The sequence below is a fragment of the Hordeum vulgare genome, chromosome 7H, assembly GCF_904849725.1.
Source record: "Hordeum vulgare subsp. vulgare chromosome 7H, MorexV3_pseudomolecules_assembly, whole genome shotgun sequence".
Lineage (NCBI taxonomy): Eukaryota > Viridiplantae > Streptophyta > Magnoliopsida > Poales > Poaceae > Hordeum > Hordeum vulgare.
The window spans coordinates 622,812,509-622,883,929 of record NC_058524.1 but is presented as its reverse complement, the minus strand read 5'-3'; the positions used below and the strand labels follow the sequence as shown (position 1 = coordinate 622,883,929).

Below are 71,421 nucleotides of genomic sequence, written 5' to 3'. Positions count from 1 at the left end.
GTTTCTCTCTCTCGCGGGTCGTTCCACCCGCACGCAGCTGGAATCCAGAGGGCAGAGTGGGCACTGATGTGGTGTTCCACCGGCGCCTAGACCCGTTGCCACCGCAGTAGAAACTCCAGAGTTTGGGAAGGGCTACTGAGCCTCTCTTCCTCATCTTTCTCCTTCGAAGCTGGGCGAAGGAGGGTGATGGTCGCCGTTGACAATAGGGCTTGGCACAATTTGCATCGAGTTAATCACAGTTTTTTCATAAGATATCTCCTCATTTATTTTATTTCTCTTTATCCTGCTCCTACTTTTTTCTGCCTCCGCAGCCATAAAATCAATAAGCAACGTATTATCAACTTCTTCACTCTCCTCCTCAGACTGCATCTCTTCACTATTATCAAACATATTATCTTTTTCCTCATTTTCCTGAATAGTATCTAAATTCATGTTCTGCCTGTTTTGCATGTCTTTTCCTCCTAACAAGTTTCGAGGTGTCGAAGACTCCCCCATGTTAGATGATGAAACATTTTGTCCTTCAGGATGAATAATATCATTAGTCCGAGCTCTCTTTGGGGAGCTCCCCCCTTCAGTCTCCACTGGCACAGTAGCTTTTTCTTTAGGAGGATTCTTCACAAGTATCTTATCCACAGAAAAGAAGAAATCATAGAAATGCCCCCCAACACACCCTCATCCGAGGTAGGGATATCCTCCGCGTCCCTGCATCCCGGTTTAATTCTCACTGATTCAGGTCTATTTATAGTAGACTTATCAATCTCAAGAGTCACACCAACCAAGGATCCAACATAGGCAATGTTTTTTTCATGTCTTTTGTCCAAAGGGATGTTGCTAACATTGACCCAAGCAATGTTAAGTACACCCTTGGCTCCCACAGACTCAGACCACTTTCTCAGATTTATGACAGCACCACAATTTTTCATATTCATACTTTCCGCAAAACAGGCTTTGTCTACATCTCTAGGTGAAGAAAACCTCATCACAAAAGTATTCAGACCAATCGATCTCGCAGAACATCTCCAATTAGTATTAATGTAAGCATTAAAGAATTCTTCCAGCTACCTTCCAGATGCTTGCCCCTCAACCACAGAGATAACAATGAATCTATTTCTATCAGTGGCTTGACTAGGGGTTCTATGATCATGTATATAGTAAAATCCCTTTCCCCTAGCCTGGAAACCACACATCGGAGCCACACATTCCCAAGGGAGCAGAGTATTGCACACAGTAATAAGATGACCATGATTTCCACATCTTCCACAGATAGAACGAGGACAATAAGCAGATGCATGACCCGTATCCTTGCATGTAACGCAAACCTCTGCACCTCCCACTAGTGGGGAGATGTTCCTCTTGCCAGGGGTAGGATGACGGCAATCCTGAAGCTGGTTTGGCCCTTGACGAAGCTCTTGCCGATCGCCTGCGCCTCCACCGGTCGCAGTGGTGTTGTTGTTGTCGCCCCACTTCTCGGATCCACGCGCGCCTCCTTGATTCCCCGCTGCTGCGTCCCATCGCGCCTTGTCTGACGACCCATGGCGCGAACGACGTTGGAGGAGCCGCCGTCCTCGTTGTCGCGCAACCACACCATGTTGCGGCCACCACCGCCGTTTCCGCGGTCGCGACCTCCTCCGCGCCCAAATCGCCCTCCTCCGCGCCCAAATCTTCCTTCCCCGCCTCCATCACCGCGATTGAAGCGGTAACCCCCCTCCCGGCCCGCCATGGCACGCGGCGGAGAGGCAGCAACCTGCGCAAATGATCTCTGGTCGCCTCTCACCTTCCCTTCCCACCAGCCGAAGGAAGAAGGAGCCCTAGGAGTAGGAACCCTAGATGCGTCCGAGAAGTGGCTGAGGAGAGAGTCGAGGTCGAGATCGAGATCTGATTCCCGACTGGTGGAGGTTGCGGGAGTGGGGGCGGGGGTGGGGGGAGGGGTGGGATGGGTGGGGAGATAACCCTAGCGACCCCTGTAGCGACCGGGCCCCCGTGGACCTCCGCAGCCCTGAACGCGGGTTTCGGCCCGAGTATCCCAGGGTCGATCGACCTCGGCGGTACATGGCTGCCTTTAACACTAAAGTTGCCTCAATATAATCTAAAGTTGCCCAAAAACAAAGTTTGTCGAAACATATCCACATGGGATTTATTTTTAAAAAGCTCGTCGTAAGAAAGCCAGCCGTGAAAAGGGATTTCATTTCTGACACTCGATTTAAAAGATATAGTTTTCTGAAAAAAATCCAAACATAATTAAGTACACTGAAGGAAGGGACCAGAAGCCCTCTAAACAACAAAGGAAAACACTTTATGTCTATAGTCTGGTAGGAATCAATCTTCAGACCACTTCTGACCCATACACACCTGATTGATCCCACGGTTGAGATATCACACGTAATAATCCCTCCATGAGGTTGTTAATCACCCGTATTTCACGCCTGCACATTTGCATAATCCCCTGATCCCTCGCCCATTGCATCTCTTCCGGACCTCCCTTCTTTTCTGGTGCCCACGTCGGACCTCCCTCCGAGTTCGCTGTCAACCATGGCGCTGCTACTGTCATCCCCAATTGCAACGCCGAGATTTTATCTCCCGCACAATGACGCAATCAACGGCCAAAGACGCAAAAGACGCATCTCTTCCGGACCTCCCTTCTTCCCACCTCGTGCCAAAGACGCAATCAACGGCCGACGCTACAAAACACCTCATCACCCAGATCGGATCCCATCTACTACGCTACTTGCCGCTGCTGCCCCCAAGTGACCTTTGTAGTGCGCCATGTCGTCATTAGGTGGACGTGCCCCCGATCTCCACTGCGCTTGTTGCCTTACCAGGTTGCCTAAAGGTTTTGAACTAGGTGCCGGAGTGCCACCCGTCGTTTGAAGAACTAGTTGTGGCTTCCGGGCCTTTCCTCTTCCAAGTCCCTCCTCCAAATGAAAGGTATTGTTTGAATTGCCTGCCGGTATATCATCTGTCTCCATGCACTAATTATTACCAATTCGATTTTCATTATCCATGCTTCATAGGCATCATACATGTGCTTCCACAGATCATAAATATGATTCGACATTCCAGTTCATTTGCATCAATGGATGAAACTGGTTTGTAGATCAGAAAATGATCGAAGCATACAAAATGTTGGCTGCATTGGTTGCTCTCGGTTCCACTTACAATAGTCTATGCTTCCGCTAGGTACTAATATCCATTATTCCTAACATTATTATATGTTTCCTTCAGTCAAGATAGTTTGCGTCAATAGAAACATACCTCTACTTTTTTGTTATACTTTCTCTTACATTGTTAATAGCATTGTTCACATTTAAACATTTTCATTTGCTTCATATATTTCATATATTTGATGATGTATCCTTCAAGTGGATGTGTGTTGGCTTTGAAGCCGATGGGCACCACCGGAGACATATATGGAGATGCGATGCATGCACCTAGATGTGTGATGCCACTTGGATCCGCCCTACAATCAAGATGACCGCAGGCGAATGGAAGCAAGTTTACAATCTATAGGAAGCATACGATATTAACAAAGAAAACAATGTACCAACGAATGAAGGTGGAAGCAAACATACGTTATATTGTAGACAAATTATTTGTACACTTCATGGAAGCAATTTCCTTGGTGGTCGGAAGCAAAGTTTTTTCTTGTGTTTGGACTTTGAAATTAATTCTTAAATGCACATTTTTGTTACGTGGAAGCAGTGTGCTTGGACATACTTTTTTGTTTCATCCAAACAATTTTTGATTGCGATAGAAGCAAATTATCTCATTGGTGGAAGAAAACTTTTGTTGCATTAAAAAATGGTACACAAGATACAAATTTAATTACATCGAAGCAAGTCATCTCGTTGGTGGAAGCAATTTTTTATTGCATTGAAATAAAATAAAACGTTATGTACAATGCATTTTTATTTACATCGAAGCAAATCATCCCGTTGTTCAAAGCAAATTTTTACAGCAGCGGAAACAAAATAAAATGTTATATGGAATACATTTTTAGTTACATTGAAGCAGATTCGGTACGCATTAGCAGCTGACGAATTAATAAAGCTTCACGAGGTTATCTCAAGGAAAACCAAATTTTCCCAGTATCTAGAAACACTTGAATAAAGTTTTCATAAAAAAGCAAGTATACAAAGCATACGTGAAGCAACTAAATTTATAGGGAACCAAATAAAATGTGTCCACAAAATATAGTTTTGCTATATAGAAAATAAACAATTATTTTTAAAAATATAGGTTTGAATCAAAAACAGAGGAAGCAAATTATTATATCCATGAAAACGTAGTTTTTTGAGGGAACCATGGAAACATAGTTTGTTGTGCTGGAAGCAAATCCATTTTAAATAATTCTCATACCTAGTTATCCTTGTTGGAACCCCTAAAAAAAGTTATCCTTGTTGGAAAGAAAAATAACAAAGTAGGTAGCAACAGATCACACGTGATTGACTGAAGCGGAGATCCATGCATGTCGCTAACTAACCAGGATCACGTTACCTTAAGCCCGCGTTTTACTCGGAATCACTCGATTAATGAGACAAATTAGCAAATCTCACGGGCCCAAGAACTGTATCGGACGTCCACCATGCTTCCGATCGAATGGTTGAGGGCTAGTCTGATAGAAGCTGAACATCAGCAGTCTGACGCCAACAACAAACGAGTGCAGCGGCGTTTCCTAACCACGTCCATATTAATGAGTCAATCAAAGCAGTCGGTTCCATTCCAACATATATACGGCTAGCCAGCTAGTTAGAGATATGCAGCTAAGAAAATTGTTTCATAGTTTCTAGGCGGGATGATAGGTTGATCTCCCAAAGCGAGAAGCCCCACTTATGTGTATGCATCTCCTTGGTCTGCAGATCAAGAACTACAAGTAGAGTAGGAGTACGTACGTGTTTCCTATGTACCTGCAGCAGCAGCACGTCACCGCTTCTCTTTCCGGAGCCCTCGAAATCAATAACTACATCGCCACTTCTATGCGGGATGTGTGGGCACACCAACCGTAGTTTGTGGTCAATATCGATCACATTTTCCAGCGACCATCCACAACTTGCTGTGACCGCAGGTAGTTGTAGCCACACTGATATCCTGAATCCCTCTATGGAGAGCAGCTTCAATTGGTCCCCGTCTGGTGACGTTGCCAAGTGGAGCTTTCTTGCATTGTGAATGGCGGCTGGGAGCTTCACCCTTCCCTGCGCTCCTGTACCCACATCGTATGTGAGGATCTGGTCCCTGTAGTACACTAGCCAATGGATGATGCCATTGCGGAGGATGGCAGGGGTATTGTACCCAATTGTGTGCATCCATGGAAAGTCCGGGTGGTTCACATGAGCAGTAATTGGCCCCCAGGTACCAGAGGAGGATGTGACAGCCTGCACATTGATGCCCGATGTGCAGACACTAATGAAGAGCAGCTTGAAGGCGCAGTCGATTCCGTCTGCGGCAGTGAGCAGGACATAGGCCTGCCGGTTGTCCCGGGTCATATTGTCACCTGTCGGTCTTGAGAGGAAGGTCTGGTGGCCGGTCATGGGATCATACACGCAAAGGCCAAAGGAGCGCTCGGATTCATATTTCTTGTAGAAACCAAGGACGAGGAGGCCACGGCGGGACGTCACCGGATAGCACCGTCCAAAGAAGTTGGCGGCGTGGTTTGACATGCAAGGCGACAGGTAGCCGTGGCAGAAGTGCTCGGCTGCGGATGTGAACGGGTGGACCGGATTCACGAGCCGCTGCATATCATACGGCCAGTGTGCGAGCATGGTGGAAGCGGCTTGTTGGCTGAAGCGGCGTATGAACAACGGACTAAGGATGTCACGGCGGAGGTGCTTACAGACGGCGGCACAACGGACAATGGTGAAAAAGTCGGTGCGTTCAACGATCTCAAGGAGGAGATCAGCTGGGAGCGTAGTTGCAATCTCTTGCGCCGATGCTGGTGGATGGAATATGTGGTTCGGTCGGTGCTTTTGATGCGCCATCAGTTTGTCTCCGATTGAGTTGGAGGCCTTCCGTTGCAATAACCAGCTAAGTTATTATAGTCCTATGGAACGGCGCACAATAAGTAGCCGAGCTGAATTGGACTGGGAAAAGAATCCTCAACCAGATCGAACTCGATGGACGTACTCGAGCAGGAGATCCACCAGCGCACATATATATGTGGTTGAAGCTGCCGGTCGTCTATGATCTCGCGCGCGGCTGTGTTGATCGTGTATACTAGTACGTCTTTCTATATATACATCTCCATCGGCTTGTGCCGCACGTTAGCCCAAGAGCTGCTATGTCATCTTTCTTTGGAATTTAATTTAAATTCGTAGTAGAACCCGAGGACTTGTAGTCGCATTTTTTTTCTTAAGGCAACTACTAGTCCCATTACGTACATGTACGTACGGTTTTAATGACTTGAAACCTGCTTCAGATCCAAGAACCAGCGACGGTGGTCACGTTCCCAAAAATGCTAGACCTACTAAATCTTACTTAGGTTTACTAAACCTTTTAACTAATGTAAACATGTCCTCCTAATTTTCAGGGATGGGTGAACCTCACCCTCCTCTTAAACCAATCAATGATTGCCAAATCAGACTATCCGGTAAACGTACGTAAACATTTACGTAGATGTAGCATTGCTCGACTGATCTCCTGCTTGAGATCGTGGCTCGCTCTGACATCTTGACAATCGTCCGATGTGCCGCTGCCTGCAAGCTTCTTCGCCAAGGCATCCTCAGCCCGCCGTTCATCCTCCGCATCACACAGCAAACATCTCCCTGCATCGTTGCTGATATGTGCGATTACGGCAGGAAACCGCTCAAAGTAGTGCACCCAGCAACTCCTGCCGCCGATTCCTTCTGCCGATTACGGCCTCGTTGTCCTCGGCATGGTCGTCAAAACGGAACCCAAATCTGACACGTGCGTATACAACCCGATGACGGGTGATTGTACCTTTCTCTCAAAACCGCCTCATGTTCAGAGTACCTGCTTTCGGGAGCATGTCCTATTCACCGCGACGGACGGCATCGGCTTCTCTTTCGTGTTGCACACCGCCACATCCTCGTCTAGTACATGGGCCACTATCACTTGTGTGAGCGATCATGACTGGTGTGGCTACAGGTATCATGTAGTCCTCTGTGGTGGCGTCATTCACTGGCTAGCAGCCAATAAGGCCTTCCGTAATGCATTGTCTCTTAGCGCGGTATCCTAGGTAGTATACGATCGTTAGATACAACCATCCTAATGTATTGTGTGTTAAGTGTCGTATCTTAGTAAGCATGTATTTAATGATTTTGACCTCATATTAATATGTGATTGGTCTAACAAGTTATTTTGCCTATGATACCGTGCAAGAGCCGTATCCTAAATAAGATACAACAACCTCCTCTTTCCTCAATAAATATAGTGCCACGTCAGCATTTTGCCTATGATATTGTGCCAAGATACTACCATTACGGAAGGCCTAACAACCACATCATCACTTACAACGTGAGCACACGGACAACGGGATTGGTGAAGCTCCCGCTTACCAATAACCATGTATGGAGGCTCCGGTTGGCGACATCACGTTCACGGGACGGGGACTTACTGAAACTACTCGCCATGAAGCTACGGTCAATGTGCCCAGACATGCCGAGATCTGCAACGGTTTATTTCGAGGGCCCCCTGAACAGGAGTGGCAATGTACAGCTGCTGCAGGGACAGGGGCAAGACCTGGTGCAGGGGAAAGATTTCTTTTATGTGTTCATTGTTCTTGATCTGGAAACCAAGGAAGTATGTAAGCATACGTCAAGCTCCTTGTGGTTGGAGGTTGACCTACCAAACCACCGAGAAACAATGAAAGTGTTTTACTAGCTACCAAGCTAGCCTAGTAATTAAGGTACGCTAACCAACATGTGGTTGAATGATTAGAATCAGAGTCGTATCGCCAACCAACAAGGTTCAAGTCCCGATGGTCCTATTTTTCTGGATTTATTTTAAAATTTCCAGCAATGCAGGTTCAGTTGGTGGAGACATTTCAGTTGACTACGAGATGTCTATAGTAACTTCATAAATCTCAAGGTGATACGCCGGGTCAGTGTCTCAAAGATGATTATAGGGATAGGTATATACATATATGCATGTTCATAGGAATGAGTATATGCTGATGTTAAATATAGTGGACTAGTTCTTGGCGAACAGTAGTGTGCTAGCAATGTGAATTTTCTCATAGCATATGTATGAACATGAACACAGACACATTGAGTCATTTGGACTACAATATATATAATGTGTGATTCATTCACCTTAGTGTATTCTATGGTCATATTGTCCAAATCCATATATAACTGAAGATGCACGCTGTTTAAACTCTTCTCGATGGCAAGGCAGCAGACGAAGTTGTTGTCAACCACCACTGAATTAGTTCATTTCATGGCGCTTTAGGTTCTCCAGCCGCTCTGAAATGTCATCAAAACAAGCAAAGTGAAATTTCGTCTGCCGTCTCGTTCGGAGGTCGACCGCCAACCAAATTTCGTCTTGCGCTTTGATTTGTATTGTGGTCTAAGTATAGTGTAAGTTGACCGCCTGTCAAATTTCGTCGCCTTTAGAGATCGTTTCATTCCCCAACAAACAACTGTAGCGGCACGTTTGCAGTATTTCAAAACTTCTCACGGGACACGAATTTTCCTCTCTTCCCAGTCCAAACCACTCTTCACAGCCCAAGAGGCCTACCAAACCCCCTCCGCATCCAGAGCTGTCCGACCGAGATCGAACGGTCTGAATTCGGACAAAAATCCCTGAACTAGGCCATCAGTGCCTGCTGCCGATTCCTTCTACCGGGACCACCTCTCACCCTTTATGTCACGTCGGATGGCCAAGCTTCATCCCAAGTATACACCGGATATCTCCCGTGGCGGCCTCGTTGTCCTCCGCAGCGTCCTCAGTATGGATCCAAAAGCGGACACGTGCCTATACAACCCTATTACTTGTGTGAGCAATAATGATTGGCGTGGCTACAATTACCATGTAGTCCTCCGTGGTGGAATCATCCACTGGCTAGTACTCCCTTCGTCTGGAATTACTTGTCGCACAAATATATAAAAACGGATGTATCTAGAACTAAAATAAATCTAGATACATATATTCCTATGACAAGTATTTTCGGACGGAGGGAGTAGTCAACAACAACGATATCCTCACTTACAATGTGGGCACACTGACAACGGGATTGGTCAAGCTTCCTCTTACCAAATATCCATGTATGGAGGCTCCGGTTGGCGACATCACCAGATGGGGACTTAGGCTGGCCATAGTGGAAGTAACTTAGGTAGTATCATGTTTTTGGAACTAACAAATATGTTGATGTGGCACACAACTAAAGATGATAGAGAGAGTTAGAGTAACATAGTAGATACAGTAACATGTTAAATGTTATACTAATCTCTCCTTAATAATAAAGCAAGTACGGTTTTTGGTCGTCCGTCGTCGGCATTTTTGCAAAAACATCCCTCTATTTCCTGGAAATCAACCCGCGGTCCTTTTATAAGTTAAGAAAAATGTTTCGTTTTTACAATAGCGCCCCTACGGACGGTCACGGCCTTCTTATCCAGCGACTCAGACGCGCCCGCCGCCGGCAGCTCAGCTCTCTCCGGCGGATTCCGACGTTCTCCGGCGACTTCCGCCACTGCGCGGCACCGTCCCGAGCTCGCCTCGATCCATTGGGTCTTTCCCCCAGCGGGATTCGTTGCTCCCGGGCGCCAACGATGACCTTAAGCCCTCACCATGGCTAGGGTTTCGGGCGCCTTCACACTGGCATTGCCCCGGCGCCTCCGGCGGCTCCTCTCCGATGTCCACCGCGCCCGCACACAGAGCCCCATCTTCAGAATGTGCTCCTCCACCTGGTGGCCATGGGGTGAGTTCATCCCCGTCCCCTATCTCTCCCCCTTTATCTCTCTAATATTTGGTTTGGTCCACCATGGTGGATGTGCAGGGCAAGGATTGGATGCTTGGGGAAGGAGGGGTAGACCTTGCCTTGCTGCAGCTCGGGGCGCATCACCCATGGAGCTTCCTCCTTTGTGTCTCCAGGTGAGTTCGCCCCATCCTCTCTCTGCTCCTGTACGTGGCCATTAAGGCATTGCTCTTGGTTATGATTTACCATGGTTTTGGGTTAATTGGCTACTGCTTGAGGTCAACTTTGTTGATACTGTTAAGTGTTTATTGTTCTTTGAATTGAACAACAAGATTGACCATGAATTTGTTAGTTGAATTGATGCATGACTGAACTACAGTTGTTAGTTGAATTGTTAAATCTTGAATTTAGAGAGCTGCTGCTGAAAGATGACAAAAATATATATTGTTTGAGGTCCATGTGCCTCTCATGCTCATCAACTTGCATCCCCCCCCCCCCCTCCGGTGACGGCAGCCAACGATTGCATCGCACGAGTTGTTGCTGCACTTCCTTCTTTGATTTTTCTGCTACATGTTGCACGTGTGCATGTTCCATGGAATGTCACTGCTTTTATTATGGCATCCAACACTTGAAGATGTGACCTAAAAGGGGGTTCTGAACCTGATAAACTTGGATGGCTTGACAGTCTATCATACCAACAACCATCTCCAAGTACACGAACTTGAAGAATTTCTTAGATTCATACACAACTTCAGCTATAGATACTTGCTTTGTTCTCTAGAATTCCTATACATTTTAAGTGGATGAGCTGCACATATATCCATTAGGAAATGATGGAGGTGATCCTATTTAAAATGATGTTCAGAATATATATTTGCAGTAAATAAGAGGGTGCCATCAACGTTTCTATTATGTTTCAGGAGAAGTTTGGATCTTTTTGGACAGTCATTGCAGCCATCTTTCTGAATGAGTATGAAAACAACACTATGAGGTAATGCACGCGTGAGGGTGCCTCTTCAAAATATCTGAACATATGGGCTACTCAAGGCTATATATTATTTTTCAATCTAAGGTACATGAAACATTACTGTCATTATTTTACATACCAATATCATTGCTTTCTCCAATTTCAATTGATTTTGATTTCTTGACCCATCTTTGTATAGGACAAAGAGGAGATAAAAGGAGTATTGGAAAACTTCAAGCCAGTCCCCCAAAACCACTCCAGCTCGAGAAAGAAGAAAATATTTGGCATGATATGTCCGATCTACTACATGTAATTTGGTCTTTTATTGTGCACACAGTATATCTTCATATAAAATAATATAGAGGCTTGTTCTCTGAGGCATATCAAGCATGTTTCTTATGGAGAAGAACCAAGCAATTCTTCTCTTCTATTCAAACAGTTGCAAGCAAGATTCTGAAATAAGACTTTGCAGTGAAGCTACACATTTGTTCTAAGTTTCACATGTTTATACCTACTATTAAATAGATGAACGCTTCTTCCTCCTGTTTATGTACGTTTGTCTTCCTTTCTTTCGTACGTCAAAAGTCCTTTGTCCGTCAGGTGTGGGACAAGGGGATCAAACTTTTAACCTAGGCTCTGCTACGACCAACAGCTACCACCGAGCAAGCGTCAGGTTGTGTGTCCAAGCTCTCATTCGTTTGTCTATTAAATAGTCCCCCCTTACTTTCTTAAACCTTAACTGACCAATTTATATATGTCTTTCATTTGAAATCAATAAACCCCCTTGAGGTTCAGTAAGCAAAGTGTAGTGGGTCCTATTTGATTACAAATATCAGGAAAGAATTACCTCCACTGAAGGCATATATATGAATGAGGGACAAGGCAAATAGGCGCCAGAACCGCACATGCATATGAACAAGGCGGGATTCAAGAAGTAAAAGAGAGGAGGCGAGGCGGGTTTAAGTTCTCCCGCACCATGCAACGGAGGCGAGGGTCCGATGGACGAGCGACGCTGTCGAAAGGGAGAGAGACCGCCATGAAGGAGAGTGTGGAGAGCCACATCGTCGTGGATGAAGGCCGAAGTACATACGTCGCCACCTCGGATCTTCCTACGTTTCTGATGCAAAGCTATAGCCACTAGAGGTAAATGAAATTGTTGGCATGCAATAAAAATGTTAGGTTTGCAAATAAATAAATCAAGTGTTGTATACTACAATAAAAAAATCTTTGACGTTCAAAGCAATGTGCTTATTGTTATGCGGTGGCGTCGACAATTTTTGACGTATAAATTAACTGATTGAAAATTCCTGTATTATGTTACAAAATTTTACTTGCGTTAAGCACTTTCAAATTCCAGTGTTGTGCTAACATTTTCTACTTTTATAATAGTGATAGTCTATCTCCGTGATGCAGCAAAATGTGATTACGAACACTAAAAATTATGAAACATTTTTCCCGTTGCAACGCACGGGCACTTTTGCTAGTATGTGTCATGCATGTTAATAAATGAGGTTATATATGATACTCCCTCCGTAAATTAATATTAGAGCATTTAGAACACTAGTTTAGTAATCTAAACACTCTTATATTAGTTTACAAAGGGAGTACTAGTTTATGATACTATGCACTATGAAGATAGTATCATACAATAGTATCATATGCATGATACTATCATATGATACTCCCCACTATGACCAGCTTTATAAAACTAGTCGCAGTTGAGGGGTTCAAGATATATGTCGGGCTACAACAACCTATGGTCCCAGCACATGGTGGTCGAGGTAAGGCCAACTCCACCGCGCGACACCATCCTGTCCGCACGCGTCCGTTTGGGGTAAAACAGACGAAATAGACAGCCCAGCGCGCGGGAGCAAGCGGACTTTTGTCCGTTTTGTGTCCGCTTTTGACTCATCCTCGTCCCAACTTTGCGCCGATTTTGGATGAAAACGGACAGCGCGCGGACGGGCGGGACGCGCACGCTTGTCCGCCCCTGGCCCGCCTGTCGGTGGCACAAAGTAAAACCCACCCCCGCTCCCTTTGGCGCCATCCCCTCCCCCACCCCGACAAAGTAAAAGGACATGAGGGACGAGAAGATGCGGCAAAGTAAGGACGAGCAAATGAAGCAATACCTGGAGCTTCAAAGGAAGAAGCTTGAGATGGAGGAGGCGGCCAAGAAGAGGAAGATCGACCTGGAGGAGGCGGCCCAGCAAAGGCAGCTCGACATCGAGGCCGCCAATGTCGAGGCCAGGAAGAGCCACCTCGACATCGAGGCCACCAAAGCAGCAGCCAAAGCGAAGGAGGTGGCCCTTGCGATCATGAGCGTGGACTTGATGAAGATGAGCGAGAAGACGAGGAGCTGGTTCGAGGCCAGGCAAAAGGAGATGTTCAATGCCGACGGCCTGAACTAGGTCGTCCGATCGGACGTGGCCGTTCTTTTTTGGTGGCTGGCATGGGTGCCGCCTGCTGGGCCGCTGGCTGTGTGCCAGCGAGAAACAAATTCAATTTGGAGGCTGGTTGTGTTGCCGTCCGTTAGCTGTGTTGCCGGCGAACAAAACTATTCATTTTGGAGGTTGGCTGTGTTGCTGGCCGCTGGCTTTGTTGTCGACGAGGACGTGTAGGCCGCTGACTGTGTTGCCGACGTGAACTAGGGCCACTTACATGAACTAGGCCGCTGATATTTAAAGCGTTGTTTTTTTTAAAGGCGGACAAGATAGGGCAAACGGATGCGGCCGCGCGCTGGACGCACGGTCAGCGCATCACAGGATAGGGCCGGACACGACTCCATCTCCCTATCCAAGCGGACAGAATCTGAGCAAAACGGACGTCCGTTTTGGATCGCGTGGTGGAGTTGGTCTAAGTGGTCGCTGGAAAATATCATGGACATTGAGGAGAAGCTATGGTTAATGTGCGCAGACATGCCAAGATATGCAACGGTTTATTTCGAGGGCTCCGCGAAGAGGAGCGGCAATGTGCAGCTGTTGCAGGTACAGGGGCAAGATCTGGTCCAGGGAAAGATTTCCTTTACGTGTTCATTATTCTTGATCTGGAGACGAAGGCAATACGGCCATGTTTATTTCAAAAGTCCTATGACTTTTTTTATTTTTAACTTAAAAGTCCCTAGTTTCTATCCGTTTGTTTCCAATGACTAAATAGAGACTGAAGGTCATTAAATGACATGCAAAAAGACCATGTTACCCTTAGTAATGTAGTAGTAGTTATTAAATGACATGCTAAAAGTAAGAGCATTGTTGGAAAAAGTGTCAAAAAGTCCCAAAAAGACCCTATCGTAGGGACTTCTTCAAATAGTCCCAAATATCCTCTTTTAGTCCCTAAAAGTCCCTCCCGTTTGTTTCACATGAGATTTTTTAGGACTTTTTTTAGTCCCTATATCAAAAAGTCCCTCAAAACAAACACTCCTGGTATGCATACGTGGGCCTCCTTGCTGTTGGAGATTGACCTACCATCCCACCTGTTGGAGTACTAGCTAGCAAGCTAGCGAAGTAGGTACGTAAGTTACAAATGCATTTACCGACTGCATCGACTGGTTCTTGATCTCAGGATATTTGATTTTATTTTGTCTTGTCACTCTGGCTTGTGAGACTACTGTCTCTCTCTCTCTCTCTAAATTGCCATCGACATGTGATGCCATGCCCCTGGCCAGCCCGGGCCGTTGCATCGAAGAAGCAAGGTATATTTGCTACTGTTCTCCCCTACATTTCGTGCTTCAGTAATTCCATACGTGACGTGTGTTTGTGTGTGTGTGTGTGTGTGTGGGGGGGGGGGGGGGGGGGGGGTTTACTGGTTACATGTTTTTGGCGGGGTTGTGCTACGCGTCCGCCTGATGCTCTTTTTACTAGATCGGCAGGGTGGCGGCCCGTACTATTGCATGACGGCTTGTTCCTCTTTTCTATTTTTCGGGACCCTTGTTTCAAGCCTTCATGGCAACATGACCTTTGTTGCAAAAGCATCATCGGACTATTCTCTCTATTCGTTCAATAATACCTTGTTGTGAAACCTTCATTGCAACAAGACTTGTGTTGTAAAAGTATATCCGTTCTCTTGTATGTATTCCTGCAAGAGCATCCTTGTTGCAAAGCTTGCAACAACATCTCCGACGTCCTTTGTATTACCCGAACAAGTTTTTTGTTGCAAAAAAATGAAATAAAGATCTTATTGCAGGAAACATGAAGATAGAGAGAGAGAGAGAGAAAGAGAGAGAGGGAGGGAGAGAGAGGGAGAGAGATAGGGAGAGAGGGAGAGAGAAAGAGAGAGGGAGAGGGAGAGAGATGGAGGGAGGGAGAGAGAGGGAGGGAGGGAGGGAGGGAGAAAGATAGATAGATAGAGAGAGAGAGAGAGTGAACGTGTCCTTGACTAGGGGTACCAATCTAGTCGGCCCATGCTCCTCGGATTAGGCCGATGGGCCCTCCTCATTCTCAAGGTGGACTACGGAAGCTGTACGATAGGGAGTGGTCGGGACTGCATCTGCTGAAGGCTTGACGTAACTCGTAGACTTTTCTTGCCATCTCCATGTCAAAGATACCGACCTTGTAACCCTAGGTACCCTACCTGACCTAGGCCTGGACTGTGTCTCTAAATCTACGTTAGACCTCGAGCCAATCCCGACACGGGAGCCGGAATCACTCAGACATTCTCCATGCTAGAAACACGCCAGGCTACACACCCGACACGCTTCGAATCAGCCCCGCCTATACCTAGGAAATGAGCCCTGAAGAACTATGTCACCTGAATGAGATGCTCATTCCTATCCAGAGCATGTCTATCTCGACTTCGCCTTACCATAAGATCAGACTTAAAGACGAAGATCGAGAAATTTACATCCCAACCACCACCCACCTAGTCGCCATGGTCGACGACTTAACCAACGTGCTAGACTACAATGAAGTCACGGACATAGATGAAGATACCGACGGCCACAAAGGACACACTTCGCCCCTAGTAAAAATGGGCAAGTGGTCTGCAACATCCACCTATGATGTCTACATGATGAATACCCCCAAATCCCCAGAGAACTCAACGACAACAACACCACCGCTGATGACGATACACTTGAGAGTATCATGAAGCCTCTCGAATATGGAAGGGCAGTCCCGAAGAGAATCCCGAGGACATAGATCCCGACGACCTCTTCGAATGGGCCGATGACAATTACATGCCTAAGTACGAGGAGGACAATAGCCTTGGTATGGAGGACTATATCATCTCCGAAGACCCGCTCGAACAAGAGCGATTCCGGCGGCGCCTCATTGCCACCGCCCGAAGCATGAAACCCAAGCAGGAGCAATTGCAAGCGAATAAGGATGCGCAAAATGAAAAGTGGGTCGGAGTACTCTCGGCCGAACAAGATCTCGAAGATCGATGACGTAGCGCGCCGAAATAATACCCATGCAGGCATATGCTACCGGTCCTCGGCGAGGAACTGGCCGCCGGCGCACCTGACCGACCCCCTAGAAGTCGGAACATGTAGTGCAGGAGAATCTCAATACCCGGCCATCTTCACACCGTCATGGCAAGGATCCCATGGATTACCAAGACCCTCACGATGTTTGACGTAACATCAAGGCAAAGCGAGCTAGCGCCTCCTCACTCCATCTACGGCTCAAGAGGAGGCGTGCGAGCCTGACCCAACGGCTATGATAACTAGCTAGACAAGAATGGCCGTGTCGAGAGATCAAGCCTACACACGGCTCCCCCCCCCCCCCCGACCTTCGACGGGATACTACCCGGTTCCAAGGTCCAGCCCACACAATTTTCTTTACAGGCAGGGAAATGGAATATCAGTGTCCAGAATAATTCAAGGCCATCAACATAGAATCATACAATGCATGGCACCACAAACCCAACAGCATGGATCAAAGGTTTTCTACTCCAAATACACATGGACAACGGAGACGACCTCCATGCCATCAAATATTTTCCGCTCAAGCTAAAGGGGCCGGCTAGGGACTAGCTCAACAACTTGCCCTCTCATTCTATTGGCAGCTGGGAAGACCGTGAAGATGCTTTTAGGGAAAATTTCCAAGGCACTTACGTCCGACCTCTAGACTCCGTTGACCTAATTTGTGTTACCCAGCAGCCAGCTTAATCGGCTTGAAAGTTCTGGAACAAGGTCCTTAAAAAGAACAAGATTACAAACTACTCAAACGCCGAAGCCATCGCTGCATTGAAAAACAACATCCTAGATGAATGGCTCGCCAACCAGCTCGTCAAAGACAGGCGGAGGACCATGTGAGCCCTCACTTCTCTAATTACCTGCTTCTACACGCGGGGGGGGGGGGGGGTAGGTCGGGTAGTTGGCTCGGACGAAGCACTCACAATGGACAGGCAGACACTTCGAAGACACGTGACGCCAATGGAAATCCTCGACCCAATAAAAAAACACGCATGCATAAAAATGGCGGAAGTGACACATAGGGTGCTACAATCCATGCAGGATTCATTAGACCTAGATTCGGACAGAAAGGAAACCCTTTATAGGGAATAACGATGGACCTAGCTAGCTATACAGAGTCCTGGATCGACCTTGCCAAATTTACAGCACCGGGGACAAACCAGCAACCCACACTAAGAGGAATTGTTGGGTCTTCAAACAAGCTGGCAAGTTAGCGACGGAGGGTCAAGGTAAAACCCAAAATCACAGTGCAGACGAGGATTAACCTCGGCGTCCCAACAATGGATGCCAAAAGAGTTTTGTAATGAGGTTACAGAGGTTAACATGATCTACGTTACACACATCGAAAAAGGGTGAGGAAGCATGTACTTCGAGACATGTACACGTTAGAGCAAGTCCCCTCGAAGTTCAAGCCATGGTCGGCTTACCCGATCACATTCGACAAACATGACCATCCGACCAACATCAGGCATGGTAGATCAGTTGCAGTTGTCGTGGACCAAATTGTTGATGGTTTCCATCTGACGCGCGTTCTTATGGACGGAGAAAGTAGCCTCAACTTAATATATGAGGACACGATCAGGAAGATGGGCATCGACTCATCTCGTATAAAGACAAGAAGCACTACCTTTAAAGGCGTCATGCTAGGCATTGAGGCTCATTGCAACAGAACCGTGTCACTAAAGGTTGTCTCCGGATCACTCAAGAACTTCAGAAGCAAAGAGTTAATCTTCGACATTGTAACCTTCCAAAGTTTGCTTGCTCCAACGCAGTCCCACACTATGCTTACGGCTTACCAAAAGGATAAAATGTCAGGACCCAACAGTGTTATAGGAATCAATGGTAACACGGAATGCTCCCTTGGTACCAAGGAGCAGACAGCGGCCTTCCCAGCTTAGGTGCGGGCATCCGAGGATGCGCTCCGTGGCGGTAATCACACTTCTAGCTCTTCAAAGCGCACGCGAGCCATGCTAGTTGACCTTGAACACGTACCCCACAAACTAAATAGGGTGGGGGCTATGTCCCGAAGGTGCAACATTTTGCACAAAAAATCCCATGGGCCGCCGAGGAGCGAAAAAATTATCTAAACTCCGGATCGGCTAGACAGAGGTACGACTAAGCTTTGAGCTTCCATAAAGGCAAAGCCCTGTGAGAGAGCCAGCCCGAAAAATATACCCATGTGGCCCTAACCACACATCGGACGTCTGCAATCATCTTAAAAGGACTCCGCCAGCGGGCGCTTTGAGCATACGCGGGACCAAGGCTGCAAGCAGTACATCGTAGTCTTTGCTGTCACTGAAGATAAGCTGGTTAACAACATGAAGACGCAGATGTTCGGCCTGAAGCGCCCCGGGCTTAGGCTTTTTTCACGATTTTGATCCCTGAGATGAAAGTATTTCACGGAATGAACTCTGACTGAAACTATTTCACAATCTGACCTTTTTTGAAACGCCAGAGCCCGTGGCGTTGCAGACGCACATAGAAACGCCAGTCTACCGTGGCGTTGCTGCCCTACAGTGATACGCCTGTCTACCGTGGCGTTTTTTATTTTCTGCAACGCCAGTCTACCGTGGCGTTGCAGACCCACTGTGAAACGCCAACAGTGCTGGCGTTGCTGTCCTACAGTGACACGCCTGTCTACCGTGGCATTTTTTCTTTCTTGCAACGCCAGTCTAATGTGGCGTTGCAGGCCGATTGTGAAACGCCAACAGTGCTGGCGTTGCAGGCCGATTGTGAAACGCCAACAGTGCTGGCGTTGCAGACCCACTATGGAACGCAGCGACGACATCCAGCCAGCCCACGGCATGCTGCCAGCAACATGTGTACTGCTGAAACGCCATGGACCATGGTGTTTCACTCGTGGCCTGCAACGCCAGTGAGTCTGGCGTTTGAGTGGGTCTGCAACGCCACATTAGGTTGGCGTTTCTATGTGCGTCTGCCACGCCACGGGCTCTGGCGTTTCAAAAAAGGTCAGATCGTGAAATAGTTTCAGTCAGAGTTCATTCCGTGAAATACTTTCATCCCAGGGGTCAAAATCATGAAAAAAAAACCGGGCTTACAACCCGATGATAATATCCACTCTGTTCTTTGAAGTTATAAGTAAAGAAATCATGCCCCGCAAGTCTCTCACAGTATTTTTGTACAAGTACTGCCTGTGAGCTATAGAAATATCTTCAAGAAATAAATGTTGTAGAGTTTTAAATTGTTTCCCCGCATTCAAATACAAGTCCGAAGGGCTCGCCCTCTCAGATGCTGCACCATATGCATCAGTTTCGAACATATGCCACTTGTGCTCGGCCTTTACCCGGTTCCTATGTGTACCCTTTATGTTTACAATCAGTGCGATAGTGCCGCCATTTTAATTGGCAGAGTACCTAAGTAAAGAAAGTCCAAAGCTGACTATCTGGATAAACAAAAATTGATCAGTAATCCGACGACAGCGTTAAGTGATGTGTCGTTAGAAATCACTCATGTTACACGAAGGGCTTATTCATAGCATAAGCCGACGTGGACAATGGCGTAGACCTCGGCTACTTCAAGCCAACCACTTCACACAAACGTGGTTTGTCATCTGCCACACAGTCAAACTCGTATAACTAAGTGAATGAAAGTTATAAAGTCTTTATAGTCTTATTGCCTAGTTCGTGAGAGCACAAATTGCCTTCGGGTATCGAGACGTCGGCTAAGGGTCAGAGCTACCATGAGGAACACCCTTTGTATATTTTGCATTGAGGTAGAAGCGGACCACTGACAAATTTCTGTTAAACACTGTCGTACAGGAGCAAAATCAATTGAAAACGCACACATATACGAGGAAATCTAATGGCATTTTAATTAAAATAAAAGATGTTCCTTTACATGCGACATACTTCGGTAATTCGAATCACCAAACCTGATAAAAAGTGTCTTTCACACACTGGGCCTCGATAGCCTCGGCATAGAATTGCTCCGCTGCGCGCTACTTTTCTGGAGGAGGCCCCGCAGCAACAACCGCCGTCTCAACCTTTTGAAAGTACATATTTACCGTCTACTCACAGGGCTATGATAAGAATACAAAATTATTTCCTAAAAAGGAGAAAAGGTTATGGATTTGCAATAGCAAACCGTGTATGTTTTTTTTCTTGGCATAATTGCATAGTTTCCTATATTTGTATAGGGAAAGGCTTTATTTCAACCGACCGATCACCAATCAAGCCGTTGGACCTCTCTCGATCGAACTGTTGCTGAACGTCGGTATGTTAGCTTTTCTCAAAGAAAAAATAATGGCTGAAAGAAGTCCTGGAATCATACTCCGACTTAGATTGGAACGCACGATTGGCCGGCCTGTGCCGTGCTCTATATATACTAGTAAAATAGCCCGTGCGTTGCAACGGGAGAAAAAAATATCACAGGCTTTTAATCTTTTTATAATTATTTTAATTTATTAAAATAATAAGCTAACTAACTAATGTAGTTAGTCCTATCCTATTTTGTTGAGAAATCAACCCGTTCATTGTTAATTCCAACATAATGAGAAATTGAAGCGCAGGTTGAATAACAAAATTACAAGGGCTTTTTTATAAAAATGGCGTGGTGGGTTTGTCGACGGAAGCAATAGACGCTTTATTATTAGATGGTATAGATAGATATAGATATAGATATAGAATACACACATAAAGATGGATTAGAGGTGATATATCGATCGTATATAATAGCCTTACAAACGTACGCGGCGCCGATCGCAAAGGCTGCCTCTCCAGCCGGAGGAGAAGGAGAAGGACGATATGGACCTGACGAAAAGCAAGGCGGAGGAGGCTGCGTCACAGGAGGGCGGCGATGCGACCTCGGACACGGAGGTTGGGGACTTGGACGACAACTGCCCCTACAACTCGGACGATGAGCCGGAAACCGTCTACGCCAAGCTCGCTGCATGGTACGAGCAGCGCGTACGGGAACGGCATGCTCGCCTTCCCTGGTTGAAGTACGACTCCGCCGCCGATATACTCGAGTGGCACGGGGAGGCTTCTGCTTTCTACAACAACAGGCAACAGGAGGAGGATTCCCATGCCGCAGCCACAAACGTGGCTGATGATGGTGTTGCTCCGGCGGTGGCACCAGCTGACCCAGAGTCTGCTCCAACGAAAATCAATCGAGCTAAAGGGTCCAGGCCAAAGGCCCGTTTTTCACTAGTGGCACACACATAGCTAGCTCCTACATCACGGCCACCACACACGCACGCACCTCGGCCACGAACTAGCTAACTATAACTGATTCCTACATGCATGTCCACGTACTAATATCGTCGTCTCCTGAAATATCTCCAAGGTCAACAAGTTGCGCCGGAGCAACCAACTCGCTGCATGCATCTAACAACGTGATGTATACTAGCCTATGTGCATGACGCACACATACACTAATCACGGCCAAGGACGCCGCCACGGACCAGCGCCCGGCTCGACCAACACGTACATGTCGGTTATCATGGTGACGTGGCTTATATCTAAGATTCTTCTGCTCAATTTGCCATCTTTTCTAGGAGTTGATCAAGGCAACCATGACCATAACGACGTACGTCCAGTCGTTTTTGATTAAATAGGTTTTAGTCTATCATATCATTTGCAGAAATATACCGTATTAAGTTAGTACGTTGGCCACTATATTGATGTAATGTATATCTATGTAGTGGCATGAAGCAAACCCAATTTTTATGTGCATGTGACTTATTTTCAAATACTGAATGCGGCATACTGTATTTGACTTCCTATATAGGGAAAGATGTGGAAGATCCTCCACGTGATTGCAGTAGACGTTTTAACACTAGGTTGAACATGTTGGTTTTGCTCATTCAGCACATGCACTGACAGGCACAAGCATCACGTGTGTAAACTGAAAATTAATTCCGTGCTCATGCTAAATTAGCATACGGTCCTAAATTATTAGGACAATGATACGAGGATTCAATTCAATAGGTATACATATAATTGGTATTTTATTTTTATTGCATTAAGAATATAAATTATATATATACATGGCAGTAATCTTACATATTACTGATTATACCATGCTGAAATCGACGTTTTATACACTTCAGTGTCAGGTGGAATCAAGCTTGATCATGAAATCTTGGAAAGTATAAACACGATTCTTGCATGTGTCTGAACTTACAAGCAAACTCCACTAGGTGCTATGTATAACGATTTTTGACCTACCAGTTCGACGCATAATTTTTGCTAAATGAGTTGGTATAAAATCAAAATCAGAATAGTCAGAAGTTATCCAATGAAGGCAATATAGATTATTTATTTGGGCATGGAGTTTTTGCACAAGAGAATAAATGCTCCCTCATGTGTTGTAAAATCAAAATAAATAGTCCTAAAAATAGGAAATTCATAATTATTCACGCTGTGTTCTATTAAACTGCAGAATGTCTGTTATATAAAAAAACTATATGAGTTGAAACGACATGAAACTAATGAATTAATTTTCGTTTTTTACATACATGCTTAGCTCGGAGAACATATATAGGGTACTAAACTGTTTAATTTCTCTAATATTAAAAAATATGAGCTAAAACATCTTGAATCTAATGGATTAATTATCCTTTGGCATACATGATGGGTCTTATAAGCCACTACTCACCATCGCTAGCCCTTCAAGGATGTTTCTGACTTATACTCCTTTGTGATCTCCAAGGGGTCTAATCCATTAGATGCCATCCACTTTCCTTTCAATAAATTAAAAACTGGATCTCACCTTATTTTCAACACATGTCGTAAGAGAGAATCTAAAAATAACTTGGTCAACACGAAATACAATATGAAAGGGTGCCATATTCAGGTTTAACTATATTTTGTTGATATTCACACTGAACATTGTCGCCATTTACTTGCTTTTTAAACCATCTTAATGATTTGTTGTTGTCATTTTTCTTGGGTACCTAAGTTAATGAAATAGAACCGTGAACATTCTATAAACATGGAATATACAACCATCACCAATCCACTCGAAAGAAATTGATACCAATGCCAAAACAAGAGGATTTCAAACCTAAAGTTCTTTTAATTAAGATAAAGCTATACAAAATTGCATTGACATACTATTATTACAAATATTATGTGTTTAGGCAGAATCACTAGCCCGTGCAGGCTGCACGGTTGACGACTAGTCTAATTTAATAACGGGCGCCTCTACGGGGCGCGGTGTCTCGACGCGTTTTTTGGTGCTAGTAAAAATATTAGTCCGTTCCGATCCGGTCCGGTCCGGTCCGACAGACTCCGTCCACTGGCGATCGCCCTCGACCTTTAATACCGCTGGCCAATAATACCACAGCATCAAAGGAAGGAGAAGCCGCTCAGCCGTGGTATGCGCCCGGACAGGAATCACATTCAAATGGGGCGACGCTGCTCAACCGACGAATGCCATGCGGCCAGCGAAGAATCACATGGCGTGTAAGGCGACTCCGCCAGTATGGGGCCTCAAGCTCCCTTCTCCAACCGGACATGCGTTACTAAATATAAGTCTTTGTAGAAATTTTTACATACGGATGTATATAAACATATTTTAAACCTAGCTAATTGTAGGTCTGCAGTGCACTGCTGTGAATGTATGACCGCCAACGACCAGCAGAGGAGTGAAGCTGACGGGGACGACGATCCTAATTTAATTTGTATTCAAGGCACCCTGGGACATTAAGTCCCGTTCCCCATCCCCTGGGATTTTTTCACGATTTTAACCCATGGGATGAAAGTATTGCACGGAATGAACATTGATTGAAACAATTTCATGATCTGACTTTTTTGAAACGTCAGAGCCCGTGGCGTTGCAGACGCACATAGAAACGCCAGTCTAATGTGGCGTTGCAGACCCATTCAAACGCCAGTCTAATGTGACGTTGCAGGCCACGCGTGAAACGGCATGGTCCATGGCGTTTCAGCAGTACACATATTGCTGGCAGCATGTCGTGGACTGGCTGGATGTCGTCGCTGCGTTTCATAGTGGGTCTGCAACGCTAGCACTGTTGGCATTTCACAATGGGCCTGCAACGCCACATTAGACTGGCGTTGCAAGAAAGAAAAAACGCCACGGTAGACAGACGTGTCACTGTTGGGCAGCAAAGCCAGCACTGTTGGCGTTTCACAGTGAGTCTGCAACGCCACTTTGGCGTTGCAAAAAAGAAAAAACGTCACGGTAGACAGGCGTGTCACTGTAGGGCAGCAACGCATGGTAGACAGGCGTTGCATAGTGCAGCAGCAACGCCACGGCTTGTGGCGTTTCTAAAAAGGTCAGACCGTGAAATGCTTTCAAATCTGATTCATTTTGTACTCTTGTTTAAAAAAAAAGTTAAACCAGTGAAAAAATCCCTTGATATATATATGTACTGTAGCAGGGCAGGATGCGTCGTACCTTCGCTGTGATGTGTGAACGCCTCCGACGAGCAAATGATGAGATGGGCACCGAGCGTTGGTGCTTGCATTCAAGGCGACGGCGACCAGCTCGACCTCAAGCAGCTTGCTCCAGCGAGAGAGATCGCGACCTCTCACACTATCCGCCAACCACTGATTGTACGAGCATTGATGACACTTGTACCATCGCTCTAGCAATGAGACCGACGAGTGCCAAAGAATTATTATATTAAACAGAGACGAAAGGAACCAAGCTGCCAGTTCAACAGCTACAAGTCCAGCAAAGCAAAGCTAGAAACAAGCGAAAACGACAAGACAAGACACGAAGGAACTCAACATGAAGACCACCACTAACAAGCAGATAAAGTAGAATCACATGTCCTAAGCTTGCCGTTTCCCATTCGAGCTTTGGCAAGCTATATATGTACTCCCTCCGTACCTAAATACTATAAGTCTTTTAAGATATTTCACTAGATGTCTACATACGAAGCAAAATAAATGAATCTATATTCTAAAGTATGTACGTCTATATACATCTGTATGTAGTCCATTAGTTGAAACTCTAGAAAGACTTATATTTAGGAACGGAGGGAGTAGATACCGTGACCACTGAGAATGCCGTGAAGTCTTTGCCGTTATGTCTATATAGAGAGAAGGAACCCGAGAGAGAGGCCTTTGGAAGGATAAGGAGTCAACGAAGAGAGAACACCAAATGGAGATGCGACCGGAGTGTGTGAGCGTGACGGGCGAGGAGAAGCATACATGCAGCTGCATGGTGGACGTGGAGAAGATGGTGGCAGACGAGAATCCAGACTCCGGGAGGTTGGAGGCAGAGCGATGGGAGGCGCAATCCATCTACCTGGTACCAGAGTGGCTCAAGGGCAACAACAGCAAGGAGTACCGGCCGCAGCTGGTGTCTTTGGGTCCCTTCCACCACGGCGACCCCAACCTGCTGCCCATGGAGGAGCACAAGCGCCGCTCCTTGGTGCAACTGATCAAGCGGAGCAAGAAGCCGCTCCAAGACTTCATCACTGCCGTCGACGACGTGGTGCAGGAGCTCCAGGGAGCGTATGGCATGGACCTCGATGTCAAATGGCGGAACGACAAGCGGAGCTTCGTCGACATGATGCTTACGGATGGCTGCTTCGTGCTGGAGATTATTAGCAACCATTTCTTGGATTACAAGTCGCATGATCCCGTCTTCAGCAAGAGAGCTATCGACCGCATAGGATCCATTATCCAGTCCGACATGCTGCTAATTGAGAACCAGCTGCCTCTGCTTCTTCTCAAGAAGATACTGGGTGTTCTTCTACCTCCTGACTATCTGCAGGTACTCCACTTTTTTCTTTAGAGGCAATTCCCGCTTTATTCAACGTTAAACAAAACCAGGAATATCGTTCGAAATTACATCCAAAATAAAATCTGGTGGAGTCCCCACCCAAGTCTCACAACGCTCCTCTCTTACTCCTACCTTCGCTAGCTTGTGCGCGGCAGCATTTCCCGTACGGCATGCAAGTACTCCACTTAAATACAGATATGTGCAATTGGTTAATATCTGCTCCCAATTTACGAAAATCACGATACAGCATCTCTACCCCTATATATTTTGGTTGACAACAATATCGATCTGTAACCATGAGACTTCCCTTTTTGCATGTGCTCGCTACTTATCCTTTCATTTGTTGCTTCGTTCGGGAAATACAAACTTACCAACCATTACTGGCATCCCCATTGAGTAATGCTACATCTACAAAGGCTTATTTAAAGATTTTACGTACAAACTGATGTGTACGATTGTGATTGGTAATTGGGTGATGAGGGGCCCCACCCCCATTAAAAATTAGGAAGGAGAGAATAATCAACTTGAAAGGTTAAGTAAATCTTTGTAAGTATTTGTAGATCTAGTATTGCTGATCACCATTGATATCTGCAGGAGGATGAAACTGATAACCACATGGTGCATGTAGATCCTAACATTGTGGCAAGTACTCCCTCTGTTACTAAATATACGTTTTTTTAGAGATTTTACTAGGGGCCTACATACAGAACAAAATGAATAAATCTATACTATAAAGTATGTCTATATACATCCTTATGTAGACTTTTAGTGAAACCTCTAAAAAAACTTACATTTAGGAATGAAGGGAGTACTTTTTTTACATATTTTTTATCCTATAATTTTCATATCACTAGACTAGAGAGAATTGGATGTGGCCCACATGCTGAACTGGGCGATTCTTTGCTGCAGGTTGAAATGGATACAAAGATAAACCTCATGGTGCTGGAATTTCTAGGACGCGAGGATGAAGATCTTGACATGGTGAACACGCGGCTGAGGCACCACCCCCTAGACCTCTATCATGGATGCCTCACCTATAAGGAAGGGGCCACTGAAGGTCCTGAAGAAGAATCAACGGTTAACGATTATGAACCCATGCCATCAGCATTGGAAATCCACGAGGCTGGCATCAAGTTCAGAAAGAGCAATAGTGATACCCTGCTAGATGTTCACTTCGACATGAAGCGCGGTGTGCTTACTATGCCAGTGATGATGCTGTTCGACAGCACTGAGAGCTTGTACCTCAACCTGATGGCGTTCGAGCGGCTGCACGTTGGCGCTGGGGAGGTCGTCACGTCCTATGTGATCTGCATGGACGACATGATCGTCTCGGCCAGGGACGTGGCGATGCTCAGGTCCAATGATGTCCTCGTCAACATGCTAGGCTGTGATGAGGAGGCGGCTAAACTGTTCAACGGTACTCTCAGCAGAGGCCAACTTCTGGGATCCTGTGACGATCTCCGCCAAGTTCAGTACAACGTGAAGGCCTACTGTGGGAAGTCGTGGCACAAGTGGCGGGCCACCCTGATGCGTACCCATATCCGAAACCCCTGGGCATTCATCTCACTCGTTGCCGCCACCATTCTACTCATTTGCACCCTGTTGCAGACCATCTACACCATGAAGCAGAACAAGCCTTGAGAGCACATGTTTAATTGAAAAATCCAGCAGCAAAACAGTTCATATTTGTAGTGACCTGTAATGTTTATTTATGTGCTGAATAATGTTACTATTTTCAGTTTGTTGTTAGTTCTGTTTAAGAGAGGTATATATATATCTCATTCGTTACAAACAAACAATGGTTGTACTCGTTGATACAACTTAATTTAATGCTTATCTATATGCGATTCTGTTTAGTTTAATTAAGTCCCATAGACCATCTCTGTATTAATTGTCGATACAACTTAATTTTTATAGCTGGTGCCATATTTATATTCCTGTTCTACTGGATATCATACCGCGCCACCTCTTAGGATACAACGTTTATTCTGGCATTCATTTCCTCCGTTGTTTGATCAGATCATTATTGACAATTCATTTTGCTGATCCATACTGTAGAGAGAGATGTTTGGCAATGCAACAGCAAAAAAGAAACTCACAATCTATTGATTAGGTGCATGTGCACATATATAGAGTACAATATGGGTCAGAACCTCAACTATACAAAGGCTAGGAGATGGACCAAGCTATACACATAGACATGCAAAATATATGCTCAACCCCCCCCCCCCCCCCCCCCCCCCGGGCAGTCGAAGCGGGCAATCCATTTGTCATAACATCGACGAATTGTTGCGTCGTCGGAACATGAAGAACTCGAATGCGCCCGAGAGCCACTTGTTCGCGCGCAAAGTGGATGTCAAGCTCAATATGCTTCGTACGACGATGACAGATCGGGTTGGCGGAGAGGTAGACGGCACTGACATTGTCACAATAGAGCAGGCACACGTGATCGGAATGATCGGCATCGACGAAACCAGTAGGCTACTGACAGAAGACCCGCTCGGTGAGGTGTCTGTGCAGAAAGGCGTTGGAGACGTCCAACTGATACACAGGCCATGCGCGAGAGACTGCCAGCTGAAGGACCGTGCAGATCGTGCCCGGTTTGACAAACGGGGCAAAAGTGTCGGTGAACTCCACACCGGCACGTTGGTGGAATCCACGAACCACCCATGGAGTTTTGTAACGCTCGAGAGAACCGTCAGAGAGAGTCTTGCAGCAGAACACCCATTTACGAGTGATGACATTGGCATGAGGGGGTCATTGAACAAGATGCCACGTACGGTTTCGCTGCAAGGCAGCAGGCCCGTTGATGAGGAAGTCCAAATTGGCCGACTGCACAGGGCCCCAAAATTTTGGGGGCCCCCAGTCCAGCAAGCAATATATATATATATATGTGACAAAAAAAGCCCAGCTAAAAACGCAATCTCCAGGCCTGGCAATCTCACTTCTCACGCAGCCCATTCTAGCTAGCGGTCCCAGTCCCAGCCTCCCAGGCACGAACGCTAGCTCCTACAGCCCGTTTTGCTTCCGTAACTCCCGTCCCGATTCGATCGCTGATCGCACGTACGAAAGGGCAGCAGGGTTCGACGGCGGCTGAGTGCAGGCAGGGCGACACGCAGCATCGAGCAGGCAGGACGACGCCGTGTACGTGACTACGCGGTCGCCGACCGGCCACGCCCCAGCGGCCGACGCATAGATCCCTTCCCTTGCCAGTTGCCAGGGTAAGTTCGTATCAGGTTTTGCCAATCCCTGGTTCTTCACAATCCCCAGCGGCCGTGTACGTGACTTCTTGTCAGGCCTGGTTCTGGTGCTTCAATTTTCAGAGTTGTGCTTTACTTGAATTGGTTCTTCAGTTATTTTCAGAGTTGTGCTTTACTTAATTCAAGTAACAGCGTATTGTTGAAGTCCTTTTCTATTTTCTTTATTTCTTATAGCTATAATTCTCAGAGTTTGAATTGATTCAGATTCTTATTAAACAGAAAGAATCATGTATCCGGAAAGGAGGTATGATTCTGGTGCTTCAAAGCGAAAGAAGAAACAAAAACTAGAAGAAGATGCTCGAAAACAAAAGGGCGCTCTCGATAAATTTGTTGTGAAAGAACCTCAACCCAATTCTGAAAACCAAACTCTAGATGCTGATATTGATGATGCACCTGGTGGTGATCCAGAAGAGGCTGAGGCTCACATTGGTGAAACCGCTGAAGGTGATGATATTAACAATGTTGACCAAGGTGATGATTCTAATCATGTTGATGAAGGTGCTAATATTGCATCTGAAGATGATGATGCTAATATTGCTGATAACACAAATAATTATGTTCAACCTGATATATTTGATCCAAGAACATGGGATGCACTTGATCCTACAACGATTGATATTTTGGTGCAAAAAGGTCCTAAAAGAGACCTATCTATTGAGCATGGTCGTACAGACAAATTTGGTAGAAGGTTTTCTGCACTAGCGTACACTAGAGTTCTCCCGAATGGAGAAAAGTGTGATAGAGAGTGGCTTGTGTACAGCAAAGAGCTTGACAAAGTATTTTGTTTTTGCTGCAAATTATTAAGGAAGGGACATGTGAGAGGTCAGTTAGCAAATGATGGCTTCAGTGACTGGCATCATCTTATCAGTAGACTCAAAGAGCATGAAAGTGGTAGAGAACATGTCACAAATATGAGTACTTGGTATGACTTGCGCCTCAGGTTGGAGAAGAATCAAACAATTGATAAAGTTGGTCAGCAAGAACTTGAAAAAGAAAGGGAGCATTGGAGAAAAGTTTTGCTCAGGATTCTTTTGATTGTGAAGTTTCTTGCGGAACATAATATAGCATTTCGTGGCAGTAATAGCAAGGTGTACCAAGATAGTAATGGCAATTTCTTAGGATTGGTTCAAATGTTGGCTGAATTTGACCCAGTTATACAAGAACATGTTGACCGCATCACAAATGATAAAATCCGTGATCATTATCTCGGTCCTTCCATCCAGAATGAACTAATAAATTTACTCGTTGTCGCAATCAGTTCTGAAATCATTAAGAAGGTAAAAGAAGCAAAGTACTTCTATGTTTTGCTTGACTGTACTCCCGATGCAAGCCACCAAGAGCAGATGTCTTTGATAATTAGGTATGTTGATGCATCTTCAGGTTCTTTTTGCATTGAAGAATCATTCTTAGGTTTTTTGGATGTGAATGATACCACTGGGCAAGGATTGTTTGATGCTCTAAAAAATGAATTGGAAAGTCTTGACCTTGATGTTGATAATCTGAGAGGGCAAGGATATGATAATGGGTCAAATATGAAGGGAATACATAAAGGGGTACAAAGTAAAGTTTTGAAAATAAATCGGAGAGATTTTTATTCAGCTTGTGGTTGTCATAGTCTGAATTTGACAATATGTGATATGGCAAAGTCTTGTCGTAAAGCATCCGATTTTTTTGGAATTATCCAACGCATCTACACAACATTTGCTAATTCTACTAAACGATGGCAAATTCTCAAAAATAACATATCAGGAGTGACTCTCAAGTCATTGTCATCTAGTAGGTGGGAGAGTCGTGTTGATAGTGTTAAGGCTATAAGGATTCAACTATCAGAAATAAGGGAGGCTCTACTACAAGTGGCTGAAAATGATAAAGAACCATCGACAAGTAGTGAAGCTCAATCATTGGCAGAAAATGATCTTTGTGACTTTGAATTCTTAGTGTCAATAATCATATGGTATGAAATATTATCAGCTGTTAATTTGATCAGCAAAGAGTTGCAGTCAAAGGATATGCTTATTGATATTGCAATTGAGTCTGTAAAGGGCTTGATTTCCTTCTTCACTAAGTACAGAGAATCTGGCTTTTCAAAAGCATTGGAAGGTGCCAAAGAAATTGCAAAGGAGATGGATATTAATCCAGAGTTCCGCACCAAGCGTAAAATCAAGAGAAAAAGGCAATTTGGTGAGGGTGCAGATGATCCATCTATTGTTTCACAATCAGCAGAGGAGTCATTTAGGGTCAATTATTTTTTGCATATTATTGATCAAGCTATAGTTTCACTTAACACTAGATTTGAACAGTATGAGGGGTATGAAAAAATATTTGGTTTCTTGTTTACTTCCGATAGGCTGCGATCCTTGGATGACAAGAGTTTATTGGCTGCTTGTGTTAATCTTGAAGATGCACTTAAGAGCGGAGAACATAAAGATATTGATGGACTTGAATTGTGTTGCGAGCTACTTTTTCTGCAGGGCTCACTTCAGAAATCCATGGGCCCACTTGATATTCTGAATTTTTTGAAGAAGCGCTCCTTACTCTATCCTAATGCTGCTATTGCATACAGAATTTTGTTAACCATTCCTGTGACGGTTGCAACTGCGGAAAGGAGCTTTTCTAAACTCAAGTTGTTGAAATCCTACTTGCGTTCTACTATGACACAAGAATGACTGAATGGATTGGCAACAATAGCACTTGAAAATGATGTCTTGGAGAAGGTTAATTATGAAGATTTGATCGAAGATTTCATATCAAGAAATACTAGAAGAATGCTGCTTTTTGGTAGAAAATGAGGTCAATATATAAGTGTATTCCTTTAGTACCATCTTTAATATTTTACCGTTAGTATTTGATATATTTCCTAAATATTGTAACAAATAAGATATATTTGAAGTTAAATAATTAAGTGAGAGTGTGCTTTACTTGAATTAGTTCTTCAGTTATATGGTTTAAAAAAATAGGGCCCTATTTTGATTTTTGTCCCGGGCCCCCAAATTTTTGGAGACGGCCCTGCAAGGTAGCGAACTCCTCATGCATCTCCGCTAGCTAGTTAGCCCGAAAGCGTCTCACGGGCGGAGGAGGGGATGTGTGATGCATTGACGCCGAGGTCGTGCACACATACTTGTCCGAAGGATAGCGAGGGATGGGCCATGACACGTCGGCACGGGCACGGGTCATTACACCGAGTGGCGGAACCGTGGCGGGGCTAGGCGAGGTGAAGGACGAGGAGGGCATCAAGCCCGTTGTGCTGGCGCCGGCGGCCCGGTCGACAGGCGATGGAGCGGCGCTGGCAGAGATGTCAGCCGTGGGGGATGTAGAAAATATGAGATAAACGCATACCTCTTGCAGGGGCGCTTTACGTATTAATATAGGCCACCGGCCAAGTTGTTACAAAGATCTACAAGATTAGTTGTTGAATTGCTATATAAGTTATATCTCCAACAACTAACTTAAATACAATCATATATCATTTATATTACACGTATATATGTTACATCTTTTAACAGGGGAGGCCTGGGCGGACTCGACCTCAAAGGAGGGATTCGCAGGCCGTGAGTCAGCTGCTGGGGAGGCCTGGGCAGACTCGATCTCAAGGGAGGGAGTCGTGGGACGGATGACAGCCGCGGGAGAAGCCTGGACGGACTCGACCTCGAGAGAGGGAGTTGCAGCCCTGACACAATTGGAAAAGTTATAAAGCAGTTATGACTGCCAATTTCAGAAAGTGCATGCAGTTATAAAGTAGTTTAAGCATATTCAGTGTGGGAATCAACCACGGTTTGGAAGTGATGTCTGGTACGGACTAGGAGCAGGCACCGAGTAGGGACGGATTTGCTGCTTCGTGAGGTACGGACATGTCTTTCGGAACAGGAGAAAAACACATTCTCTATTTCTTTTGTGGGAGGCAAGAATTTGTTTCCGCTGTCGAAGATATTATTGTTAGGCCGATAGGCTGTTCCTAGCGCATCTTGTAATTAAATTCTGTTGAGATCAATCTCTACCTTACTCTTTGTACTTCAAGTCATTGTAGTCTTTGGACTAGAGCACGGGTGGTTGCGTCGGTGTGGAAGTAGAGGTGCGAGGTAGACAGCAGCGGCGGGAGATAACGATCTTAGGTCGAAAAACTTAAAAGAAAACGTCAATCAAAACGACCGATAAAAGAGAGAAAAACCTTATTAAAGGATCGAGCAAAAAACTCTTTAGGACAACCAGTCAACGTGACCGGCGGACGCACCATAGAAACGGACGGCATGGCCCCCGGTGGCAACCATGACGATCGACCGCCCCTTGGGTGCCATGGAGCGGAAGCGGTGGCGACAAATAGGGTTGGATTGATTAGGCTCATAAACTGTGAAAGCTAGGGCATGAACTCAAGACCTTACCTCTGGTATCATGTTAAGCTTCATGCACTAGCCAACGCAACCAAAAGTTCAAACTGATGATAAGGGCTAGGCAATGTACATATACACTTTAACACCTACTGTGTCACGAAAAGTCAACATATGAATAGACTCAGAGATATGGCTGAAGAGACCTATATGTGGACAAAAGGATGCAACAATAACTTTTTAAAATAAATTACGAAAACCAAAACTTGAACTTAAGACCTTAGCTCCGATATCATGTTAGAAGTGGTAGAGCGGGATTGATGAAATAGTTGCTTATTATTTTATTCCTCATGAACACATATATAGAAATACATGATCAACTTGAATTATAAAACAAGCAAGAATAATTCCAAATCTATCATATGTTTACTAACTAATCGTGATACCCAACACCGGTGTATCCCTTTTGATTTGCTTCCTGTTCAAGCATTGTTCCAGATATATCGTTATGCGAATGTGTGCATCCTAACTATTATGTCTTTGTGTTGCCGTGAGCCCGTGATATATCAGAACTTCTCAATTTAATAAAGGAAAATGAAAATGAGCTTTGTGCCGACAGTGTATGTATTCTGTAATGAGTGGCCACGTGATAGGCAAGCAATTGTTTTGCAAGATTAGATGCCTTCATTTATTTATTTTCATAATCTTAATGATGTCTGGTAAGATTCGATTCCCTCATTTTGTTTTCCAATCTCAAGTAGTACATAAATTAGATGCTCTCAATTATTTTTCCAATCTCGGGCAGTACATAACTATTTCTCAATATTGACCCTGCCTCAGATCTAAATCGTGGTGTCGACTTGTACTGCACCAACTTGTACTGAAAGACTGTTCTGGGGTCTTCATCTATTAAAGGTAATTGTGTAGGAGTATCTTAAGTTTGTGCCGACAATCAACACACTGCCCAAGAAATTCATGGCAGGTAGTACTAACTAATGTGTGGCAGGTAGTGTTGTCAAGGTAAAGAATAGGGTAGGGGCCTAAAACTACCTTCAAAGAGTAGGCACTGTACCATTGAGTAGCTTCGTCGGCCATGGCCGGCCGCTCGACGGCGACGCCTAATGACGCCGTTTCCTTCCTTGGAGGCGTCGGTAATGGATTGATCCCCTCATTTTCCTTTCCCCTAGGTCTTACGAGCGAAAACCTTAACTTTGTTCGGCTGCGGCGGCGCTCACGGCGCCGTTCCCTTCTTGAAGGCGCTGCTTTGGGAACCTTGGTGCTGGGTGGTGCTTGTGGGTGATGGACGACGGCGGTGGTGCGACCCTATCCTAGCATGGATCTCCGTCCGTTGCTTGGAGATGGACTTGCGTAGGTGGCGGTCGTCGTTTCGCGTCATGGTAGCGTCGATGACGGAGGCACCTGCCAAGGCTGGTACCTCAATCTGATCTGAAGATGGACCAGTGGAAGATGGTGGCGACGACACATGTGAGTGCGTCGGACCAGTTTGTGCCCCGGACTCAGTATGTGGCTCGGTCAGGGTCTCCGGCTTTAGATGTTAGGCTTAGGTGCGAGGTCTGGGTATTTGATCCATCTTGCACCCCTTCATCATATGAATAGGAGTAGCGGCAGATGTTGCCAAGATGGCGGATTCAGGCATATTGTTGTACTGCTTTGTAAGGTCCTTGTAAATAATCAATTAAATGACCGCATGCATCTTCCAGATACAGAGACCGGGGGTCATCCTCCTTTTCTAAAAAAAATTGAGTAGCTTCGTGCCGATTGTTATATTATTTACCTTTCTTGCCCTACATTCCGGCTCCTGCCTACACACCATTGACTAGCTTTGTTGCGTTCTGAAAAAATATAATCTTAGTTGGTGGCTCCCCAAGGTAATAAATTGCATTTTTCAATGGTACTACTATTGTTGTCTGCCTAGTTGCTCACTGTATACGTGGTTTTGCACTAGTCAACTACTTCCTCCGTTTTCAAATATATATATATTTTAAATTCCATCAATAAACTACATACGGAGCAACATAAATAAATCTATATTCTAAAATATATCTATATACATACATGTGTAGTCTTTTAATCAAACCTCTAAAAAAACTTATATTTAAGAATAGAGAGAGTAGCTACTAAGGGCATCTCCAATGGTTGTATGATCATCGTTGGTAAAATTGCCACATAGATGATTTTGATGACATGACGCATAATAAAAGAAGAGAGAGAATGAAATCGTATGAACTTGAAGCAACGGTTCACGCACAAGCTCCGAGGCAAGCATGGTTATTTCTTCCATGTTTAGTGGACCCGCTTAGTTATTTTACATACGATTAACATACACTCCATTGAAGAGCTTGTATGATGTGCTGTTGGTTGTTGATGTGGACATTTATACCAACGATTGAACATACGGATTGTTGAAGATGCTCTAATGCAGCTAACAATCACTCCGGCAGCCCTATATACAGACTACCACGAGCAATTCTCCTAGCTTGGTCTATAACTTACTTATTTTAGTTTTTAAAAGGACAAAACATGCCTATCATATGGGTTTTAATGAAACTAGCATGGTAGCCAGCGAAAATGTATGGAACATAATTATTTGGGATAAATAGGGTTATAGTCCATTTAAGTATCCTAGAGTTATAGTCATTGAAAGATTGATAGTATTACTAACTACTTCCTTTGTCTCAATTTATAAGTTATTTTAGGTTATACACCGTAATCAAGACGGAGCTGCATCTTTAACTCTCCTACCTCCCAATCCCTCCATCCAACCCGTTGTGCGGCGACCGCGCTTTGGGTCCAACTTTTTTTATGGGATTCTTTAAAATAAGAGAGGTTGCCCCGTTTTTGTGTTGAGTTCTGTCACCAATTTAGACATAGAGAATAATCAAGATTCTAAAGGGTATTTTTGTAATGTTTGCTTTAATCCGGAAAACTGCGAATAGCATAGTTGAGATTTATATTTTTGTACTCAAATACGTTTGTTATCCACACGTAATTCAATTATTTCAATATTATTGTATGTAATTAACAAAATAACACCAACTCATTGTTCTACAAGTAAGAATAATTAGAGGGGAATATTCGGGTAATAGTCCTTCCCTTCCAAATAAGAGGGAGTTTGCATGGGGCAAAGAAAAGAAAAGAAAACAACATCAACCTAAAGTACTCCAAATATGCCATTCCAAGCCGAAAAATTCAATGGTTTTTTGTTGGGCTTAGTAAAGGATCACCGAAATGAGTTTGCAGCCCATCCCAAACGTGACCTAAGTCTGCTTCCGCGTCGTGAAAAACAGACTGACGCTGCGTGTGCACTTATTTATGAAGAGTAGAAAACGGAAGTACTAGCAAGATAATTAAGGTAAATCTTGCGAGTTACTACTTTGTGTATTGGATGGCCCAGAAGTCGGCGTAGACGTAGGTGGCCTTGACGTCGGCAAACCCAGCGCCCTTGCCGAGCACCTCGAACTCCCTGAGACACCTCTCCTTGCCGCCCGTGCTGTACGCGACCAGGCTCATGTCGACGGCGAGCAACGCCTGCGCGCTGTTTGTCGCCTCTGGCTTCACCGGCAAGATGCATTCCACGCTGATCACCTTGCCGTGCGCCGGCAGCGCGTCGTAGCAGTTCTTGAGCACCGTGGCGCACTCGTGGTCGCCGAAGCAGTCGAGGATCCACATCATCAGGATGGCGTCGCCGGAGGGCACCTTCTCCAGCATGTTGCCGCTCACGTGCTCTACCCCGGGGTAAGGGGGCGCGCCGGCGATGACGTGGGGAAGGTCGAAGTTGATCCCCTTGATGCTCGGGTACATGGAGGTGATGGCGTGGCTGACGGCGCCGATTCCGCCGGCCACGTCGACGAGGGTGCCGATGCCGTCGAAGTCCCTGTACACCTCGAGGAGCTTCTTGGTGATGATGGCCGAGTGGTGCTTCATGGCCTCGTAGAAGAGGCCGTTGAAGCGCGCGTCCCTGCCGGTGTAGTCGTACCACGACGTCCCGTACGCCCTGTGGAACGCAGTGCCGCCGCCGCCGTCGAGGACCGCATCCTTGAGGTGGCGCCAGGGCTCGAGGTAGACGTGGTCCTGGGCGAGGAGAGCGAAGGGGGCCATGGAGACGCCGTCCTCGTTCGGGGCGAGCCACCTGCACACCGGTTCCGCGGCGTAGCGGCGAGAGAGGCTGCCGTCCTTGCCCTCCTCCACCGCGCACGACACGACCTTGTACGACGCAAGCACACGCAGCATGCGGTCCACCATGGATGGCGCGTCCGGGTTGTTGACCTTGCACCGGCACGGCAGCTTCGCGACGACCTCCTCCGGAGTCAGCGACATGCCGGCGGCGGCCACAAGGGTCTCCAGAAGGCCCAGCTCGATGGCTGTCCTGAGCGTCATCGGTAGCACCGTCGAGTTGGCTAGCTGCAGCGCGAACATGCACGCCTCCTCGTCCGCCATCTCTCGCTAACTGATGCTACTTCGTTTTCTATGCTGGGCTGGTACGTTTATTTATACGTAGATAATTAACGGGCGGGTGGGTGCTACCATTTATAGAGGAGTCACGCTACCAAGCATCTTTTTCACGACATCCGAGATTGTTCCAGCGGGATAGGCATGCCGAGATCGAGCATCTTTTCAAATCCAGCGAGCCCGATCGATCTAGAGTACACACAATGTAAAGTAACATACTCCCTCTGTCCTAAAACAACTGTCTCAACTTTGTACTAGCTCTAATACAAATTTGTATTAAGCTTAAGACACTTATTTTGAGACGGAGGAAATATAATATAGAATAGTAAATGCATGTGTTACTAATCTAAATTACTATCTTCTCTGTCTCAAAATTTTGTCTTAGATTTGTTTAGATATAAATGTACCTAGTCATGTTTTAGTATTTAGTTACATCCATTTCTAGAAAAACCTAAGACAAGAATTTTGAAATGGAGGAAGTATTTTCATAGTGGGTACTAACATAGAAATGGTAACACAACGATTTTCATTTATTAGCATATCTTGGTATGTGTGATGTTGTTGATAGTATGAGTAACCAACACTAGAGGAGAACAGAGCTTTAGTCCCTATTGAGAACGGTCTTTAGTCCCGCTTTGCCAACCGGGAATAAAGAGTGGGGAACTAAAGGGTCCGACCTTTAGTCCCGATTGGTCACATCCCGGGACTAAAGCCCTTCACGTGGCCGCGGGTTTGTGGCGGAGGTTGGAGGACCTTTAGTATCATTTGGTGTCATCGACCTGAACTAAACATTTTGTGTTTTTCTTATTGGGTTTAGGTTTTGTAGTTTATTTTTTTCTTTTCTTTTTGTGTTTTCCTTTTAAATCTTTTTCATTTCAAATATATTTTATGCTACTACATACTATACACGTTGATGCACGTATATATAGAAAGTATATTCATCATTCGCAGAATAAGTTATTATTCACCAGAGGTAATCTTACGATCGTTTCATAATTAAATTACATTTAAAATGCAAATAGTTACATTTCAATTGATTCGTTACATAAAGTTTGACATAAGAAAATAAAATATAGGTCATAAGACTAGAAAAAACGCATTTTATGTATATTTATACTATGTTTTTGTGTTTGTAATTTTACATGACATAAAATATTTTTATGGTGTCTATATATTTTTTTACGGTCTCCTATTACATATGAAATAAGATAAAATTTACGAAACGTAAAATTACAATGCATTAATATGAAAATAGAGGGGGTGAAGAATAAATATTGCTCACCCACGGTGAAGAAGAATATATATAGACACACACACACAATTTGATATATATATATATACAATTTGGAGATCATTACATGTAATGGTATTCTCCTCTTCTAGGGATGACCTCATTAAGGAAAAAATCGACACCCTAAAGGAAGAGAGAGTGAGCCCACGATGAGCTAGCGCCTCGACTCAGCGCTCCCCTCTCCTTCCCCCCCCCCCCCCCCCGGCCATGTCCGGTGCGTGCCCCATGGTGTGATGGCGTCTCCCATGACCTCGCCGCTCCCCTCTCCTTCGCCGGCGGCGGCCCCCCCGGTAGGTGGGGGGCCGTCTCTCTGATTTCCTCGCGCGACGCGACGGTGGGCAGACTTGGCGGATGAAGGTCATGCGGACGAATCGCCTGCGCACTCTGACGACGAGGGACGGGTGGAACTCCCCATCTCCCTGGCGCCGCAGCTGCTTGGGAGTTTCCTCGCCGCGGCGTGACCTGCCCGCGGGCGCGCGGGGACGGATCGCTGCCGGAGGATCCCGGTGTCCATGCCACGCCGCACCTTCCCGGTGACCTGTCCTTGGCCCGCCTCTACCCGGCCTGCTGTGTCGCCCGGGTTATGCCCCGCGGTGGCCGCCGGGGTTGGGGTTGGTTCGGCCCTGCCAGGCGCTGGTACCCCACTGCCCTGCGCGGCGGCGGCGCTGGTGCGGGCGGCGGGAGCTGCCCCTCGGGACATGCCTCCCCGGTACCCTAGCCGAGCGGGCCGGCTCTCTCCGTCGTTGCTCGGGCTGCAGGGTGCGTCCGCCCCGTTTCGTCCCCCTGTCCTCCGCTTGGTGGCCCGGAGCGTCCTTCCTCAAGCGCCCCCAGACAGGCTCCTCGGTCCGGCCCCTCCCCTCCGGCTCGCTCATACAAGGAAGCCCTCATGACGCGTCTAGCCGGTGATGGCCAGCCCCGGCCTAAGAGGGCCTCCCCGGCGGACCAGCAACCCCGCCCCGCGCCGTCTGCCCGTGGACACGCCTTGGAAGAGGGTTTTGGTGCTGGGTCGTCGCGCTCCGGGCGGGGTGGCTTGGACCGGGCGGGGAGGTCGCCAGAGTACTATGCTGGCACCTCCCTTCGTCGACCCCCGCCTGTTGTCTCGCGCCGCGGAAAACCCTAGATCTTTTATTAGATCGGACGGTAGCGTCGTCTCGCGCCGCGGTCCTTGCTGGAGGCATTGTTGTGGAGTAGGTGCTGAGTTGAGTGCACAGATGGTGGATCGGTGCTTTATCCTACACAATGAGGGTGGTGGATCTTGATGGCGTGGCACTGTGAATACTCGGTGTCTAATGTGTGGAAATGGACTCGCGCAGGGGGGGGGGGGTGACATTGTGTGATGTTGTGGTGGAGCCGATGGTAGAGAGGCTTGGCAAGGTCGATGTGTCTGTATCTTCTCTTAAGATGGATTGATGGAAGACGAAGGTAATGGTCCTTGCAGCGAGCGCATGTGATGCCCACTAAGAGTGCGCCAGACCTTGTGTGCCTCAGTCCAGGTATTGTGGCTTGGTTTTTTTTAGAAAAGGAGGATTACCCCCGGCCTCTGCACCTGGACGATGCATGCATCCATTTTATTAATTATTCACAAAGACCTTATAAGTAGTACATCAGTTTGTCCGAAGACACCATCTTAGCAACAACTATCGCTACTCCTAACCATTTGATGAAGGGGTGCCGATAGTTCGAGCCTAATACCAAACACACATCGCACCAAAGCCTAACATCTAAAGCCGGAGGCCCCAACCGAGCCACATGCTGGGTTTAGGGTACAAACCGGTCCGACGCACTCTCACGTGTCATCGCCGCCATCTTCCACCAATCCGTCTTCACAGAAGAAACTAGCACACCGACTTGCTAGACCTCTCTGCCATCGACGCCACCATGACGCCAGAGAGCTTCCACCTCCTGCACGAGTCCATCTCCATGCATCAGACACCAAGTCTCTGTTGCGCCACGCTGCCGAGATCCATTGCCATCAATGAGTAAGATGAAGCACCGCTCCACCAAAAAAACCGCCCACTTGTCCCTTGATACGTTTCCAACGTATCTATAATTTTTTATGGTTCCATGCTATTACCTTGTCAACTTTGGATGTTTTATATGTATGAATATGCTATTTTATATCTTTTTTGGGACTAACCTATTAACTCAGTGCCAAGTGCCAGTTTCTGTTTTTTTCGTGTTTTTGGCCCATTTTCAGACGGAGTCCAAATGGAATGAAACTTTACGATGATTTTTTTGGACCAAAAGAGACCCCCAAAGCTTTGGAAGAAGGCCAGATGGGCCACGAGGGAGTCACAAGCCCTCACTCCGCCACCCCCCCCCCCCGGGTGGTGGCGAGCAGGCTTGTGACCTCCTCGTGGACCCAACTGACGCAATTCCACCACCATAAATTCAGAAACCCCCAGAAAGAAACCTAGATCGGGAGTTCCGCCGCTGCAAGCCTCTGTAGCCACCAAAAACCAATCTGCAGCCCATTCCGACACCCTGCCGGAGGGGGAATCCATCTCCGGTGGCCATCTTCATCACCCCGGCGATCTCCATGACGAGGAGGGAGTAGTTCTTCCTCGGGGCTGAGGGTATGTACCAGTAGCTATCTGTTTGATCTCTCTCTCTCTCGTGTTCTTGAGTTGTCTTGATCTCGATGTACCATGGGCTTTGCTACTATAGTTGGATCTTATGATGTTCTTCCCCCTCTCCCTTCTTGTAATGAATTGAGTTTTTCCTTTGGAGTTATCTTATCGGATTGAGTCTTTGAGAACACTTGATGTATGTCTTGCACGTGTCTATCTGTTGTGATCAACTTGCGGGTTTGTGACAAATGGGAACCTACGCATATGGGTTGGCACATGTGGATTCATGTGAGTACTCGATGTATGTTTTGGTGATCAACTTGGGGTTCGTGACATTAGGAACCTAAGCATAGGGGTTGGCACAGGTTTTGACTCTCTGGTAGAAACTTTGGGGCACTCTTTGAAGTTGTATGTGTTGGTTGAATAGATGATTCTGAGATTGTGTGATGCATATCGTATAATCATACCCAAGGATACTTGAGGTGATAATGGAGTATCTAGGTGACATTAGGGTCTTGGTTGATATGTACCTTAAGGTGTTATTCTAGTACTAACTCTATGATGGATCGAACGGTAAGAATAGCTTCGTGTTATTTTACTACGGACTCTTGAATAGATCGATCAGAAAGAATAACTTTGTGGTGGTTTCGTACCCGACAGTAATCTCTTCGTCTCTTCCCCGCTATTAGTTACTTTGGAGTGACTCTTTGTTGCATGTTAAGGGCTAGTTATATGATACAATTATGTTATCATTGTTGAGAGAACTTCACTAGTGAAAGTATGAACCCTAGGCCTTGTTTCCACGCATTGCAATACCGTTCGTGCTCACTTTTGTTACTAGTTACCTTGCTGTTTTTGTAATTTGAGATTACAAAAACCTATATCTACCATCCATATTGCACTTGTATCACCATCTCTTCGCCGAACTAGTGCATCCATACAACTTACCATTGTATTAGGTGTTTTCGGGACACAAGAGACTCTTTGTTATTTGGTTGGAGGGTTGCTTGAGAGAGACCATCTTCATCCTACGCCTCCCGCGGATTGATAAACATTAGGTCACCCACTTGAGGGAAAATTGCTACTGTCCTACAACCCTTTGCACTTGGAGGCCCAACAACGTCTACAAGGAGAAGGTTGCGTAGTAGACATCATCCCTCAAGCCCGTGTACACCTCCAAGAATGACGTCCCCAAGAGGAAAACGACACCTGCGCGCCGCCGTCATCCGATCTACTGATCTAGGGTTTCCCCCGAAGGTAGCGGATAGAGGTCTTAAGCTTCTCCACGACGATGCCCCCAAGAAGGTGACGACGTAGAAGAGTGTTGCCATCGCGGACTTAGCAACAAGCCAAGAACAAGGATTTCTCCCGGATCCGCTCGACGAATTTCCGTCTCACATCGTGCGCACAGGCGACCACCGATCTCCGCCACCGCAAAGCAAGCTTGCCACTCAAGCCAGATCAGATCTGACCAAAGGGCCAACTACGCCTGCAGTTGACGAGCCAACCAAGTTCCTCCATGCCGTCGTTGATCCAAGGAGACGCAGCGCCACGACCCGATGCAGCAGCTGCATCTGCCGCCGCTCGCCGCCAGGAGCGAGCCACCGCCGCGCCAGGAACGAGCCACTCGGATCTAGGGACACACATCCGTGCGCCTCGATGCCCCGTGCCAGCCACGCGCGCGAGAAGGAGAGGCTCTGGTATACTAATGGCGCATCAGGCAGTGCATCATTAGTATAGCTCATGATGCGTCATTAGTATGCCTCCCAGGTGCGCCATTAGTATGCCTCCCAGATGTGCCATTAGTAATGAAAGTACTAGAGAGTGGTATAGCCAAAATAATGCTCTCTATAACTTTAGACAACTAAGTGTACTGTTCCTTGAAAAGTGGCAAAGTCTAACTACATTGGGGCATTTGAGACAGACATCACAGAGTTAACATATTTATTGTGTGCCAATTCCTTCTACTTTTCTTTTCCTCTCCAACAATTAAAATAATACGAGTTATAGAGTTACCGATTCATATAAACACCTCATGGTGCCAAACATCATAGGGCTTTATAGGTTTGTTACACGCTACCACTGTTCAAAACTTCAGTATTGTGCAGAAGCACACATGCTACAAATAAGCTGAAAGTGCTGGTACACAAAATTGCTAAAATTGTGGTGAAATCAAGAAACTTCAAGAACCAGCCTCTGCGACGCAGCATAGAACCTCACGATCTGGTCATCACCGTGGAATCTTTCCATCATCACCGTGGAACCTTAAGATCTGGTCATCACCGTGAAATTTCTAACATCATTACTTGAAATCAAATGCCATGTGTGATCTTTTCCATCATCTAACACATGTTTGATCGACAAATGCTGTATGACATGTTTGCCGGCGGCACTGTGTGAAGGAGACTTGTGGCAGCAAAGCATGGTCGCCCATCTTCCGCAAGATCATGTCCCTACAAAAATAGATGAATTGATCCAAGGGTTAGATCTACTTGATGTTGTTGCGAGCATTAGATGGCTCTTTCTGAACATCATCAGGCATTGTAACAGAACATAGGCGCAAATTACAAAGGTTCACAGAGTGACAGATCATAGGAACAAAAGAAAATCAGATCATAATGTGCAGAAACTAATTTAAGCCAAGTAGTTGAATGGGTTGATGGGTTGCTGGGGTTCTTACTTGCACATTCGGCCAAAACAGAAATACACAGACATTCCAAGTTCGAAAAAGGGCTAGTTATCTTAGTAGCTAACAAAAGAACATTCAAACTAAACTCTAGAAAGCGGCTATCTACTTCTTTTTGCGGGAAAGAGGCTATCTACTAACCGGAACAAAAAGATCAAGCATAATACACCTACGGAAAATGTACTTCCAGTTTGGAACAACATATAATCACTGCAAACTCAAGAACGTTGTTAGTGTAAATGAAGAAAATATTCGCTGTAAAAATTGTTAAAATTACTGTAAACTTGGACAATGGAGCACTGTAAAAAGGAAAAGCTTGGCACATATATAACTGTATGATTGAACTAGAAAACTATAAAAACTGAGTAATTCCATCTACTTAACCACTGTAAACCCCTCACATTGTCACCGCAAAAACAACTTTTCAGAATTTAAATTACTGTGACATAAAACAGAAAATCCATAATTTTAAAAACTGTAAATTGTGGTTCAACATACTGTAGAACACTATACATTGTGGTAGACATCCACTATAAAATATAACTTTTCAGAATTTAAATTACTGTGACATACAACAATAAATCCATAGTTCACTGCACTGTAAATTGTGGTTGACATCCAGTGTAAAACTAAATTTTCAGAATTCAAATTACTCTTACATAAAAACAGAAAATAACCATATTTTAATACCCTGTAAACTGTGGTTGACATCACTTTGAAAACAAGCCGTCGATTGTTAGGTTGAATTTGCAACATGAGCACCGCTGAATGCAAGGATCGTTAAATCCAATTACAGAACACTGATGACTGTTTCTGGAATATCAAATGTACAACTACATGCAGGTGAAGTAAGTATGCAGATAGAGGGTGTGTACCTACAGGATATCAAATCTTCTGTATTACAGATCTTAACTCTGAGCTCTATATTTGCTGTTTGTCAAGTTGAAAATATTTCGAGATCCCTATATGTGGATGCAGTAGAAAATAGGAACAACAAAACATGAAACATCAGACATTTGAATTACAATGTAGCTGATGAAAATAAGAACAACAAAACATCAGGCATTTGAATTACTATATGGCACTGAATGTTAAATGTCTTATTAAACAGCATGAAGTGTGGCAGCGAAATACGGAGGCAAGAAAGTATGTCCGCACAACTAGTTTATATAAGTTGCAGTTATTAAGTTGCTACAGGTTGCAGCTATAGAATATAAAACTTGGTAAGTTATAGGTGTCATGCCATACCCAACCGGGCACTGCCTATGTAGAACATAGAAACTACTGGCTTAATAATGTTAAAATCTACTTACCGGCGTTTGCTACTTCATATTTGTTTCTGGGTCCCGCGGACATTCTTTGTTCAACTTGCTTTTGCTTTTCTGTTTTTGCCTGCAAAGGTACAGGATCCAATTGTTCAAGAATCAAGGCAACATACATAATTAATTTTAACGAAGCAGATAGCAAGAACAGAAGAATAACTAGAGAATCAATCGTTACAATTACCTCGAAGAGATTCTTCCACTTGTAACGCACTCCGCTCTCCTTCATTCTCTTGATGGCAACGTTCATGTCAGCCTCACCGAATTCCCGCTGGAAGAACCTCTTCCACAGCACATCAGTGACGCCGGTAAGGTCCATCTGCCGGAGCAAAGCCATGATTAAAACTCACAACTGCATCCTCATCTGCAGGTAAGCGAAGATGAATTGGTCCGCGGAAAGTGTACCTGTGTACTGAAATTCGTAGACAGAACAAACATTTCAACATGTGAAATATATGAATTTTACCAATCTTATATCCCTGTCATCCAAATGCCGTGTACTGAACTCTAACGTCCTTTCTACATAGCCCATCTCATTTTCCCCAGAATCGTTTGCTTTCTCATTTAAAAGATCAACAAACGCCTTCCCCTTATCAGCTCTTAGCAACCTCACTGTGCGACTGCTCCAACATGGCAACAACACAAACATTACGAATGATTAAAATAATTCCAATCAATTAGATCATCGCCAGAGATTCATACAAGTAAGGCAAATATGATCAGCAAAATAAAAAATCATAACATCAACATTTTACCTGCTCTGTGATGAGAAACCTCGAAATTAACAATTGGAACCTTACTTGTCCCTGCATAACCACAGAAAATCTGTTAAAATGAGCAACTTAGCTGCATTATTTCAAGCGGCGCTCTTCACCTGCTCTTTGGGTGGAGAATTTGGGATTAAGCTTTGGAACTCCAGTCATCCCTAAAAAGCACAGGAGATTTTGATCAGGCAATCAGCTTAACACAGAGATGAAGCACAATACTGTATTATACTAGAGAGGATCATGTTGTCAGCGGGGTCATTCCTAGCTTCTGTATCTGCTTGATCTTACATTAATTCACTACTACACGCATCTTTTCAGTATTCACAAAAAAGAAAGAAATGACTGGTGAGGAATACAGTCGTGAACTCGCATTAGGTAAGGCCCTTTGGTTATTTACTCTTTCTTGCACATATAAAATAGTTTATCACCGTGTGCATCACGATGATGCAGAAGCCTCCTTTTGGGAAAAGAATGTATATAAAGTTATATGAATAAGGGGTGACAGGCGTCAGGGATAAAATACAGCAATTTACCACCATAGCAGCATTTTGTTACCTGTTCGTCGAGGTGGAGCCTCCGGATCATCGCGCTTCCAGGCCCCACCCCTCCCTTCAGAAAAGGAGGAAATTCACGGCGATTCATCAGATAAGCAGCCTGCGGAGCAACTGACCAAACAAACAGCAAAATTAAGCCGCGACATCGAACTGTACCTTCCCTGCTCGGAGGCGCTCCCGCGTCGTACCTCGAGACCCTGCTCCTCCCTGCCCAAAACACGCACGGCGAAACAGTCCCCCGGTTAGCCCCGCGCAGAACAATAACCTGCGATTCCCACGGAGGGGCCGGGCCGGGGCGTCGAAGAAGGCGTTGCGCTGGGCGTCGGTGCGGAGGAGGCGGGGCGCGAGGTAGGCGGAGAGGCGGCAGTGCGCGGCCGCATCGGGGAGGCGGAGCTTGACCTCGACCTCCATGGGAATGGGGTTGGGGATGGGGCTAGGGTTTAGGGGGCGGGGGCGGGGGGTGGAGGCCGATGCGCTGGGCCTTGGTGGGCGCGGCATCGGCGTGCGGGTGGAGGATGCGGAGGATCGGGTTGACGATGGGGTTGGACGTCGGCGGGGTTGAGAAGGCCGAGGATTCGGCGGCGGCGGCGTCGTCTTTGGAGCGGATGTGCTCCTCAATCTCGTCGCGTTCGGAGCTGTGGAGCTCGATGCGGGTGGGCTGGGGCCGCAGCATCCACGGCTGGATCTGGGTGGGGATGGGGATGGCAGTGTGGGTTTCGGGTGCGGCGAGCGGGCGAGGGTAGCGATGAGGCGAATGGATGGAGGAGAGGGGGAGGAGGTCAGCGGTGGGGGTGGGTGCGGAGGGTAGGAGGTCGCCGGCCGGGGAGAGGGTGGTGTCGGTGGCAGAGCGTGAGGGTGAGGAATGAATCGTGGACGAACGAGCTGGGGCCTGGGGCTGGATTCGGCTGTGGGTTCTGAATTATAGCAATGCGCCATTAGTAACCCTGGTTACTAATGGCGCACCAGCTGGTGATGCGTCATTAGTAGTTTTATAAAAATAAAAAAATATAGTACTGGCGCACTGGGTGAGTGGTGCGTCATTACTAGTTAAACTACTAATGGCGCACTCTATCCCGTGCGCCATTAGTATTTTTGGAAAAAAAATTGTTAGTAGTGGCGGACCGTGTGTGTGGTGCGTCATTAGTGTCCATCACACTAATGGCGCACCTGCACATGGTGCGCCACTGCTATATAGTAGTGACGCACCACTTGCCTGGTGCGCCATTAGTGTCTATATTATCTATAGCCCTTTTCCTAGTAGTGACTACATCAACCGATTTCCGCTTAGTGATCTACAAGGACATGTAGATCCGATCTACCTCTCGTAGATAAACATCATCATGATAGATCTTCATGTACGTAGAAATTTTTTTGTTTTCCATGCAACATTTCCCATCATGAACTGAAGAAAATTGCCGATCTGTTGGCCGGTATACCCGCATTCTCTGCTAAGCCAATATTCTAAATGAACTGATCGTGATTGTTTGGTATCGCATGATTTCTCTGGAGAATCGTATCTGGAGCTATAGCTTCCTAACGAGTACTTCCTCCGTCTCAAAATTATTTTCTTGAATCTTTCTAAATATGAATGTTGTAGTCATGTTTTAGTATCTAGATGCATCAATATCTAGAAAAAACTAAGACAAATTTTTAAGACGGAGGGAGTAGATATCAACGAGGGATCTGAATCCGTACAAAAGTTAGAATGTATTTGCTAAGGAACTCAATCTAGGATTTTTCAATGGAATTCAGAGCAAAGACGAGAAATCTAGAATTCTACGCAGAAATTAAGTTTGCTGTATGTTTAATTGTTTTTTGAGTTAAACTTAGCAACAAGTTCAGGGAGATAGAATGGACTTCCTCTCACCTGCAAATTCTAATAATCAGACTTGCGTAGGGACTAGGGATTCCATGAACCATCTCCGAATTAAGCATAGAATATAAAGAAACAGAGGAGAGCTAGCCATGGAGTCATTAAGCTAAACTACTCACAGGCCCTCCATCGCCACGACTGCCCTGGTTTTTCAGCATGGTTAATTACTACTCCCTCCGTTCCTAAATATAAGTCTTTTAAGCGATTTCATTAGAAGTCTACATACAAGGCAAAATGAATGAATCTACACTCTAAAGTATGTCTATATACATCCGTATATAGTCTACTAGTGGAATCTCTAGAAAGACTTATATTTAGGAACGGAGGGAGTAAGTTTCAACGGATTACATTTGTTTGGATCAATGTTTGAAGTACTTCTGAGATCTGTATGGAAGGCATATATATCAATATATTGTATCTATTAGTTTGCTGCAAATACCAAAATGATCAATGGCAAGAATACTTTGGTGCAGGTTTCTTGGCAGTACTTTGAATCTTCATAGGCCCTCATCTCAAGCAATCCGTAAAAGGAAATTACTATTACCTGGCGAGCTTGCATAAGGAACTGATACCTTTGAGAACTAAAGTACGCAATGAACTAACAAACACTGGCAAGAACCGAAACAAAATGGAAACACCTTTTTTCTACTTTTTTATTCAGGGAAGGGATTTATCTCCCAATTTAATTGAGGAAATCATAGGGCTTTGCACAAAGTTCCAAAGCGTAGCATGTAAGGAAATAGCAACATGCTGGAGGATACAAAGATGTCAATATGAAACATCCGCATACAAAGACATCTTGCGGGAAACTGAACTATGAAACATCTGCCAACAAGGACAGTGCTACACCGTGGCGGCAAGGGAGGAACTTCATCTATCAGTTACCCAATGGTACACACCCCTCGACTTGTTAAACACCTCTGCTGCTGCATCCATGAGTCATCTAGGTCAAAGTCGATGAGCCTTCATTCCCTTTTACTAATGCAATGACAAAGATTCAAAATAAGGGAAGTGAAAAAATCGCTGGAATGTATGAAGAACTAAACATTAATATGGTGAAGTCTTACTTTGCCGGTAGCACGCCAAGGATCATGTCCTTCATAATAGTGGGGCAGCTCCTGCACAAATCATCAAAGCCATCCGTGGCCACCACCACCCTCAGGTTCTCTGGACAACGGACGAACTTGCAGCACGCCTTCTTCAGCCCGTCGCAGCCATGCTGCTCGGCAAGCCCTAGTATTGTGGTGGCCGTGTTCAGGTCGATGTGCTCACACAACTTCTTCTCGCACATCACCCGGAGTCTTGGGAGGTTGTACCTTTCTGCCGCGACTAGCAGGTGCTGCAGCAGGGTGCCCTCCTTTCCATCTTCTGCAAGCTCTGGAAACGAGTCACTGTAGATGAACCCAAGCATGGCCTTGAACACCGTAGCATCCATGTCGTGTATCTCCATGACGGCGGCCATGGACGTACCTTCCTTCATGGGGCCAAAGAGAGCTGCTCTGAAGACGGCAGACCGTGCCGCGAGAACACAACGATGGGCGGCGAACGTCTCATCCCCAACCCGGAAGATCACATCGGTGCCGTCCCCTGCATGGAGAAACTCGGTGAAGTTTTGCTGCATGTCGGACGGTGGCACTGTGATGAGCACGGTGTCGCATTGTGGATTTAGGACCACGACGTCGCACCGGATGGTGAAGCTGTCGTTCTTGACATGTTTCGCCAAGGCTGCTTTCTTGATGTACTTGAACGCATGACGACGGTCCTTGCCTCGTAGCTCTAGTATTTTACTACCATCGATACGTGCCGGTTCTTGCTTGTCGGTCTCGTCAACGAAGCTGAAGACGACGTGGGCCTTGACGGGATATGCAGGATTTTTTCACTGTTTTAACTTTTTTCTAAACATGAGCATAAAATAAATCAGATTTAAAACCATTTCATGATCTGACCCTTTTAAAAACGTCACAAGTCGTGGCGTTGCTGTCCCACTATGCAACGTCTGTCTACCGTGACGTTGCTGCCCTACAGTGATACGCCTGTCTACCGTGACGTTTTTTTCTTTTTTGCAACGCCAGTCTACAGTGGCGTTGCAGACCCACTGTGAAACGCCAACAGTGCTGGCGTTGCTGCCCTACAGTGACACGCTTGTCTACCGTGGCGTTTTTTCTTTCTTGCAATGCCAGTCTAATGTGACGTTGCAGGCCGATTGTGAAACACCAACGGTGCTGGCGTTGCAGACCCACTATGGAACGCAGCGACGACATCCAGCCAGCCCACGGCATGCTGCCAGCAACATGTGTACTGCTGAAACGCCATGAACCATGGCGTTTCACTCGTGGCCTGCAACGCCACATTAGACTGGCGTTTGAGTGGGTCTGCAACGTCACATTACACTGACGTTTCTATGTGCGTCTGCAACGCCACATTAGACTGGCGTTTCTATGTGCGTCTGCAACGCCACGGGCTCTGGCGTTTCAAAAAAGGTCAGATCGTGAAATGGTTTCAATCGAAGTTCATTACGTGAAATACTTTCATCCCATGGGTCAAAATCGTGAAAAAACTCGGATCTGCAGTGGTGACCTTTTCCTCGCTGAGGTAAACAGAAAGTAATATACAACCGTCATAGGTACATGGCCTATACAAGATTTTCCAGCGGTGTCCACCGATGGTGAAACTGTGAGTGGTATGCGAGTGGCCTTGGACGACAACCGATGGTGAAACTGTGATGGAAAGGTTCAAGCGTGCGCGAGTGGCCTTGGACGACAACCAAGTGGTACCCGCTGGCGCTGGGAGTGGTATGCGAGGTGTCAGCACCGAGGAGCTTGCCGTCGGCGACGACGGATACACCGGCGAAGGACATGCCAGTCTAATTAATCTGCAACTCACTGCTGATGATCAAAGAACCTGGTGGCTAGTTAGCAGGCCCGTAGGAGAATTGGTGGGTGAAGCCTACTGGATTGCCCCTCGCGATGTCGTCGTCGCCGCCTGATTTAATCTGAATTGGCTCCGATTCCATCATGACAAGGGAGCGCAGAAGGTATAGGTATCCTACATGGATACGTATACACACGTACACGACTCATGATTAACTCTAGGACGGGTCTAGCCAGCGGGCTGCTCGCGAGCCGTCCCGAGTGACCCATCAAAAATAAAAAAATTGATTCCTAATATATAACAGGTAATAATTAATTTAAGAAACATATATTAGAAGACGTATCATGTAAACAGAAAATTCTTACAAAGCATCCATATAAACAGGTGTGAACGTATTTAATTTCAGTTTTAATTTTCTTGAAAATCATAACTTTTAAACCGTGCATCAGAATTAATTTTTGTTTTCACCGTTGAAACCCTTGTGACGTGTCTTCGAAACTACATCCCGCATGAGTATGTTTTAACAATTTTTTTGTGTGTAATTAACTCTCTATTTAGTGTAACTGTTTAGTCATTGATGTGCAACTAGTTGACAGTCGATGTGTAAGTTTTTTCCTTTAATTATGGATGTGCAGTTTTCACTTATGGCACCATCCAAATACTAGTCTCTAACAGTAAATGTATAATTTCGTCTACTGCCCCGGATAACTATCATGACAGATTGCATGATAGTCGCCGGCGTGTGAATGGCCTCCACACAATCGCGCGTGAGGCACTACCTTATAAGAGTGTGCCAACTCGCAGTCCTTGTGTGAGCAACTATGTCGGTCATGGTTTTCAACTCTCGCTACATTACGTGTGCGATTATGCGAACGGGAGCATGTAAATTTGTGGCCACACATGTGCGACTATGCCGACGAGAATGTGCAACTCCGTGATTGGGTCTGAGCACCTCCCGCAATAATTCATGTGCGATTATGCGGACGAGATTGTGCAACTCAGTGGCCACGCATGTGCGACTATACCGTCGAGAGTATGCAACTCCATGTCCGTGCATGAGCATCTGCCGCAACAGTACATGTGGGATTATGCAGACGGAAATGTGCAACTCCGCGCCACGCATGTGCGACTGTGCAGACGAGAATGTGCAACTCCGTGGCCACGGATGTGCGACTATGTCGATGAGAATGTGCAACTCCGCGGTCGTGCGTGAGCATCCTCGCAGCCATGCTCGTGCGACTATGCGGACGAGAGTGTGCAACCCCACGACAACGCATGTAGGACTATGTCAGTGAGAGTATGCAACTCCATCACCGTACGTGAGCATCTCCGGCACCCATGTGTGTGCGACTATGTTGTGAGAGTGTGCAACTCCGTGGCAACACATGTTGAACTATGCTGACGGGAGTACGCAACACCGCCGTCATGCATATGCGACTATACAGATGGAAGTGTGCAATTTCATGGACGTGCGTATGCGACTCTACCAATGAGGGTGTGTAACTCTGCTGTCACACATGTATGACTATGTCTATGAGAATGCAACTCTCTAACTGTGTGTGAGCACGTCCGCAGACATACATGTGTGACTATGCGGACGAGAATATGCAACTTTTAAGACTATGCATGTGCAACTATAGCGACCGCAACTCCAAGATCGTGTGTGTGCATTTATGCGAACGCGAGTATGTAATTCTAGACACAAATGTCGAACCAGCTCCAGCTCTAAAAAAATAGGGGGTGGTGACCTGCTCACTGGGATGCTCCGGTCTGCCGCCTCTTCATCGACCTCCAGGAAATCTACACCGGCGCTCCTCCATAACAGAGACACGAAAGGAGATTGAGGATAAGGTCTTTTTTGGGACAGAGATATGACAAAGTGGTAGATTTTTAGCGACGTGAGCTGCTGATTTGTCACGTAGCACGAACGTTGTGCACATTCAAATAGGGCCCTTGTATTTGCCAACCAGGTGGCACCTCGTGACCGTATGATTTACACGCATCGAGCGGTTCAGCCGCGGCGGCTCGTTTCGACGAGATCGTGCGCGTACGATGAAGCATTGAGGTTAACTCTAAGAGGGTGGGTGGATTCAAAGAACTAAAATTAGTCTGACTAAAAATAGTCTATTTTAAAAGACTAAAGTTTCAAGCACCCCTCACTAAAGAGGGGCTAAAACTAGTTCTGAGGCTAAAAAGTTTTAGTCAGAGGTACCCCTACTAAAATATGGATTAGTCCTCTCTCTCTTTATTTAACTCCTCTTGTTTAACACAGGCTATTTCTGGATTAGAGAGTTTGGAGGATAATAAATGCTCATTAACTTGACTTTAGTCTCTTTACTATTTCAATCCAAGCATGAGTGAGGATAACAAGCTTTAGCCCCACTACTTTTAGTCATGGGACTAAAACGTACCCAAGCACCCTCTAAGGCATGTACCAACGCATGTTTCTTAGCACGTTATCATAACAGTATTAATAACTTAAGAGACTACTAGCTCAATGCATTGTTTTTTAGAGGTTGTCTTTAAGTTTAATGATTTCGCGTTGATGCATAGATGTGATTGAGCTATTAACCATTTTTACCTATGGTGACATGCAAATGGTGTATCTTACGTAAGATATAAGGCTGGTTGTAATGAGGAGTATCATATATCAGTATCATGTATATGATATTAGTGTATGGTACTACACCCGTAATGCATAGTATCATATGTTAGGCCCTGTTTGTTTAAAAAAGTCTTGGAACTTTTTTAGTCCCAATTAAAAAGTCCCTAGTTCCTATCTGTTTGGTTCAAGGAACTAAACATGGACTAGAGGTTATTAAATGACATGCTAAAAGATCATATTACCCCTAGTAATGGACTAGAGGTTATTAAATGACATGATAAAAGTAAGGGTACTGTTGGAAAAAGTCTCAGAAAGTCCCAAAAAAGACACTTCCATAGGGACTTCTTTCTTTAGTCTCAAATGCCTACTTTTAGTCCCTAAAAGTCCCTCCTGTTTGGTTTAGATGAGACTAAAAGGGACTTTTTTTAGTCCCTACACCAAAAATTCTCTGGAAACAAACACCCCCTTAGTATCATAAAATAGGTTATTTATTGGCATGCATGACACATAGTAACACAACATTTAATATAATACGGTATAATGATATGATACTCAACCCTCTCTTTCTTCATTTAATTCTATGGTACCTCATCAAAATTACCTAGTTGACATGCATGATACTACCTATGATACTCGCATTACGACCAGCCCAATCTTACTCTCCCTCATCATTAACTAGTATGACACATCAGCAAAATGCCTATAAATCCGCGCTAAAAAACTTTTATTGGCACAGGCCTAACATTATCAGGCTGGTTGTAATGGGGAGTATCATATACTAGTATCATGCATATGATACTAGTCTATGGTACTACACCCGTAATGCATAGTATCATATGTTAGTATCATAGAATAGGTATTTTATTGACATGCAAGACACAAAGTAGCACAATATTTAATATTATACGGTATCATGATATGATACTCAACTCTCTTTTTCGTCATTTAATTCTATGCCACATCATCAAAGTTGTCTAGTTGACATGCATGATACTAGGAGGGTGCTTGGATACGTTTTAGTCCCATGACTAAAAGTAGTTGGACTAAAACTTGCTAGCCTCACCCATGCTTGGATCCAAATACTAAAGAGACTAAAGTCAAGTTAATGAGCATTTATTATCCTCCAAACCCTCCAATCCAGAACTCGCATGTGTTAAAGAAGAGGAGATAAATGAAGAGAGAGAGGACTAATCCATATTTTAGTAGGGGTACCCCTGACTAAAAAAATTTAGCCTCAAGACTAGTTTTAGCCCCTCTTTAGTCAGGGGTGCTTGGAACTTTAGCCTCTTAAATAGACTATTTTTAGTCAGACTAGTTTTAGTCCATTGGACCCAAGCACCCTCTAGCTATGATACTTCCACTACGACCAGACTCAGCTATGAAACGACTTTGCGTTGGATCAAGGTCCTGGTAATTAATTAAGGGTGCTTGCAGGTCTGAAGTTTGAACGTGATACAGAGATAGACACATTGTTAAGTGGCATCAACTTGGTTGTACTTACCTAGCTAGATGTAAGAAGACTTGGGATTTGAGAACCGATCATGGTCGTAATTAGAAAATTTTCCCATCGATCGATTGGGCCATAATTTGTTGTTGTCAAACGCACATGAAGATTTGCACAAGCACATTTTCACATTAGGGGAGACGATGTTGTTAAACCTGATGTAACTTAGGATATCTCGGCTGTGGTGAGGAGATTGTTGGTACCCTAATGAGGTTTATCTTCTCCAACCATAGCCCGCTCTATCTCTTTCTATTTCTTAATTCTCAAGTTGTAATCCCAACCGATGTATGCGCTATTTAGGAAGATGTGCCCCTACTATTCATGACGTATTCAAGGGGGGCGAGGGGGGGGAGGGGAGAGACCCCCCTAACGATCGCGGAACCACTTGATGTCGGTTAGTTTCTAGCTATTTTTTTCGTACGCACCAGCGGCCGTGCCATGTCTTGCCCCCTCCCTAGCTAGCTGTAAGAAGACTTGGGATTTGAGAACCGATCATGGTCGTAATTAGGAAATTTTCCCATCGATCGATTGGGCCATAATTTGTTGTCGTAAAACGCACATGAAGATTTGCACAAGCACATTTTCACATTAGGGGAGACGATGTTGTTAAACCTGATGTAACTTAGGATATCTCGGCTGTGGTTAGGAGATTGTTGATACCCTAATGCGGTTTATCTTCTCCAACCATAGCCGGCTCTATCTCTTTCTATTTCTTAATTCTCAAGTTGTAATCCCAACCGATGTATGCGCTATTCAGGAAGATGTGCCCCTACTATTCAGGACGTATTCAAGGGGCGCGAGGGGGGAGGGGAGAGACCCCCCCTGACGATTGCGTAACCACTTGATGTCAATTAGTTTCTAGCTATTTTTTTCGTATGCACCAGCGGCCGTGCCATGTCTTGCCCCCCCCCCCATCCCGTGCATCTGTCCCTCCAATTGTTAGGGCCCATGTACTCATAAGAGGGCAAAATCTTAGAAAAAGAAAATGCAAAGAAGCCCATCATTTGGAAAACGAAGGGGCCAGGCTAGCAGTAGTATCCCACATCCATATAGGTCAGTTCTTCTCTAATCGCTTCCTTTCCAACTTGCCACATCGATCATCCGTCCTCCTGAGATTGAATCTGTCGCTGGCTCGCCTGCTATCGTTCATTGGATCTTCATTAAGAAGTAAAGGGGTTAATTAGGCGAGCGCGGCGTGCTGGCCACATGGATTTGCGACCACATCAAGAAAAGAAAAGGTCATCTTATTTTCAGCATTAGATTAGTTTCTGCCTTTCAAACTGTATGAGTGGAATTGTAGAACTCCAAACATTAACAACTATATAACTAGAAAAATTCTAGTTAGTCCAATAGTCTAAGAATCAACTAGAGCGCCTACGATGTATTAGGCTATGGTATGCAGGCGTTTCAGCCGATATCGTGCTAGCATCATGTATAGGTGGTGTCTGGTTCCGTTGTGGATTTCTAAAAGCAGCTGTGAAAATCTGTTGTAAAAGCAGCTGTGGGAAATCTATTGTGAAAAGGCTCTAGGCCATTTGGTAAACCAGCTGTATGAGTTGTGGCTGTGGAGATAAATGTTCGAAACGCCCCCAAAGAGCTGGGAGATTGGTTGCACCGTGTTTAATGATAATAACAACATCACATACTGATTTAGAGACTAAGAAAACATAATTAAATAATTATCCAACTATATACCATGATCAACTTTATATTTTGACATATCGATAGCATTTTTTATAAGGATCATTATCTAGCATAGAAATAGAAATAGCACACTAGTTATTACAGAAGCATTTTTTTATAAGGATGGGGCAAAGCGGGGTGGACACGCAGCGGCAGCCAGGGAAGCACTTCCGTCGCTGCTTTCCCAGGTACGTGTATTTTTAGCTGCGCGTTGATGGAATCGTAGTCACTTGTTTCGGTGTTTGGTTAGGATTCGGTTGCCACGGAGCAAAATCCTGGTAGAAACGCAGAACCAAACGGGGCCATAATCGCACAACCAGTATCCTCTAGCCAAACTCCGTAGACGCAAATTTCATCCCACTGTATGCATATTGCATGAACGTTTGTTCGATAGATGACTAATTGTATTTGTGTAGACACGAAGATGAAGATGACCGAATCTTTTTCAAACCAATTTTCCCCGCATAATGCCGAATTCAAATTAATAGATAAGTAACTTTATTTGTATTCTTATTGCAGAACAACCGCATATTTGTTTTCTAGATCTTCCATTATCTACAACGCTATATGAATATCTATGCTACGATTTTGATGCTTCTAGTTCTAGTGTTGGGGAATGTCGCATGGGAAACAAAACAATTCCTACGCGCACGAAGACCTATCATGGTGATGTCCATCTACGAGGTGATTTCAGATCTACGTACCCTTGTAGATCGCACGGCAGAAGCGTTAATAAAAGCGGTTGATATAGTGGAACGTCCTCACGTCCCTCGATCCGCCCCGCGAACCGTCCCACGAACCGTCCCGCGATTCGCTCCGATCTAGTGCCGAACGGATGGCACCTCTGCGTTCAGCACACGTACAGCTCGACGATGATCTCGGCCTTCTTGATCCAGCAAGAGAGACGAAGAGGTAGATGAGTTCTCTGACAGCGTGACGGTGCTCCGGAGGTTGGTGGTGATCTAATCTCAGGAGGGCTCCGCCCTAGCTCCGCAGAAACGCGATTTAGAGGAAAAACCGTGGACGTACGTGGTCGGGCTGCCGTGGCAAAGTTTTCTCAAATCAGCCCTAAAACCTCCGTATATATAGGTGGGAGGGGAGGGGCCTTGCCTTGAGGCTCAAGGAGCCCCAAGGGGGTCGGCCGAAGGGGGGGACGAGGATTCCTCCTCCAATCCTAGTCCAACTAGGATTGGAAGGTGGAGTCCTTCCCTTCCTTCCCACTTCCCCTTTTTTTCTTTTCTCTTTCATTTTCTTATCTCCTGCGCAGGGGCCTTCTTGGGCTTGCCCACCAGCCCACTAAGGGCTGGTGCGGCACCCCTAAGGCCTAGGGGCTACCCCGGGGTGGGCTGCCCCCCCCCCCCCCCGGTGAACATCCGGAACCAATTCGTCATTCCCGGTAATTCCGAAAACCTTCCGGTAATCAAATGAAGTCATCCTATATATCAATCTTCGTCTCCGGACCATTCCGGAAACCCTCGTGACGTCCGTGATCTCATCCGGGACTCCGAACAACATTCGGTAACCAACCATATAACTCAAATACGCATAAAACAACATTGAACCTTAAGTGTGCAGACCCTACAGGTTCGAGAACTATTTAGACATGACCCGAGGGACTCCTCGGTCAATATCCAATAACGGGACCTGGATGCCCATATTGGATCCTACATATTCTACGAAGATCTTATCGTTTGAACCTCAGTGCCAAGGATTCATATAATCCCGTATGTCATTCCCTTTGTCCTTCGGTATGTTACTTGCCCGAGATTCGATCGTCAGTATCCGCATACCTATTTCAATCTCGTTTAACGGCAAGTCTATTTACTCGTTCCGTAATACAAGATCCCGCAACTTACACTAAGTCACATTGCTTGCAAGGCTTGTGTGTGATGTTGTATTACCGAGTGCGCCCCGAGATACCTCTCCGTCACACGGAGTGACAAATCCCAGTCTTGATCCATACTAACTCAACGAACACCTACGGAGAGACATGTAGAGCATATTTATAGTCACCCAGTTATGTTGCGACGTTTGATACACACAAAGCATTCCTTCGGTGTCAGTGAGTTATATGATCTCATGGTCATAGGAATAAATACTTGACACGCAGAAAACAGTAGCAACAAAATGACACGATCAACATGCTATGTCTATTAGTTTGGGTCTAGTCCATCGCATGATTCTCCCAATGACGTGATCCAGTTATCAAGCAACAACAGCTTGTACATAGTCAGAAGACTCTGACTATCCTTGATCAACTGGCTAGCCAACTAGAGGCTTGCTAGGGACAGTATTTTGTCTATGTATCCACACATGTATCTAAGTCTTCATTCAATACAATTATAGCATGGATAATAAACGATTATCTTGATACAGGAATTATAATAATAACTTATTTATCATTGCCTCTAGGGCATAATTCCAACAGTCTCCCACTTGCACTAGAGTCAGTAATCTATCCCTCACATCACCATGCGAATTACATTGTAATAAATCTAACACCCATACAGTTCTGGTGTTGATCATGCTTTGCCCGTGGAAGAGGTTTAGTCAGCGGGTCTGCTACATTCAGATTCGTGTGCACTTTGCATATATTTACGTCCTCCCCTTCGACGTAGTCGCGGATGATGTTGAAGCGTCGTTTGATGTATCTGGTCTTCTTGTGAAACCGTGGTTCCTTTGCTAAGGCAATGGCACCCGTGTTGTCACAAAACAGGGTTATTGGGTTCAGTGCGCTTGACAACACTCGAAGATCCGTCATGAACTGCTTCATCTAGACACCCTCCTTAGCTGCCTCCGAGGCAGCCATGTACTCCGCTTCACATGTAGAATCAGCTACGACGCTTTGCTTGGAACTGCACCAGCTTACCGCACCCCCATTAAGAATAAATACGTATCCGGTCTGCGACTTAGAGTCGTCTGGATCTGTGTCAAAGCTTGCATCGACGTAACCTTTTACGGCGAGATCTTCGTCACCTCCATACACGAGAAACATCTCCTTAGTCCTTTTCAGGTACTTCAGGATATTCTTGACCACCGTCCAGTGATCCACTCCTGGATTACTCTGGAACCTGCCTGCCATACTTATGGCTAGGCTAACGTCCGGTCTAGTGCACAACATTGCATACATGATAGAACCTATGGCTGAAGCATAGGGGACGGTGCTCATATGCTCTCTATCTTTATCAGTTGCTTGGCACTGAGTCTTACTCAATCTCGTACCTTGTAAAACTGGCAAGAACTCCTTCTTGGACTATTCCATTTTGAACCTCTTCAAAACTTTATCAAGGTATGTACTTTGTGAAAGTCCTATGAGGCGTTTCGATCTATCCCTATAGATCTTAATGCCTAGAATGTAAGCAGCTTCTCCTAGGTCCTTCATAGAGAAACTTTTATTCAAGTAATCCTTTATGCTCTCCAAAAACTCCACGTTGTTTCCAATCAGCAATATGTCATCCACATATAATATTAGAAACGCCACAGAGCTCCCACTCACTTTCTTGTAAATACAAGATTCTCCAACCACTTGTATAAACTCAAATGCTTTGATCACCTCACCAAAGCGTTTATTCCAACTCTGAGATGCTTGCACCAGTCCATAAATGGATCGTTGGAGCTTGCACACTTTGTTAGCATTTTTAGGATCGACAAAACCTTCGGGTTGCATCATATACAACTCTTACTTAAGGAAACCGTTAAGGAACGCCGTTTTGACATCCATCTGCCAGATTTCATAATTGAAAAATGCAGCTATTGCTAACATGATTCTGATGAACTTAAGCATCGCTACGGGTGAGATGCTTGCACCAGTCCATAAATGGATCGTTGGAGCTTGCACACTTTGTTAGCATTTTTAGGATCGACAAAACCTTCGGGTTGCATCATATACAACTCTTACTTAAGGAAACCGTTAAGGAACGCCGTTTTGACATCCATCTGCCAGATTTCATAATTGAAAAATGCAGCTATTGCTAACATGATTCTGATGAACTTAAGCATCGCTACGGGTGAGAACGTCTCATCGTAGTCAACTCCTTGAACTTGTGAAAAAACCCTTTGCGATAAGTCGAGCTTTATAAACGGTCACATTACCGTCACCATCCATCTTCTTCTTAAAGATCCATTTGTTCTGAATAGCCTTGCGGCCCTCAGGTAGTACTTCCAAAGTCCACACTTTGTTTTCATACATGGGTCCTATCTGGGACTTCATGGCCTCCAGCCATTTGTTGGAATCCGGGCCCACCATTGCTTCTTCATAATTCGCAGGCTCATTCTTGTCTAACAACATAATTGATAAGACGGGATTATCGTACCACTCTGGAGTAGTACGCGGTCTCGTCGACCTGCGAGGTTCGACAGGAACTTGATCTGGAGTTTCATGATCATCATCATTAACTTCCTCCTCAACCGGCGTTGCGACGACAGGGGTTTCTCCTTGCCCTGCGCCACCATCCAGAGGGATGAGAGGTTTGAAAACCTCATCAAGTTCTATCTTCCTACCACTCAATTCTCTCGAGAGAAACTCCTTCTCGAGAAAAGCTCCGTTCTTAGTAACAAACACTTTGCCCTCGGATTTGAGATAGAAGGTATACCCAACTGTCTCTTTTGGGTAACCTATAAAGATGCACTTTTCTGCTTTGGGTTCTAGCTTTTCAGGTTGAAGCTTTTTGACATAAGCATCACATCCCCAAACTTTAAGAAACGACAACTTTGGTCTTTTGCCATACCACAGTTCGTATGGTGTCGTCTCAACGGATTTTTATGGTGCCCTATTTAAAGTGAATGCAGCTGTTTCTAATGCATAACCCCAAAACGATAACGGCAAATCGGTAAGAGACATCATAGATCGCACCATCTCTAATAAGGTACGATTACAACGTTCGGACACACCATCACGCTGTGGTGTTCCAGGCGGTGTCAACTGTGAAAAAATTCCACATTGTTTTAAGTGAGCACCAAACTGAAACTCAGATATTCACCCCCACGATCAGACCGTAGGAACTTGATCTTCTTGTTACGATGATTTTCAACTTCACTCTGAAATTGCTTGAACTTTTCAAATGTTTCAGACTTGTGCTTCATCAAGTAGACATAACCATATCTACTCAAATCGTGAGTGAAGGTGAGAAAATAACGATATCCGCCGCGTGCTTCCACGCTCATCGGACCACACACGTCGGTATGTATGATTTCCAACAAGTCACTTGCACGCTCCATTGTTCCGGAGAACGGAGTTTTAGTCCTCTTGCCCATGAGGCATGGTTCGCACGTGTCAAGTGAATCAAAGTCAAGTGACTCCAAAAGTCCATCGGTATGGAGTTTCTTCATACCCTTTACACCAATATTATTGTTAACTCTAACTCTTTTGGTCTCAATGTTATGTATATGTGTATTATTACTATCAGGATTCAATATGAACAATCCTCTCACATTGGGTGCATGATCATAAAAGATATTACTCATAGAAATAGAACAACCATTATTCTCTGACTTAAACGAGTAACCGTCTCGCAATAAACAAGATTCAGATATAATGTTCATGCTTAACGCAGGCACTAAATAACAATTATTCAAGTTCATAACTAATCCTGATGGTAACTCAAGTGAAACTGTGCCGACGGCGATTGCATCAACCTTGGAACCATTTGCCATGCGCATCGTAACTTCATCCTTTGCCAGCCTTCGCTTATTTCGCAGTTCCTGTTTCGAGTTGAAAATGTGAGCAACATAACCGGTATCGAATACCGAGGCACTACTACGAGAGCTGGTTAAGTACACATCAATAACATGTATATCAAATATAACTGATTTTTCTTTGGTCGCCTTCTTATCAGCCAGATACTTGGGGCAGTTGCGTTTCCAGTGACCCATACACTTGCACTAATAGTTTGGGTCTAGTCCATCACATGATTCTTCCAATGACGTGATCCAGTTATCAAGCAACAACACCTTGTAAATAGTCATAAGACCCTGACTATCCTTGATCAACTGGCTAGCCAACTAGAGGCTTGTTAGGGACAATGTTTTGTCTATGTATCCACACATGTATCTAAGTCTTCATTTAATACAATTATAGCATGGATAATAAAGGATTATCTTGATACAGGAATTATAATAATAACTTATTTATCATTGCCTCTAGGGCATAATTCCAACATCTAGTTCCTGTCGCCCCGCCTCCCCCCTATCGCTATTTTCTAGCTCCGTCCCTGCTACTATTTAACAAGTACCGTGTCCCTCTAACGAGGCAAGACGCTTACCGCAAATCGCACATGATAATAGAACTTCCTCTTCCAATCTCTAGCTCCAAAACCCTAAACCAAGCTCTAGCCATGTCTTCCTCCGGTGCTTCCCAGTCAAAGAAGACTTGCCGCGCATGGACGCATTGTCGGGTCTCTAAGGTGGACGCAGCGGAGAGGAGTGGTGGTGGGCTCTGATACCAGGATGTTAGAAACCAATCGATCTATAATCCACGACAGGATACAAGCATCGATCTTAGTTACAACTTGAGACAGTTTCATGGATCTTGCGGGTGAAGGAAGCAGGTAAGAGAAGGGGTCGACGCAGCGGAGAGGAGTGGTGGTGGGCTCTTATACCAGGATGTTAAGAACCAATCGATCTATAATCCACGACAGGATACAAGCATCGATCTTAGTTACAACTTGAGACAGTTTCACGGATCTTACGGGTGAAGGAAGCAGTTAAGAGAAGGGAAGAGAGCCGCGGTTCGTCGTAATCCAAGTGGATGTAAGGCACGACGCATGTGGGGTTACAAGTAGTTGTTGGGATAAAAGGGATGAGCCACCTATGCCGCCGATTGTGATGTAGAGGGAAGGCTTCTCCCTGGGGCAGGTTCCTTGTTCGGGAGTGGCCTTCCACGATTAGGAGGTGATAGCCAGTGGCGCTGGCGGGGAGGTGTGAGAGAGCATATACAAATAAAGTTGGATCTATGAATGTAAGCATCATTTCGCACGCCGTCGGCAATCACAAATACATCCGCGAAGGACATGACTGATACTCTAAGTGATGGATCTATGAACGTAACCATCATGTCGCACGCCAGTAATTATATGTACACAGATAAATAGTACTGACGGAGATTGGCGACTCGATTTTCGTACGTGTTCATAGCTGCGCTCGCACGCGTTTTAATTAGTTCGGAGATCGAAAGTCTCTTCAGGAGACGGTACATCACGTGCCTACTCCCTACACCACAATTATGGTTTCCACTTCGACTTCCAACGTCAACAATCGACTTCGACTCTAATTAAGCGCCACAAGAAGAGACGTAAGGCTGGTCATAGTGGGGGTATCATAGCTAGTAACATAGTCTTAGGAATAACAAACATGGTGATGTGGCAAGTAATTAAAGAAGAGAAAGAGGGTTATAGTAACATAGGTAGATACTGTATCATGTTAAATGTTATGCTACTATGTGTCATGCATGTCAATAAATGAGAACACATATGATACTAGTTTATGATACTATGCACTATGAAGGTAGTATCATACAATAATAACATACGCATGATACTACTATATGTTACTCCCCACTATGAACAGCCTAATTCTGTAAATCAACGTAAACATTTAACGAAAGCATACACACCCGGTGCATGCTCGGGCACCGTGAGTCGTAAATCTGTGCATATCAAAACCTAACAAAAAATCATACGAAAAAAAAAACGAACCAAGTTGAAATTTTAGGTTAGTTGGGTTTCTACTTTTCTGGACCGTATAAAAATCTAGTACTAGTGCTGTCTAGAAGATCCTAGTTTTAGACTCTTAATGCTCCACGAGTTGCATTAGCTAAGAGCATCTCTAGCAGACCCCGTATAATTCATAAAACTATAAAATAACCATTGGTTTACAGTTTTAGGGAGAAAAACAATTCGAATAGAACTCGTAAACGACACTGACCTGTAATTTTTTTATAAAGGGTACGGTAAAAAGCTCCTTCCGAGCTGCAAAAACACAGTTTCTGCGTCTGTTTTTATGATGCCCTGTAGCGAGAGAAAACGGTTAGCGGGAGCCCAACTGCTATGAAAACTTCTGTATCCGCCGTGCGCCGCCATTGGCGTTTCCCCGCCCGTCCCCGAACGCCGGCCGCCCGCCCCCGAACGTCGGCCACCCGCCCCTGCCGTTGCGCCTGCCCGCAGCCGCTCGAATCCAGTCAGGTAGCTAGCTAGCTAGTTCCTGTGCCCGTTCGAATCGATTACGCGAGCTAGCTAGCTCGTGCATTGATTCAGCTAGATACAGCGACCGCGGCTTGGTATTTGGTTGTTTGGATTGATTCTTGTTCAAAAGTCGAGCAACTACGGAGGAGCTCATTATAGCGACTGAGAAGCTCCTGGATCTATCCGACCAGGGATGAGCTAGCTTCGTGCATTGTTCTGGACGCTGGCGGTTTCATATAAGCGCACTGTCTATGGACACGGGCGAGAGGAAGAAGAAGACTTGGAAAAGAATATAAAACGGATATCAATTTTACAGTATAACTTTAAGGGTTTTCGGTCGCAGCTCAAATCGACCCTTAAAACACGTTTTACGCGAACGTTTTCAGTTCCGTGGTTTAAGGGGTTTGCTAAAGATGCTCTAAGACCGAGAAGCTGACCTGTTCAAAAGTTAAACATAACGCCGAAGCTTGCAAAATATTGCTGGTCCCACCTCCCTCAGTGTCCAACAAACACCCCCGACGATAGTCACCAAACCTTCTAGTATGACCCCTGTTGTTGCGACATCATCCAACTCTGCTCCTACTCCCACTATGGGGGGTGGGGGTGGGGGGGGGGGGGGACCTGCGCCCGCGGTTGAAGTGCTTCATCTGAAGTATAGAAAGAGGACCTATTTGAACTCTGGCTGGCCGACAAACTACGTGGGCAATTGCATAGAGTCAAAGAAATGTTTTATCGTCGAAGTCATCACCATCAAATTGACAGCCACCATCTCACTAAAAGATCGGGACCCTCACTTCTATCAACGCGGAATAGAAGATTTTTTCCTATGGTTATTAATCTCAAAGGTGTACAATAGTTGTCGCAAGAAAAAAAAACAGTTTGATGGGGATTGCAAGAAGTCTCAGGTTGCAAGGTGCTGACACACAACATTGTTGGAAGGAAGGGGATTTGAGGATTAAGCTGTAGTCGCTGCTGCACAAGAAAATAAATTGTTCGATGGTATGTTGCAACAAACAAGGTTGTAGTCGCTGTCATAAAAGGAAAAAACTATTTGGCGGGATTGCAACAAGACTTGTGTTGCGAACCGCTGAGCACGATACCAACCTTGTTGCAAAGGCTCAACGGCTAACGAGCAGGGATCGGAGTACTTTCTACGGCTCCATTCAACGGATGCCAGGATGGTCGATCTTCTAGGATTATCATAAGGTTGACCCTTAGTTTTCTCCATAAAGTGTCATTGAAACTTGCTAGTTAATGTTACCACAAATGGCATCTTCATAATGTTTTTGAAAATTAATACGTAATATTTCCCTTTGTCATAAGATTAGCAAGTAAGTTCCAGAGGAATTTTTAATTTCCTGATTATGTCATCTTTATAGCATCGTAGCAAATATATATGGAGCTAGTGCGTCTGATTTTATATGAAATATGTTTCTATGTAGACAAAATACCGAGATTTTTTTCATTTCAAAATCAAGGGTAAAAAAAAAAGCAACAAAATAGTGCTATATAAGAGCAGAGCCATTGCGTTGAGATGAACTGTTTAAACATGCGATATCACTTTTCCATCTCCGAATCAGGGATACAAATATAGAAGATAATAAATATATAGAAGATCCAGCAAGTGCATCACGTTTAACCGCTCCTACTTAGGCCGCAGCATGGCCAGCATCATGTCCTTCATAAGAGCCGGGTAGCTCCTGTAGAGAAGATCAAAGCCGTCCGTTGCCATGACCGCGTTCAGGTTCGCTGGACAGCGGAGGTATTGATAGCACGTCTTTTTCAGACCATCGCAGCCGTGCTGATCGGCAAGCGCCATGATGGTTGCCACCGTGCTCACCTTGATGTGGTCGCACAGCTTCGTCTCGCACATCGCCTTCAGTCTCGGGATATCATATCGATCCGCCGCGACAAGCAGGTGCTGCAGCAGGACACCCTCATTCTCATCCTGCGTCGGCACTGGCAGCGAGTCGCCGTAGATGAACCCAAGCAACGCCTTGAACACCGCTGCATCCATGTCATCTATCTGCACGGCGGCAGCCGTGGTCGACGTACCTTCCTTCATCGGGCCAAAGAACGACGCCCTGAAGACTTTAGAGCGGGCCGCGAGAACGCATCGGTGGGCAGGGAACGACTCATCACCTACACGGAAGACAACATCGGTGCCCTCCCCTGCCAGGAGAAAGTCGGTGAAGTTCCGTGGCATGTCGGGTGGCGGTACTAGGATGAAGGGAGAAGTGTTCCATGTTGGATTTTGGACCAAGACATCGCAGCGGATGGCGAATAAGCTGTTGTCGTTGTCCTTTCGGTTTCTCCATTTCGTCAAGTCCTCGCTTGTCATGAACCTGTCGTTCCCATGAAGGGAGTAGCCACGGAACTCGAATATTTTGTTGCCATGGATACGTGCGGACTCTTGCTGATCCGTCTCATCGACGAGACTGAAATCGAACTGCGCCCTCACGGGGTCTGCAGTAGTTTCCATTTGCTCGTACAGGCAAATATGAAGTGATATGAAGCCGGCGTCCTCCTGGCAGCGGCCGCCGGGGTAGTAGTAGATGCACCAGCGATGGCCTCCTACTGTGAAGGCGCGAGACATGATGCATTGCTGCAGACCGTTGTGGCCTTCAACGACGAGCAAATGGTACCCGCAGGCCGCGCCGGCGTTCCTGCTGGAACCGTCCTGGAGCACGCCGTTGGCGATGATCGACACGCCCGCGAAGGCCATGATGGATTAGTCTACAAGTGATGGATGAACCCACGAATGCATCATCATGTGACAGGCCTGTAAATATATACCGTAGCAGTACCAGTGGGAAATGATGGGGCGTGGCGCCTCAGATTCTTGTTCTTGTTCACACCTCATAGCTGCACGCACGCACGCACGCACGTTTAATTACTGTCCACTTCCACTTCCACTTCCACTTCCACTTCCAACGTCGGAGATTGACTTTAACTCCTAATTTCATGAAAGCACCACGAGAATAGAGGGAGGAGGAGGAACGAGGCAACATCACATTTCATGAAAGCACGCAAACCCGGCCGGTGCGAGCGGGGATCTAAACCGATGCATGTCAAAACGGAACAAAAAGTCATATCAGAAAAGCCGAACCAACTTGAATATCTTGGTTAGTGCAATTTCTGTTTTTCAGTGTTCAATATTTGAGAAAAAAAATATAAAGTTTAATCCAAAAAAATAACTGTGGTTAAAATGAGAATACCTTGCTGAAAGGAAAAAGGATTAGAATCAACCTGTTCATTCTACCCACACGAAAACATGTTCAAATTGTGTGGCTATTTGCAGCTCTAGCGGTCGCTTAGCCGCCCTCATGATCGAGACGCCATCAACATCATCATCACATATCTTCGCACATTGGCTCTCAACCTAGCTCCAACGCTTCCTCCCCCACCATCGGAGTCGGATTAGCTTGCAGTTGGATGCTAGCCGCCTTAGGATCCTAGGACTTTATGTCTTTTCTTAACTTTTTAGGGCTTGTTGTGTTGTTCTCTCAGCGAAACTCTCTTGCTTTCTTTTCGTTTGCTACTATGTGTGAGTGTGTGGTGTCGAACTTGTTGGACCCTTATGGCTTGGTGGTTTGATTTTATATATAAAGCGAGGTGAAAGCCTTTTTTGGTAAGATGGATTGATAGGAGATGGTGGTGAAGGCCCTTGCAACGTGCGCATGCATGTGGCGCCCGCTCTGAGTGCGTTGTGTGCCCCCAGATGTGGCAATGCGGCTTGGTTGGTGTCTACGAGTTTAGATATTAGGCTTTGGTGCGAGGTTTCGGTATTCGGCTTAGACAATATGCACTCATTTATCAAGTGGTTAGGACTAGCGACATATGTTGCCAAGATGATGGCTTCAAACTTGTTGATGTAATTTTTTGTAAGGTCTTTTCGAATAATTAAAAAAGTGGTTGTATGCATCGCCCAGATGCAGAGACCGGGGATCATCCATTTAAAAATATATGTATATAACAATTTTCATTATGCAACATATCTTGTGAATCCCATGTATCCCTTGTTGGGGAACGTTGCATGGGAAATAAAAAAATTCCTACGCACACGAAGACCTATCATGGTGATGATCATCTACGAGAGGGAGATCGGATCTACATACCCTTGTAGATCGCTAAGCGGAAAGCGTTAAGAAACGCGGTTGATGTAGTGGAACGTCTTCGCGATCCAAATCGCCGCCGTCCCACGATCCTTCCCGATCTAGCATCGAACGGACGGCACCTCTGCATTTAGCACACGTACAGCTCGATGACAATCTCTAGTATATATAGGAGGAAGGAGGGGCTAGGCTTGCGCACCATGGGAACCTCCCTTGGGCTCGGCCGAATAGGAGAGGAGGAGTCCTCCTCCAATCCTACTTCGATTAGGACTCATCCCCAAGTTGTCCACCTCTTTTGGTTTTTCCACTTTTTACCTCATGGGCTTTCTTTGGTTGACTAGTCAGCCCATCAAGGGCTGTTGCGCCACCATCAAGTCCATGTGGCCCTCTTGGGGAGTGGTGGGCCCATCTGGTGGACCCCCGGTACCCATTCGTCACTTCCGGTACACTTCTGATAATGCCCGAAATCCTTCCGCGGAATCCATTATATCAATCTTCGTTTCCGGACCATTCCGGAACTCCTCGTGACGTCCGGGGTCTCATTCAGTACTCCGAACAAAACTTCGGTCATGAGCACCTACAACTCAACTATACTGAAACGTCATTGAACCTTAAGTGTGCAGACCCTGCGGGTTCGAGAACTATGCAGACATGACCTGAGACATTCTCCGGTCAGTATCCAATAGCGGGACCTGGATATTCATATTGGATCCTACTTATTCTACGAAGATCTTATCGGTTGAACCTCTATGTCAAGGATTCATATAATCCTGTATACCATTCCCTTTGTCCTCCAGTATGCTACTTGCCCGAGATTCGATCGTCGGTATCTACATACCTATTTCAATCTTGTTATCGGCAAGTCACTCTTTACTCGTTCCGTAATATAAGATCACGTGACCAACTCTTTAGTCACATTGCTTGCAAGGCTTGTATGTGATGTTGTATTATCGAGTCAGCCCGGAGATACCTATCTGTCACATGGAGCGACAAATCTCATTCTTGATCCATGCTAACTCAATGAACACCTTCGGAGATGCCTGTAGAGTACATTTATAGTCACCCAGTAACGTTGCGACATTTGGTACACAAGGCATTCCTCCGGTGTGAGTGAGTTACATGATCTCATGGTCATAGGAATGAATACTTGACATGCAGAAAACAATAGCAACAAAATGACACGATCATATGCTACATTTATAGTTTGGGTCTTGTCCATCACATCATTCTCCTAATGATGTGATCCCGTCATCAAGTGACAACACTTGTCTATGGCTAGGAAACCTTAACCATCCTTGATCAACAGGCTAGTCAACTAGAGACTCACTAGGAACACGGTTTTGTCTATATATCCACACATACATTTATGTTTCCATTCAATATAGT

The 71,421-nt window shown here is 45.4% G+C and overlaps 6 protein-coding genes across 8 annotated transcripts; 1 reads left to right on the top strand and 5 right to left on the bottom strand.

Moving 5' to 3' along the window:
- Positions 1-25,229: 25,229 nt before the first annotated feature.
- LOC123409680 (UPF0481 protein At3g47200-like) lies at positions 25,230-27,831 on the top strand. Its single transcript, XM_045102549.1, has 2 exons — positions 25,230-25,956; positions 26,875-27,831. The coding sequence occupies exons 1-2, from the start codon at positions 25,339-25,341 to the stop codon at positions 27,604-27,606; spliced, it is 1,350 nt and encodes a 449-aa protein (XP_044958484.1). The 5' UTR covers positions 25,230-25,338; the 3' UTR covers positions 27,607-27,831.
- An 8,883-nt stretch (positions 27,832-36,714) lies between these two features.
- LOC123409977 (tricetin 3',4',5'-O-trimethyltransferase-like) lies at positions 36,715-38,052 on the bottom strand. The gene has a single exon (XM_045102846.1). It carries the CDS (start codon positions 38,003-38,005, stop codon positions 36,938-36,940), a length of 1,068 nt encoding a protein of 355 aa, XP_044958781.1. The 5' UTR covers positions 38,006-38,052; the 3' UTR covers positions 36,715-36,937.
- A 5,833-nt stretch (positions 38,053-43,885) lies between these two features.
- On the bottom strand, positions 43,886-46,615 carry LOC123411371. Of its 3 annotated transcripts, none has more exons than XM_045104306.1 (5): positions 46,292-46,615; positions 46,071-46,205; positions 45,878-45,956; positions 45,440-45,526; positions 43,886-44,331 (listed from the first exon to the last, which is right to left on the bottom strand). In XM_045104306.1, the coding sequence occupies exons 1-4, from the start codon at positions 46,322-46,324 to the stop codon at positions 45,486-45,488; spliced, it is 288 nt and encodes a 95-aa protein (XP_044960241.1). In that variant the 5' UTR covers positions 46,325-46,615; the 3' UTR covers positions 43,886-44,331; positions 45,440-45,485. The 3 variants fall into 3 exon arrangements, with proteins under 3 accessions (XP_044960241.1, XP_044960240.1, XP_044960242.1); XM_045104305.1 differs by having other exon boundaries at positions 45,444-45,526; XM_045104307.1 differs by lacking the exon at positions 45,440-45,526 and having other exon boundaries at positions 46,292-46,499.
- Positions 46,418-49,210, bottom strand: LOC123409594 (atherin-like). Its single transcript, XM_045102450.1, has 7 exons — positions 49,200-49,210; positions 47,689-48,121; positions 47,364-47,640; positions 47,209-47,262; positions 46,761-46,811; positions 46,642-46,692; positions 46,418-46,506 (listed from the first exon to the last, which is right to left on the bottom strand). Exons 1-7 carry the CDS (start codon positions 49,208-49,210, stop codon positions 46,496-46,498), a joined length of 888 nt encoding a protein of 295 aa, XP_044958385.1. The 3' UTR covers positions 46,418-46,495.
- A 933-nt stretch (positions 49,211-50,143) lies between these two features.
- LOC123409593 (BTB/POZ and MATH domain-containing protein 2-like) lies at positions 50,144-51,937 on the bottom strand. Its single transcript, XM_045102449.1, has 2 exons — positions 51,845-51,937; positions 50,144-50,932 (listed from the first exon to the last, which is right to left on the bottom strand). The coding sequence occupies exons 1-2, from the start codon at positions 51,935-51,937 to the stop codon at positions 50,144-50,146; spliced, it is 882 nt and encodes a 293-aa protein (XP_044958384.1).
- Positions 51,938-67,565: 15,628 nt separating this feature from the next.
- On the bottom strand, positions 67,566-68,645 carry LOC123409591 (BTB/POZ and MATH domain-containing protein 2-like). The gene has a single exon (XM_045102448.1). It carries the CDS (start codon positions 68,643-68,645, stop codon positions 67,566-67,568), a length of 1,080 nt encoding a protein of 359 aa, XP_044958383.1.
- Between the last annotated feature and the right edge of the window lie 2,776 nt (positions 68,646-71,421).

Excerpts from the sequence above, each read along its gene's own strand:
- LOC123409680 (XM_045102549.1), top strand. The coding sequence starts at position 25,339 with ATGGAGATGCGACCGGAGTGTGTGAGCGTGACGGGCGAGGAGAAGCAT. Across the intron at positions 25,957-26,874 it reads TACCTCCTGACTATCTGCAG|GTTGAAATGGATACAAAGAT; the intron begins GTACTCCACTTT and ends TCTTTGCTGCAG.
- LOC123409977 (XM_045102846.1), bottom strand. The coding sequence starts at position 38,005 with ATGGCGGACGAGGAGGCGTGCATGTTCGCGCTGCAGCTAGCCAACTCG.
- LOC123411371 (XM_045104306.1), bottom strand. The coding sequence starts at position 46,324 with ATGTTTGTTCTGTCTACGAATTTCAGTACACAG. Across the intron at positions 45,957-46,070 it reads AGTGGAAGAATCTCTTCGAG|GCAAAAACAGAAAAGCAAAA; the intron begins GTAATTGTAACG and ends GTACCTTTGCAG. Across the intron at positions 45,527-45,877 it reads ATATGAAGTAGCAAACGCCG|GGATCTCGAAATATTTTCAA; the intron begins GTAAGTAGATTT and ends ATCCACATATAG.
- LOC123409594 (XM_045102450.1), bottom strand. Across the intron at positions 47,263-47,363 it reads AGCGCCTCCGAGCAGGGAAG|GGAGGGGTGGGGCCTGGAAG; the intron begins GTACAGTTCGAT and ends CCTTTTCTGAAG. Across the intron at positions 46,693-46,760 it reads ATTCTCCACCCAAAGAGCAG|GGACAAGTAAGGTTCCAATT; the intron begins GTGAAGAGCGCC and ends GTGGTTATGCAG.
- LOC123409593 (XM_045102449.1), bottom strand. The coding sequence starts at position 51,937 with ATGTCCTTCGCCGGTGTATCCGTCGTCGCCGACGGCAAGCTCCTCGGT. Across the intron at positions 50,933-51,844 it reads GCGCCAGCGGGTACCACTTG|GCCCACGTCGTCTTCAGCTT; the intron begins GTTGTCGTCCAA and ends TATCCCGTCAAG.
- LOC123409591 (XM_045102448.1), bottom strand. The coding sequence starts at position 68,645 with ATGGCCTTCGCGGGCGTGTCGATCATCGCCAACGGCGTGCTCCAGGAC.